The sequence below is a fragment of the Leptodactylus fuscus genome, chromosome 2 (genome assembly GCF_031893055.1).
Source record: "Leptodactylus fuscus isolate aLepFus1 chromosome 2, aLepFus1.hap2, whole genome shotgun sequence".
NCBI classification, from domain to species: domain Eukaryota; kingdom Metazoa; phylum Chordata; class Amphibia; order Anura; family Leptodactylidae; genus Leptodactylus; species Leptodactylus fuscus.
The window spans coordinates 154482429-154543376 of NC_134266.1; the positions used below are offsets into that span (position 1 = coordinate 154482429).

The 60948-nt window shown below is 41.1% G+C and overlaps 2 protein-coding genes, 1 long non-coding RNA gene and 2 other non-coding genes across 8 annotated transcripts in view; 4 read left to right on the top strand and 1 right to left on the bottom strand.

Moving 5' to 3' along the window:
• TAF1D (TATA-box binding protein associated factor, RNA polymerase I subunit D) overlaps positions 1 to 3610 on the bottom strand; it is a 13564-nt gene extending 9954 nt beyond the window's left edge. The window contains exons 1-2 of the mRNA XM_075264937.1: positions 3474 to 3610; positions 109 to 439 (exon numbers count right to left, since the gene is read on the bottom strand). Coding sequence (XP_075121038.1) covers positions 109 to 439; positions 3474 to 3505 — 363 coding nt within the window. The 5' untranslated portion in view covers positions 3506 to 3610. The remainder of the gene's footprint in view (positions 1 to 108; positions 440 to 3473) is intronic.
• A 2731-nt stretch (positions 3611 to 6341) lies between these two features.
• Positions 6342 to 30434, top strand: C2H11orf54 (chromosome 2 C11orf54 homolog). 3 transcript variants are annotated; one of them, XM_075264921.1, is made up of 10 exons: positions 6358 to 6411; positions 9027 to 9104; positions 13949 to 14053; positions 14585 to 14683; positions 19812 to 19885; positions 20258 to 20359; positions 21379 to 21555; positions 23546 to 23695; positions 26665 to 26781; positions 29721 to 30434. In XM_075264921.1, exons 3-10 carry the CDS (start codon positions 13996 to 13998, stop codon positions 29892 to 29894), a joined length of 951 nt encoding a protein of 316 aa, XP_075121022.1. In that variant the 5' UTR covers positions 6358 to 6411; positions 9027 to 9104; positions 13949 to 13995; the 3' UTR covers positions 29895 to 30434. The 3 variants fall into 3 exon arrangements, with proteins under 3 accessions (XP_075121023.1, XP_075121022.1, XP_075121021.1); XM_075264922.1 differs by lacking the exon at positions 9027 to 9104 and having other exon boundaries at positions 6342 to 6411; positions 13967 to 14053; XM_075264920.1 differs by lacking the exons at positions 6358 to 6411; positions 9027 to 9104 and adding an exon at positions 11746 to 11775.
• Positions 30435 to 37633: 7199 nt separating this feature from the next.
• Positions 37634 to 42045, top strand: LOC142195304 (uncharacterized). Of its 2 annotated transcripts, XR_012715080.1 has the most exons (6): positions 37634 to 37698; positions 38335 to 38364; positions 39054 to 39082; positions 40529 to 40588; positions 40829 to 40868; positions 41422 to 42045. It is a non-coding gene; the product is annotated as an uncharacterized LOC142195304 (long non-coding RNA). The 2 variants fall into 2 exon arrangements; XR_012715079.1 differs by lacking the exon at positions 41422 to 42045 and having other exon boundaries at positions 40829 to 41071.
• On the top strand, positions 40337 to 40461 carry LOC142196399 (small nucleolar RNA SNORA18). The gene has a single exon (XR_012715229.1). It is a non-coding gene; the product is annotated as a small nucleolar RNA SNORA18 (small nucleolar RNA).
• LOC142196390 (small nucleolar RNA SNORA8) lies at positions 40893 to 41030 on the top strand. Its single transcript, XR_012715221.1, has one exon. It is a non-coding gene; the product is annotated as a small nucleolar RNA SNORA8 (small nucleolar RNA).
• Positions 42046 to 60948: the final 18903 nt, after the last annotated feature.

Consider the following 60948-nt stretch of genomic DNA (forward strand, 5'->3'; position numbering starts at 1 on the left):
CTTCCCCTTAGTCGATTGTTGAGGGGGGGGTTAGAAAAGTAGCAATTAACTAAATTCTCGTTGAAATTTCCAGATAATTATTTGACTAAGATATGGTCAATGCTTTACCTCATATGTAAAATACCTCTTTAAGGGTAGATGCTTCAGTGATGTAACAGGAAACAGAATTCCTTTATGAAGTCGTCGTCGCTTCCTCTGTTGCAGAGGAATAGAATATAGTGGTTTAGTTTTACCAGCTCTCTTTGACTTCTTCTTTTGGTTCTCTATTAACCTTTTTTTTCTTCTTTCTTTTTTTTTCGCTTTCTCCCATTTTCTACGATAGGGATTTTTAAAATAATCTGAGATTTCTTTGTTCACATTTGGAAATTCTGACAGATCATCAGAAGACGAATTCAAAGAACTTTTTGGATTTGCTTTACTTGTTCGTGTTCTTCTAGCCCTGCGGGAAGAAATATTCTGGATTTTATCCTGGAAGAAACTATAGCAAGAAATATCTATATTTTTGACTGGGAGAATACATATGGACAACAAAAATTGGTTTAAAATGTGAGAGAAGATAAAATGATAAAACTATATACTTCTATCACTAGGTTCACACTAGCGCTGAGCTCTCCATCAACAGTCCATTGACCATAATGGAGTCCGTTGTTTGAAAACTGAAAGCGGTGCAGAGAAGAGTCCTCGGTGCAGGATATTTCCCTCTGCTGATAATCTGTGGTTTCTGCAATGGAGTTTCCAACAGAGACTCTGGCACAGATGTGAACCCAGCCTAAGAAGGTTATGAGCGTGGAAGAATGTGGTCTGGGTACGTGTATTTGGTTATTTATAGAACTCCCAAATATGTGAATAGAGAAAGCCGCACATGCGCAGACACCTTTTTTTCAGATCGGTTGTGAGATGGGAATGTTCTTGAGATGAGGTGTAGTGGGAACCACATATATATGACAAACAATGTTGAGATTCCATACAACTTTTAGATGGAAATAACCCTTTAGAACCCTTCACACAGCTGCACTCTCTTGGCCAAGCAAGTTCAGGGGAATCCACTGTCAAGAATTGGAGCACAGATAATGGACAAAAAGAGGAAAAAAATATACCGAGCAGCATTTAAATTCCTGTAAAGCAACAAAGTGGATTATATTTGGCACTACATAGAAAAAATGTTTTGTATTTTAAGTCCTTCAGGCCTTAGTATGAATTGCTTGGCACAGGGCAAAAGTGCTGGAACATTAGTCCATAAAATTTTTCTCGTGAAGTCTGGAAAATTTGCATAGACAAATTTTTTTGAAGAGCATCCAAAAGAAATCACACTATTTCCATTGATGATACAGTATGAAGTGTATGAAAAAGATAAAAAAAAGATAAAAATTTATATATATATATTCTCCATAGTGTTGTGCTAGCAACTACACTCACCGGCCACTTTATTAGGTACACCATGCTAGTAACGGGTTGGACCCCCTTTTGCCTTCAGAACTGCCTCAATTCTTCGTGGCATAGATTCAACAAGGTGCTGGAAGCATTCCTCAGAGATTTTGGTCCATATTGACATGATGGCATCACACAGTTGCCGCAGATTTGTCGGCTGCACATCCATGATGCGAATCTCCCGTTCCACCACATCCCAAAGATGCTCTATTGGATTGAGATCTGGTGACTGTGGAGGCCATTGGAGTAAAGTGAACTCATTGTCATGTTCAAGAAACCAGTCTGAGATGATTCCAGCTTTATGACATGGCGCATTATCCTGCTGAAAGTAGCCATCAGATGTTGGGTACATTGTGGTCATAAAGGGATGGACATGGTCAGCAACAATACTCAGGTAGGCTTTGGCGTTGCAACGATGCTCAATTGGTACCAAGGGGCCCAAAGAGTGTCAAGAAAATATTCCCCACACCATGACACCACCACCACCAGCCTGAACCGTTGATACAAGGCAAGATGGATCCATGCTTTCATGTTGTTGACGCCAAATTCTGACCCTACCATCCGAATGTCGCAGCAGAAATCGAGACTCATCAGACCAGGCAACGTTTTTCCAATCTTTAATTGTCCAATTTCGATGAGCTTGTGCAAATTGTAGCCTCAGTTTCCTGTTCTTAGCTGAAAGGAGTGGCACCCGGTGTGGTCTTCTACTGCTGTAGCCCATCTGCCTCAAAGTTCGACGTACTGTGCGTTCAGAGAAGCTCTTCTGACTACCTTGGTTGTAACGGGTGGCTATTTGAGTCATTGTTGCCTTTCTATCAGCTCGAACCAGTCTGGCCATTCTCCTCTGACCTCTGGCATCAACAACGCATTTCCGCCCACAGAACTGCCGCTCACTGGATGTTTTTTCTTTTTCGGACCATTCTCTGTAAACCCTAGAGATGGTTGTGCGTGAAAATCCCAGTAGATCAGCAGTTTCTGAAATACTCAGACCAGCCCTTCTGGCACCAACAACCATGCCACGTTCAAAGGCACTCAAATCACCTTTCTTCCCCATACTGATGCTCGGTTTGAACTGCAGGAGATTGTCTTGACCATGTCTACATGCCTAAATGCACTGAGTTGCCGCCATGTGATTGGCTGATTAGAAATTAAGTGTTAACGAGCAGTTGGACAGGTGTACCTAATAAAGTGGCCGGTGAGTGTATATCAGTGCAAAACTCCATAGGTTTTAGGACTAGTATTTTGGCATGCAGCATCTGCGTATGAAAATCTGAAAGTACTTGTTTCACTTGAACAAACCGTGAAAACCATACGGCATAACTGTGTAACTATAGCTTAGGGCTGGGCAATTATGACCTAAATTGGTCATTAATTACAATTAATGGCGATTATTTTTTAGGTCATGCCCGTTTTACAGTACAAGTTTGGCAAACCTTGCAAGATAATTTCGCCCAGCGGTTTCATTCGGACCAACAAATATGACTGAACTGATAATGCTCAGAGGTCAAAGACTCCTTACTGTCTTCGTGGCTTCTGACTGAAGTCAGAGACCAATGAAGCCTGTGATTAGTCCTCCATGGACACATGGGTAATGTAGCATTGTCTGACGTCACTCAGAAGCACCGAAGACAGAAGGGACTTGCGCCCGAGCCCAGAAGAGGTGAGAAAATGTGTTTTTTATGTTTGATAACCTCCACTGGGCCTCCAATCATTATACTGTGAGGCCTAAAGAGATCCCAGAGTATAAAAGCAGTTCCGAATCGACGTGTTTGGTAGTACAATGCAAATATTCTAATAACCAAATCAAAATAACTGACGTAAACAAAATCACGTTAGTTATCCTGGTTGATTTTTGGTTTTGGTTATTTTTTGATGAATCACCCAGCCATATCAAGGCTCATGCCATGTTTTACAACACAGCACACAATGAAAACATTAATTTTCTGGTGTCCTACTGTGACCGTAAAGAGTTGTATCAAGAGCATGTACTATTAGTAACACAACTATCCACCGAGAAAGATTGTAATGGAATGAGAAGGTCCTACCTGCACCTACGCCTGCTGAAGCCGGTATCCATTCTTTGTAGTGATTCACTGTCGAGCTGTGCACCAGTTTAAGCTGAGTTGTGGTCGGCTAACACTGAACGTCAGAACGATCCATTTGTAAGGCTACAGGAATGCGTTTTTTTATCCTGGACAAAATGGAAACATTTTATATATATTATATAGGAAGGACAAGTCCTGGGGGTTGCTTTCATCTCTACAGTATATAGTGCTGAAAATCAGTCCATGGTCATGTGACGGACACACAGGTGCACAGCTCGTTACCAGGCAGATGCTGATTACTTTGCTGTGACTATAACAAGCTGTGTGTCCATCACATGACCACGGACTGTACGTCACATGACCACGGACTGTACGTCACATGACCACGGACTGATTTTTATTCGCTGGGAGTAGCAGAATGAATGACAGCAAGCAGAGATCTAGAAAACCATACAATAAGTATATTGAAAAATGATATAACCTTTCACTGTACAAACAAAAATATTTCTATCCATTTCTACAGCTCAGTCTATCTACATTATTGACAAGTTCACTCTAAAACACGGACTGAATACTAATACCATACATGGACCATGCACAAGACTATGTTGACTATTCACACTACCGCTAGGTTCACACTAGTGCCCGGAGTCTGTTCTCAGCTTTCCGTCTTCTGCATGCAGAAGACGGAAAGCTGTCAGACCGGGTCCGGCCGTGTGCGCTGATGAGCGTTTTATGCTCTCCGCCGCAAAACCGTTTTTTTAAAACTGGACACAGAGTACTGCATGTCCGACTCTGTGTCCGATTTAAAAAAAAATAAAAAAAAAATAGTTTCGCGGCGGAGAGCATAAAACGCTTCAAATGAATGGGTATGAAAGAGTCCTGCAGGTTTCCGTGTCCTGCTCAGTTTTGTGCAGGAAACGGAAACCTGCAGAACGGAGACCGGGCGCAGATGTGAACAAGCCCTACTACTGTAGGGTATTATTAATCTAGCATGTCTCCATCTTAGCAAAAATGTATCCACGTTAATGTATCATATACTTAACAGTAGGATTTAATAGTAGGTATGTACGTACCTATCAATAATGCTGAGATAAAGCTCGGCCATTTATGATGTTTACAAAATGTATGTTACTTATGCTGGGTTCACACCAGCATTCGGCACTGCCGGCAGAAGACGGAAACCTGTGAAGCCGAGACTGGCCGTGAGCGCCGGTAAGCATTTTGAGCTCTCCGCAGCGAAACCGGTTTTTTAAACCGGACACAGAGTCCTGCATGCCTGACTCTGTATACGGTTAAAAAAAAAAAAGCTTTCACCGCGGAGAGCATAAAACGCTTACCAGTGCTCACTTTTCAAACCCATTCAAATGAATGGGTTTGAAAGATGCCGGCAGGTTTCCGTCTCATGCCCTGTTTTGTGCAGGAAACGGAAACCTGCAGAACGGAGTCCCGGGCGCAGATGTGAACGAGCCCTTATGGAGGTAGCTGTGTTTTGACAATTTATGGTGTTTACATAAATTAAGGTAAACGAACTTTGCTTCAGCATTATTGAGCGATGTGCACGTGCAGCATGTAAACATACTAAATGGCTGAACTTTTACTTCAGCATTATTGATAGGTGCCTACTGTTTATTAGAGATGAGCGAGTACTGTTCGGATCAGCTGATCCGAACAGCACGCTCCATAGAAATGAATGGATGCACCTGGTATTTCCGCTTTGACGGTGGCCGGCCGCTTAACCCCCCGCGTGCTGGCTACGTCCATTTATTTCTATGCGAGCGTGCTGTTCGGATCGGCTGATCCGAACAGTACTCGCTGATCTCTATATATATAAAACAATAATGGATGTTGGCAAGGTGGAGACATGCTAGAGTAACGTGGCTGCACTTTTGCCAAGGTGGATACATGCTAGAGTAATACCCTACTGTAGTCCCTGTTATAATATAGTCCAAGGGAACCCAATTGACCTCAGCAGACTACGTTGGGTCCATTGGGTTCTATTATGTAGTCTGTTTATTTTACAGGTTATTATAGAACACAGAGAACTTAGGCCCCATAGTGGCCCCTTGCACAGTGTTATATGCCCCCAAGTGGCCCCCTGAACACAGTATTATGCCCCATTGTGGACACCCATGAACATTTATTATACTCTGGGGTCTTTTCAAACCAATATTTTCTATGTGGCCATGCTTTCTCCATTAAGAAAATGGCTACTACACTGTTGAAAGCTTGGCTTGTAAATTCAGCTTTTACTCAGATGACCAAGTTCATTGGCCATGCGGAATACGTGATTCGTGAAAAATAGATCAAGTGCGATTTTTTCATAGATTGGATTATTGGGACCGGTTTCAGTGACCCAACTCACCCACTGAAGTGTATGGGGCTGTGAGCATGAATCCTGGGCTCATAGTAAGTTATGAGGCAGTGCCTGCCCTCCGCATCTACTGTCCTGACATTAGAAATCACTATGATATCAGCAGTGCCGAGTTAATGTACCTCAGCAGTGTGGAGACCTTCTAATAACATATAATAACTAACACGTGAATAGATCTTATATATCGCCTACACCGCAGAACATACACACCTCCTCCAGTACAGCTACTCTGTCTGCGGGACACATTAGTTGCCTGCACTAACATGGCTGCCACTTCCACATGTTTACACGTACTGATTTGCACTCTGAGCCTACCCGACGTTGTCTTCTGGTGTCAGCACAGGAGACATTTTCTCGTGGACACAGGCTGCTTCTCCTATATTGGAGGACTTCGGATCTATGGAGCATAGCACTTACCTTTACAAAGCTTCCTCCCGGTCATCTGTATCCTACTGCAAGAGCTGCGGCGCCTATCACGTGTGTGGGCGTGGCTTAGTGCGCGTCTCACTACCCTGGGGCTGAAGCAGGACCTTGTTACTGTAGATCAGTCACGTATATGCTGAAGTAGGTATCTGGGTCGCTATTACAATTTACGGTTTTTCATCGATTTTAGAGTGGTTTCACAAGTATGCTTTTTTTTTTACATTTTAGAAAGCCGCCATTGCAGTTTTTAATACATTTTTCAGTCAAAGTGAAGTATGAAGGAAGGACTTGTGCTACATCTGCGCATGTGCAATGGTTGAATGATGCCTCCGACAATTAATTTGTTTAAAGGGTTTTTCTGTGCAATTTTTTTTTTTAAATGTCTGTTAGTGCTATTAATGGGTTAATAAATGCACCCATATACCTTTAGCCGTGTTTTGGGTGATTTCTAGGCGTCTCTGGGAGCTGCTGGTATCTCCTGCATTTGTGAACATGTTTCAGCTTCCTGCTATGTAAGGGCTCGTTCACATGGGGCGAGGGGGCGGATTTTGACGCCGAATCCAGCTCAGAATCTGCCCCCTCACAATAGAGGTCTATGTAGACCGCTAGCTTCCTTTTTTTCGTGAGCGGTATATTCCCACTCATGGAAAAAAGAAGCGAGCTGCCCTTTCTTCAGGCGGATTCTGTGGCTGATTCAGCCCCGTGTGAACTAGCCCTCACTTCCCCACTATCCCCTCTCACCTTACTTCCCCCTTCTTCCTCACTCTCTCCTATTCTCTTTAGTTATCCCACCCTTTCCTACCTACTAAGCTCAACCCCCAACCCATATTATATACTTACCCTCCATGCTTCTTCCCTCAAGATGGCTCCTCTTCCTGTACTGAATCTCCATCAATGCTCTGTTCTCTGCAGCGATGATCCACCTCTACTGGACATGCCGGATGCGCGGTAGAAGTGAATTATAAGGGGGCGTTCACACTACCGTTGGTGTCCGTTATGAAGGTGTCCGTTTAAAAGAAAAAAAACGGACACCTATCATAACGGACATTAACGGACACTAACTGATGCTAACTGATGTTAATGTGTCCGTTTTTTTAACTGATCCATTTAATGGATCAGTTAAAAAAACGGACACATTAGTATCAGTTATCATCAGTTAGTGTCCGTTTTTTATACTGTCCGTTTTTTTCTACTTGCTGTTTATGCTTTCTGAGCATGTGCAGAAAATAAACGGACAGAAAATAACGGACTGTAACTGATGGCCATCAGTTACTGTCCGTTATATGTCCGTTGCCCATAGACCTCAATGTTAAATAAAAAACGGACACTTTCTGTCCGTTTTTTCAAACGGACAAAAAAATCCTGCATGTGTGATTTCTCTGTCCGCTTGAAAAAACGGACATGGTTGTTAACGGACCCTTAAGGACACAAACGGACACAAACTGACGACAGATGAAATCCCATTGAAATGAATGGAAATTATAACGGACACAGCTGGTGTCCGTTGCTAAAATCTTGAACGGACAGTAGTAATGGACACTGCAATCGGACACCAACGGTAGTGTGAACGCCCCCTTAGCAGCAGTGTGCCCACTGCTTGGAGAAGAGCGCGCACCCTGCCGAATCAGTAACGAAGGAGGAGCCATCTCGCAGGAAGAAGCGTAGAGGGTAAGTATAATGGGGTGGGGGATAGTAATGACAATTCATTTCCAGAAATGTGGAAACGGATAATCACCGGATAATCGGAAAATGTCCCTGGGGCGGTCACATGACTGCCCGAGGGATATGGGTAAATATACAGTTTTGATTAATTATGTTACTTAGAAAGTAGGAGGGTTTTAGATAACAGAGTAACCTATATATTACCACAGTAAAAGTACTGCGTAAACCCAGCCTATAAGTGAAAGACTGATTAAGTTCAGCTAGATGTGTTTGCTGAGTGTGCACTTCTGCTTGTAGGGAGGTGGCCCAGTTGTACCAGGTGTGGCTATAGTCACATCCAGTCTTTCAGCCACTGGTGCTTTCACTTCTCTGCATTTCTTCACTGGTCGTGCATTTGTTCTGTTAACACCGGCCTGTAATTAAAGAGGACCTTTCACCACTTTTGGGCACATGCAGTGTTATATACTGCCGGAAAGCTGACAGTGCACTGAATTCAGCGCACTGTCGGCTTTCCCGATCTGTGCCCGGTGTAAAGAGCTTACGGTGCCGGTACCGTAGTGCTCTATGGTCAGAAGGGCGTTTCTGACCATTAGCCAGAGACGTCCTTCTGCCTCGCGGCGCCTATCGCGCTGTGCTGTGGAGCCGGGAGGAACGCCCCCTCCCTCTGCTCACACAGCTCGTCCATAGACCAGCATTATCAGGAGCGGGAGGGGGGAGTTCCTCCCCGCTCCACAGCAGAGCGTGATAGGCGCCGCGAGGCAGAAGGACGTTCCTGGCTAATGGTCAGAAACGCCCTTCTGACCATAGAGCACTACAGTACCGGCACCGTAAGCTCTTTACACCGGGCACAGATCGGGAAAGCCGACAGTGCGCTGAATTCAGCGCACTGTCAGCTTTCCAGCAGTATATAACACTGCATGTGCCCAAAAGTGGTGAAAGGTCCTCTTTAACTATAGCTGAAATACATTGGGATTTCACTGTAGAGGAAGTAAAGCACCAGTGGCTGGAAGACTAGATGTGGTACATAGTGTGTCGCCACCCTTAGGCTGAGGCCCGACGTCGTGAAAACGCAGTTTGTTTGTTTTTTGTTGCAGATTTTGCTGTTGTCTTATGAGCCAAAGCCAAGAGTGGATAGATACAAAGTTGAAGCATAAGAACTTCCTATATCAGAGGTAGGCAACCTTTTTTGTTCAGCATGTTGATTTAAATGAAAAAATCAAAGATGATGTTGGATTGCCGAGCAATAATTGTTAGGCTGATGACCCCTATACTATAGTCACATACCATGAACCATAACACAGAGTGCTGCCACCAGATCCTTCAGGATACATGCGCTTACTGCTATTTCCTGGGACGCAGCTGTACTTTTCCATTAGAAGCAATGAAAGTACATGTGCAACCCCCAATTATTGGTAAATGTATGTGTCCAGGAGCACCATATGGCAGCATCCTTATGGTGGAAACACACTATGCATCTGGATGCAGATATATTGTTAGGCTACTGGAACTTTTACTTCAATGTAAAACTGTGTTTACATGGTGCATTTTGCAGAAAAAAAAATGCCTGTGCTTTTTTTCTGTGCAAAACACACCTTTATACAGAATAATGCCCCGTAGTGGACCCTGCACACGGTATCATGTCCGATAGCGGCCCCTGCACACGGTATTTTGTCCCGTAGTGGCCCCTGCATACTATATTATGTCCGATAGCAGCCCCTGCACGCAGTATTATGTCCCATAGCAGCCCCTGCACACATTATAATCTAGCTTTAATAAAATTCCAATTTGTGCCACTCACTAGCTGTTATTATATTGTGGGGTCTCTTCAGACCCCATAGTATAATAAGAGGAGGGCCAAAAGAGGTGATCAAACATAAAAAATAATGTTACTCACGTTCCCTGTGCTCCAGAACTGCTCTGTTCTCTTCAGTGTTTTGCCCGAAGTCAGCAACCACTGATTAGGTCTCAAGGATTACGTCGGTGTCATTCCCTGAGGCCCTATCAGCGGTGTTTTACATCAGACAGAAGTGCAGAAGAGAACGGAGCGGCTGTGGAGCATAGGGAGGTGAGTAACATTATTTTTTTTATGTTTGGTCACCTCCCTTGGGGGTCCACTTATTAAACTGTGAGGTCTGAAGAGACCCCACAGTATAATAATAGCAGTTTTGGCAAGGACTCTGGCTGCTGTGTCAGGAAAATAAGCATTGCGTGCCCCTCTTGGCATGCATGTCGGGGGTTGCCAACCCCTGTCCTATATCTTTCCTATTCCTTTTATAGCTGTTTTTAAGCTTTGGGTCAAAAAAAAAAAAAAGCAGTCAAAGTCTGCAACAAAAACCCTTAGGCTCTGTTCCCACGGAGTAACGCGCCGCTCATTTAGACATGTAAACACGTGTCAGAGCGAGGTGCTTCAAAACAGATCCCATTGATTTCAATGGGTGCCGGTTTACGCGCGCTACACATTGAAATCAATGGTAGGCTTTGTAACCCATTGATTTCAATGTGTAGCGCGCGTAGGCCAGCACCCATTGAAGTCAATGGGAATTGTTTTGAAGCACCTCGCTCTGACACGTGTTTACGTGTCTAAATGAGCGGTGCTTTACTCCGTGGGAACGGAGCCTTAGGCTAAAACCCCACGTTGTGAAAATGCAGCCTTTTTTTGTTGTAGTTTTTGCCGGGGTCTTTTGAGCCAAAGCCAGGAGTGGATTGACCAAAAGGTTGAAGTATAACAGCTTCCCATATAGTTCCTATTCCTTTTTGTAGCTGTTCTTGGCTTTGGCTCAAAAAAAAAGCAGTCAAAATCTATGGGGCACACAGTGGGGTTTATTTATCATCTGCCCCTTTTTTGGCCACATTTTTTGCTGGTGCGCCTTTTTTTAGACTAGTTTTACTGTGGTGCTTTTCTAATGCTGTCTGACTTAGTGGGCTCTTTTACACTGTCCTTGACTGGAATACATTTGGACTTTTTTTTAGGCTCTTTTTAAAAAAGGCTTATGCTCCACATAGCATGGAAAATGCTATGGAAAAAATGTGATGTTTCCATCATGGTCTTTTCTGCAGAATTTTCTCCTGCAGACTTTGTGTCTCTGTTATACCTATACAGAAGCATTTCTGCAGTTTTAATTGACATGCTGGGATTTAAAAAATTAAAAAAAAAATCATTTTTGAAATCATAGCATCTCTGCTGCAGATCCTTTTCTGCAGTGTGTGGATGGGATTAACCAGAATCCTATTCACTTTGTCGGTAATGTAAAACAGCGTTTTCACAAAAGGCCACAACCCTTTTTGTCTACAAAAACAGAATTGGCGAGGGCAGCATAACGTCTGGGGAAAAAAAAAAAAAAAAGGCGCAAATGCTTCATGAATGACGTGCAGGGCAGAAAAAGACCACAAAATAGCGCAATTTACGCCAAAATAGACACAAGTAGCTTAATAAATGTATCCCAGTGTTTTTGTTCCTAAAATGCATGTGTTTTTATATTTAAAAAAAAAAAAGTTTTTTTTGTGTAGATTGTGAGCCCCATATAGGGATCACAATGTAATTTTTTTTTCCTATCTGTGTCTCTTTGTAGAATGGGAGGAAATCCATACAAACTCCCTGCAGATGTTGTTCCTGGCAAGAATCGAACCCAGGACTCCAGCACTGCAAGGCTGCAGTACTAACCACTGGGCCACCGTGTTGCCCCTCAAAAAAATGTATTTTTAAAATACTGCAGGAGTTTTCAAAACCCTGTGTGGGTTTTTTGTATAAAACTGTATTCATTTTTGGGGAACAGTGCACCATGTGAATTCAGCCTTGCCATGCGGGTAGTGATGATATCCAGATGAGTGTAATTTGGGCATCCGGTACGATGTGTGGCACCATATTTACTGCATTTTTTATTCTTATTTTTTAAACTAAGTCATGTCCATGATCATTCAGTTTACTTGTTATCTTAGCGGTGGGAACGTTCGTAGAAATGATGCCACCAGTGATGGGTTAAACAACTTGTTTACTTGTATTATTTTCCAAAACCTTCAAAAGTCAAATATTAACAAAACTGCTTTTTGCAGGCAGATTAAGGGCTCGATCACACGTGGGGCGGGTCTTGACACCGAGAGAGACGCGGCGAGCCGCATCACTCTCGGGTCAAAACCTGCCTGCCACGACCATCGCGGTCGCGGCTTTTCCCTCCACAGCCGGCTCAAATGAATGACATCGGAGGGTGCTTCCGCTAGGCGGAAGCTGCGGCTCAGCGCGCCGCGGCTTCCGCCTGAAGAAAGGGCAGCTCGCTTCTTTTTTTCCGCTATCGGCTACTGCCGATAGCGTAAAAAAGAAAGCTAGTGGTCTCCATAAACCACCATTGAAAGGGGAGGATTATGACGTGGATTCCGCTGTCAAAATCCACCCCTTTAGCCCTGTGTGAACTAGCCCTAAAACAGCTTCAGGATTTAGGACGTTTTGGTTTTTTTTGTTTTAACTCCAGCACACTGTATGAACACAGAAAGTTATTGTAGCTTTAAAGAAACGTTACCGGTTTTTGATGCAATTTTTGTAAAAATTGCCTCAAAAAATGTAGCACTTTTTTCCACTTCCCATTTCAATTATTTTTCAAGGCAGCTAGGTCACGTCACTTCTTTTTTCTTTAGCAGAAAATTAGCTAGAAAGAAACGGTACAAACTCAAAATCTTCCTACAAAGAAACTCTGTGTGAACTCACGCTTGATGTCACATCCATGGCTGACGTGGCGTTAGGATATAATACCATTTACTTCAATACTAAAGTTAGAAATGAAGGAGTTATTCAGTTAAGAGCTGTGCCAGACTGGGGTGCCTAGGGCTAGCCAGTGAAATTCATTCTGGGGGGTCTTTTTTGCAGCTACATACAAATATTACCTGACATTTGTCGTGGTCCTGGGCTCCTGTCAGGAGTCTGCTTCCTGGCTGTTGTCTTGAACGTGGGTCCTCTTAATTCTGTGATCTAGGAATATGTAGTTAAACAGCAGCAGGAAACAGGATGCTGCAAGACAATTGGTGATGGGGGCCCTGCTGTGTGATTGGGAAGATGGGGCCCAGGGAGGAAGAATACTGGCTGGCCTGACTCAACACCTAGATATCATCTCAGCAGCCCAGTGTTTCTACAGTATATAAAAATAAACTAGGTAGACTCTAAAAAGGGAATCTACTACCTCTCCCAAACATATTCAGCCAATTCCACAGTACTACAAAACACATTATAGTGGTAAACCTCATACCTCCGTTACATTTTGTAGATTAAGAGAAAAACAACTTTGAAGTCTAATGTAAATGAGGCAGTTTGTGAATTGTTGGTGGGACTTCAGCTCCCTGGAGCACGCTTTTGCTGTTCAAGTTGAATGGGTGATATCATAGCAGTAGGTCTGAGTGGCAATAGCAGTGCTGCCAGGGCTGACAGAGGGGCACCGGGGCGGGAAGGGGCATGAGCGCAGGGGTCGAGGGTGGCTGCGGGGAGCCGGGAGCAGCCGTTAGGTAAAGAGCCCGCAGGGACAGGCGAGGAGCAAATGGGACAGGAACGCGCAGAAGTGGACGTGGCAGCACACGGCGGATCATAACCAACGACGAATGCCTAAATATCAGCGGCTCAGCGCCAACTCAAACCCGCAGACGAAGTTGCGGGCAGATGCTAGTGTGGGCATAAAATATGATTTAAAACAGTTAGGGTACTTTCACACTGAAGATTTTGGGTAGATTCCGTCCAGAATCTTACTCTCATTGTTTTCTATGGGAGGCAGGCTCTGATCTGGTAATGTTTGATTTGGATTATTTAGGAAAACACAGGTCCTTTAACCCTCCCTTCCCTTTCCACCAAACCACTTGACTGATAACCTTGGTCGCACATTAGATTTGTGGTGTGCATTGATCCATAAATTATGCTTGTTTTAAGTATTCTTGTATTTTATCCATTCCCATTTAGCCAGATAAAACCAAATTTCTGTGTGGTTTATTTTTTTAATCATTAATGACATTCTTTCACAGTTGTCTGAACTTTGATCTTTTCTAGAACCATCTTTTCTAAAAGACTTCAGTTTGCTGTACCAGTTTACGAAAATGGCAGATACTGAAAGCTGTCCTTTACATTTCCCTGCTCTAGGAGAAATTGCTAGTGGTGAGTTATTTACCTGTGTATGTGTAAATCTATCTATCTCTCTCTCTCTCTCTCTATATATATATATATATATATATATATATATATATTCTTGTTTGCTGCATGAGTATGTCTTATTACTTTATTCTGTTTTACTATACTTCAGAATCTACTGCATAAAGATGCCTACACGCTTTAGATATGTATCAGCCTTACCTGCCAGTTTAGTTAGGTGTGGCCACTGATGTAGTGCTCTATTTTTATTGCCTTATTCTGTGCCTTTTCTAACCCCCCCCCCCACACACACACACACACTTCATAGACTAATATGTAGAAAATAAGTCTGCCTGAAAAGTTGAGAAGAAAACATATTTTTTTTTATTTCTTTTAAGATATATTGCAAAGTGTCATATATTAACCTGTACTATTAATTTATAAAGCATTGTTTAGAACTGGAGGTATGTTTTAATCTCTTTTCTTTCCTTTTTGCATCTGTTGGCAAGGTGGAATTAGACATAAGTCATAATTATGCTTTTTTTTTTCTGGCGCTAGTTCTGGAAGGTGGGTTGAAAAATAATTATGCAGAAGTGGAAGTAAAAGTTGTGGATTGCCCTGATCTTACGCAGCATCCATTTGGGTTCCCAGTAAAAGGTAAAAGCTTGAATTCTTGTATGATAATTAAATTACCTTTGTTGAAAATGGCTTATTTCCAGTAATTTTACTAAAATGGCTGAATAAAACAATCCAAATAACCTTAAAAAAAAACCATGTTATTATATACAATAACACTCCATAGCCTTCTATTGTTTAGATTGGGATTAACTATCATATATCATCATAGACAACGGAGCCCCATTATACTCAAAGGGGGCCGTGTATAACCAATGTTTTAGTAGTTCACCTCTAGAGACAGTGCTAGTGTGAACCTAGCGTAAAAAAGGGTTTTCCTAAATAAATAGGCCTATACCTACACGCAGATATCGTCATAAAAGAACTGGGAAAAAAAATATACCGTATATACTCGAGTATAAGCCGAATTTTTCAAAACAGTTTTTGTGCTGAAAAAGCCCCCCTCGGCTTATACTCGAGTCAAGCCCAAAAAAAATTTTTTTTTTTTTTTTTTTTTTTTTGGGGAGTGGGGTCTATGACCAGCCGCAATAGCAATGTATAGACTCTCCCATAAAATAGTTAGGAAAAAAAAAAGCTTTAAAAAAAAATATAATAAAAAAATTAAAGTAAATAAAAGTTCTAAATCAATCTTTCCGTAGAATACATATAAAAGTAGAAAATGACTGTGAAGCACATACACATTAGGTATCCCTGTGTCCGAAAGTGCATGGTCTACTGAATATAGAGGATCTGCAGAGCTCCTGTTCCGTCGGGATGGGGTTAATAGGAGCACTGCAGATACCCTATATTCAGCCAGGCTGAATTCCAAGTGGGGGAAACTCAGTCCTCAAGCTCAGGGAAGGGGCAGACAGACAACCAAAACACCCCCTCCCCTTCCCCAGCAACTACTGCACCCAAAAACTCCGACCATTTTAATTTTGGAAATTTTCCAGTAGCTGCATTTCCCCCAGTTTTTTTGTGGTAAAATTAGGGGCCTCGGCTTATATTCAGGTCGGCTTACACTTGAGTATATACGGTACTTTTAAGCTGTTAATTTATTTTAAAAAAAAAAAATCAAAAGATAGTGTACTATTAAACTTTATATATTTCCTAAAATCAGACAACCTGAGGATTACAGGCGTGATAATGGACTCTTTAACAGCAATGTCCACCTTTATGTAACTTTGTGGTAAATACAAATTATTGATATTTTCTTATACTAAAAAAACAGCTAAAAAACTGCAGTAAAATAAGTGATAAAAACGTGTCAGGTTTTTTCCACAGCATTTCTCATTAAGTTTTGCTGCATTTCATTGAGTTGTTCTTCCCTATTAGACATATAGGGAAAAAAGGTTTGTATTTCTGCTGCTAAAATTAACATGCTGTGTTTTTTAAAAACATAGCTTTTCTGCATGCGTTTTTTTCCCTGCAATGTGTGATTCATTTTGCTGGTACTATATAATGCTGTAAATTTTGGTTTTCGCAAAGTTTGCTGCTTCAGTGGTTTTCAGGCTTTTAGGCAGATGTTTTTATAGTATATTGAAGTACAATTTTTAGCATTTAATATGTTTAAAATTTTATTGACAAATACATTAAGTTTACGCAAAGACTTAATTGTTATTGCAGCAGATGTCAGGAAGGGGCTACAGAGGTTTTTCCCATGAACATAACCATATTTAAGTTTATAGAAAATTGAATAAAAGTTAAATGCTTTTGCAAATATAAGTAATGAAAACATATTGTGTGTTTAAAATATTTTGTCAATTACTCTTAGTGGTGACAGTCTTTTGCCTTGATCGGTTGCCATTGTATACAGCCATGAACCCAGGAAACATCTACAGGCTGAGACTTATTTTCTTATTGTGGCTGGGTTATCTTCTCATACATGTAGTGTCCCTGTGTGATACACTGTCCACAATAATAAATTATTTTTTGACAAGTAACAAACCATAGAAAGTTGCTACATTCATGGTTGTATCCAGGGCCGCCGATAGGCCAGTACTACTGCTACTGGCGTCAGGGGCCCGGCCAAATTTAAAAATGGGGGGGGCCCGGGCCCCCTGGCGCCGGCAGCAGTCATTCTATGTCCGCTGTTTCAACTCAGATCTGCGTCCAGAGGACGCAGATCTGAGTTGCAGACATACGCGGCTGAAGCAAGGAGCTGACCTGTGTCAGCTCCTCTCTTCGCTGCTGCCGCCTCTCTCGCTGACACATATGCGGCTGAAGCGAGGAGCTGACACAGGTCAGCTCCTCGCTTCAGCCGCATATGTGTCAGCGAGACCGGCGGCAGCAGCGAAGAGAGGAGCTGACACAGGTCAGCTCCTCGCTTCAGCGCTGCCGCCGGCTACCCGGCAGTGTAGACGCTATGTGATGACGTCACATCGCGTCTACAACTGTGCGCCAGTAAGAGAGAGAGGCGCCGAGAGAGCAGCGGGGGAACGAAGGAGAAGGTAAGTCTAATGTGGAACATGAAACTGGGGGCAGATGAAGGAGAGGACGGCATGACACTGGGGGCAGAGATGGAGGGACATGAATCTGGGGGCAGAGATGGGGGGCATGAATCTCGGGGCAGAGATGGGGGGCATGAATCTGGGGTCAGAGCTGTGGAGACATGAATCTGGGGGCAGAGATGGGGGGCACATGAATCTGGAGGCAGAGATGTGGGGCATGAATCTGGGGGCAGAGCTGTGGGGACATGAATCTGGGGGCAGAGATGGGGGGGCATGAATCTGGGGGCAGAGATGGGGGGGGCATGAATCTGGGGGCAGAGATGGAGGGGACATGAATCTGGGGGCAGAGCTGTGGGGACATGAATCTGGGGGCAGAGATGGAGGGGACATGAATCTGGGGGCAGAGATGGAGGGGGGACATGAATCTGGGGGCAGAGTTGGGGGGACATGAATCGGGGCAGAGATGTGGAGACATGAATCTGGGGGCAGAGATGGAGGGGACATGAATCTTGGGGCAGAGATGAGGGGACATGAATCTGGGGGCAGAGATGGGGGGACATGAATCTGGGGGCAGAGATGGGGGACATGAATCTGGGGGCAGAGATGGGGGGCATGAATCTGGGGGCAGAGATGGGGGGCATGAATCTGGGGGCAGAGCTGTGGAGACATGAATCTGGGGGCAGAGATGGGGGGCACATGAATCTGGGGGCAGAGATGTGGGGACATGAATCTGGGGGCAGAGATGAGGGACATGAATCTGGGGGCAGAGCTGTGGAGACATGAATCTGGGGGCAGAGATGGAGGGGACATGAATCTGGGGGCAGAGATGGGGGGACATGAATCTGGGGGTAGAGATGGGGGGACATGAATCTGGGGGCAGAGATGGAGGGGACATGAATCTGGGGGCAGAGTTGGGGGGACATGAATCTGGGGGCAGAGATGGGGACATGAATCTGGGGGCAGAGATGGGGGACATGAATCTGGGGGCAGAGATGGGGGGACATGAATCTGGGGGCAGAGTTGGGGGGACATGAATCTGGGGGCAGAGTTGGGGGGACATGAATCTGAGGGCAGAGATGGAGGGACATGAATCTGAGGGCAGAGATGGAGGGACATGAATCTGGGGGCAGAGATGGAGGGGACATGAATCTGGGGGCAGAGATGGAGGGGGGACATGAATCTGGGGGCAGAGTTGGGGGGACATGAATCGGGGCAGAGATGTGGAGACATGAATCTGGGGGCAGAGATGGAGGGGACATGAATCTTGGGGCAGAGATGAGGGGACATGAATCTGGGGGCAGAGATGGAGGGGACATGAATCTGGGGGCAGAGATGGAGGGGACATGAATCTGGGGGCAGAGATGGAGGGGACATGAATCTGGGGGCAGAGATGTGGGGGACATGAATCTGGGGGCAGAGATGTGGGGACATGAATCTGGGGGCAGAGTTGGGGGGACATGAATCTGGGGGCAGAGATGGAGGGGACATGAATCTGGAGGCAGATGAAGGGTGTATATGAAGCTGGGGGAGAGACGGAGGGGGGACATATAGTTTACAGGTGACTGTAGGAGGATTATACAGTGTGCGGGCACATGAAAAATTAATGAGTTGTCGGAGTCAACATAACAGTGGGTGGGGCTAAATTTCCCGCGGCGCGCAAAGCGCGCCGCACATTTTGTCCCTCTTTTGGTTCTTCAAAAGTTGGGAGATATGGGTACTGGGGGCAGTGGAAAGATGTTAGAGGGTGGACGGGGGGGGGGGGGGGGATTGTTGGGACATCGGGTGTGCGGCACTGCGAAGAGGAAGCTGGGGCAATAATATATAATATATAAGTTTTTAGCTGGCGAACTACAAAGCACACAATAGCTCCAAAGCTATGTGTGCTTTGTATTAATAATGATGTAGGCTGCTATGCTACTAGCATAGCAGCCTGTTTGGGGGTGGGACTTTCACTTTAAAGGAGTGTTCACATTGCGTTTTTGGCCTCCCTTGCCGGGATACGTTGGTAACCAGTCACAATCAGCTCCCCACTTATCCCTGCACGGAGAACTGCAGGCCCCCCCTTTTTTTTAATGGCCAGTTCTTTGTGCAGGGATAAGTTGACAGCTGATTCTGACTGGTTACCAACGTATCCCGGCAAGGGAGGCCAAAAACGCAATGTGAATAAGCCCTGAGGATTTATTAGGAGGGCTCTTATAGATGGTGCTGGCTCTCTACACATAGTAGATGTTACCTGCAAATAGAATCTGATTAAGCCTTGTAATGCTGCTAAATAAAGGGAAATGTGATACAGAATTGGTATGTCGCAAAATAAGGTCGTTTTAAAATGGCGGGGGGGGGGGGGGGCAGACACTTAGGCTGTTTGGGGCCCCAAAATTCCTGATGGCGGCCCTGGTTGTATCCATTGGCAACTGTTCAAGACAAGAGACTGTCAACACCACTAAAATGATTACAGAAAACTCAGCAAAATTTTTAATTACTTATGTTTTTACAAATGTTTAATTTTTGATTGTCTACAAATTTAAATATGATTTATGGGAAAACAACTCTAACAGGTTCCATGTTCAGCTGGTCATACGCCTTTGAAGCTTACTGGCAAGTTGTGCCATGTAGAAAGTATACCTGCCTTCCTTTACACATGTTACACAAATGTTGTATTCAAGAGCGCTCCATGCACCTGTATTATGTACTTACCCCTGGATTGTTTGTAATATTTACAGGTCTGTGTGGGAAGCCAAGAATTGCAGATGTTGGAGGTGTTCCATATTTGGTGCCCACAGCACAACCTGATAAAGTATGTTGTAAATGTAGAGGTCTTTTATGTTTTAACACATACAAATTCTATAGATACATCAGTGAATTTTATGTATGTGCAGCTTGACTAAGAATCGTTACCTCTACCCAGAGGTGTCCTTACAATTTATCCTCATATTAGTAATACAGTAGTAGTAACCACCACCATGCCCCATAATGTTGCCTTTGTAATTGTGTCCCAAGGAAATTGCTAAATTGTGCCAGTATTGTGTCTACTTAAAGTCCCATTGTAGTCTACCTAGGCATTCTCCACCCTAAATATTCTCTTCTGTATTGACAGAATCTGTTTTTATTGTGTATTTAAATAATCTTTATTTTTGCTATCGTTCTAATTTCTGTGCTTATTTTTAAGATTTATAACCTCAACACTGTAGCAAAGAAGATTGAGTTACCTGGAGCCTACATACTAGGTGCTGGAGCGAGTTCACATAAAAGTGTGGGGATGAATGCTGAGGTTGGTGAATCTTGAATTTGTGTTATGCTCTGCAGCACCTCCCTTTAGGATTGTCCCTGACAACACCATTGTTCTCTGGGCTGCACTGGGACAATTCTCTTTTTAAGAATTTCCTAAACCGAATGGCACCATTACAATCTGCAGTCCACAAGTCCATTGCATACAGTGCAGTTTATTCCTTTTGGACTGCAGTTCTAGCTTAATAATTAATGGGTTCATATCACTTTTGGGAAAATAATAGCAAATGTTATAAAAATAATTAAAAAAAAGCCAACTAGCTCTTCTGTCTCCTGCTGATCCATTTCAGATACCCCCACTGGTCATTGTTTAACGGCGAACTCTCATAGGATATTTAGTCATTGAAATCACTGCTCATGGTATGTTGAGAAGTCAAGGAGGTGCTCCTATCAGTATGGATCACATCCTCTCTATGTCTGTACACACTGGGATAGCTGTCAATTACGGATAGAGCCTCCTCTTTCACCTCTCGGATAGAAAGAGTACAAATTTAATGAATAAATGACAAGTTATGCTTAACTTTTCCCTCAAATTTATATATTAACCTGCTAATCTCCTTCAGCTCTAAAACCTAGTACCTGCATATTAAATAGAATTTTCCATGGGATAGGCTCCCTTTGTTACCACTTTGTTTACAGGGGTTTTCCCACAAACATAAGTAATTTCTCATAAACCCAACCAAACTATAGACAATAAAAAGTTAAAAATCTCTAATCATCTTAATGGTGACAGTCTCTTTTGTCTTGCTCGTTTGCTAGTGGATACGACCATGAATACAGGAAATTTTTATTGTTTGGTACTTGTTAGAAACCCAGACATGATTTCCTTATAGTGGACAGGTTATCAGGCAAGGACACTACATATACATGATCATGTATTTATACGTGCAAAAATGTTTAACTTTTAATTGTTCACCAATTTAAATAAATTTCTGTTTTTGGGGAAAATCCCTTTTAAGGTTCTCTAATGATATGAATTATGATCTGTTGTTTACTTTGCAGATGATATTTTCTATAAAATCTGAAAGCACAACTTCCCCTGCTGTAAATGGTAATTACATGGCCAGCATTAACCCTGCAGATGACAGCTGTCTTTTGGAGAAATACAGGGAAAGATTCAGTGACCATGATTTTGGGCTTCTGTCAAACCTATATGCTAGTGAGGGGAACCCAGGAAAGGTAACTATTAACATATAAACGTGTCAGTTGAATTATTATTATTATTTTTTATTTGGTAGGAAACATACCAGTACAAACAACAAGAATACATTCCAATTGTGTTTCACAATAACCAAATTGGAAGCAATCCCAGTTGAAGAACATAGGCAGTCACAATATGAACTAGAAATTAGATTAGAGATGGACATATTCCAAAGTATTAGCACTTATGTGATGAGGTGTTCATATTAGCACATATCATCCTCCATCACATATAACAGGTAAAAGTAAGGTACATATTCATGGAAACATAATGATAATGTGTGACTAAAGAATTCTTATCTATTTATTCACTTATTTGTTATTTAAAGTGCTTTAACCATCAGGGCTATGCCATCACTAATAGACAATATTAAACTCCCCAGAACGCTAGCCTATAACACTTGAATGGGGCTCTTCTGGCATTCCTTGCACAACAGGTAGCTGTTAATCTTATGATTGGGATGGCTGAGGTGCAATTTCCTTTCTGCACATTTTGGGATGGATCACAAGGCCCTTGGAACAAGATCCGGAGACAGCGATCCTTTCTCTATGCAAAATGCCAATACATTTATAAAAAGTATACAATCTGATTTTCTGGATTTTATTTTTGATATTTTCTCTCTCGCTGTTAAAATTAACCTACCCTTAAAATATAGACTGTTCATGCCTTTGTTAGTGGGAAAACTTATAAAATCAGAAAGGGATGAAATAATGATTTCTTTCACTGCGTATCGTACTGACATTTGGTACTTAATACCATTTGCTGTCATTTATGTGGCACAGGTCACTTCCACTTTGAATCTCTGTTACAATGTATGATATTGAGATCACTGTGATCCCCACTGTTTAACTACCTAGGCTACATGCACATGTTGAGGATTACACCTAGATGTTGTGTACATTGTTTTTATTTGAAAAATCCACAGTGCAATACAGTAGCATTTAGTTAGTTGAAGCTTCTGAAATCTTGTATACACAATACGGTTTTTTTCCATACTGAATTTGTCATATGATATTGATTTACAAGTTCTTTGTACAGTTTTCAGCATGAATTTCAACAATTCCAATGACCGTTATGAAATTAGCAACAAAATGTGCAACAAACCTGCAGCAAACACTTTTGCATGTGCGTGTAGCCTTATATGACACTACTGATAGTGATTACAGCATATAGGCAGTTAGACAGAGGGAGGAACTTCATCTATATCCTCATTGGTATCCCTGCAAACTAATTGGAAGTTGCTGTTGAATTTTCTGTGAAAGAGAGAGATTCACAAGTACAAACTGCTTGAATAGGCTGGAAACGGACTGATCGGTGCAAGTGAAAAATGCTACTAATATGGCCATAGCATAATGTATGGACATAACCATCTGTTTCATGATTTATGTTATATGTTTTACATGTAAAATTAAAGATTTTCAGTTTTTCCTCATACGGTTTTATTTGCACCCCGAGCGTACCCTTAAAGAAGACCTTTCATCAACTCCACCAATTTTAGTTCTTAGCGTCTGCTAATAGACATTGCTCCACTGATTCCAGCGCAGTTGGAATTTTGTCTCTAGCCCCAACTGCGGGGGATAGAGAGAAGCGCAGCTAGTCACAAGCACAGTTAATTTTGATGTCTGCTATTTAAGCTCTATGATGCCAAAAGTGCAGTGTCACTTAGGTGGTGTGATTGAGAGCTCCATTCAGAGGCAGCCAGTGTCAGAGCTCAGAAAAACAACCTTGTCTGCTCCTGCCTGACACCGCTGAACGTACAGGGCCTAAATAGCATATCAGGCACCAAAACTAACAGCACTGATTACTCAAAAACGGAAGAGGCTAAAGAAAAAATTCAACTATGCCAGAATCGGTGGAGCAGCAGCTACTAAATGATATAAAGATCTGAACTTGTTGCAGGTGATGAAAAGTCCTCTTTAAAGATGACATCTGTAGTGAAACAACACTTTTAATACTTGTATTTTACAGGTCATTGAAGTGAAGGTAAAGAGACGGACTGGTAAAGATAACTTTGTGAGCTGTATGAGAAAATCTTTAAAGGATCATTATAAAGATAAATCTGTTGGAATAGGAGGTTCATTTATTATACAAGAGGGGAAAGCAAAACTCCATATAATGGTGAGACATACATTTTTTGCAACGTTTTTATTTATTAATATTATCAGTAGAACTAAAAGGGGTTGTAAAGGATAACTTTCCTTATACACACACACCAACACCCCCTGCTGTGAAATAAATTAATACGCTTGTTTTACCTATAACCGTCTCCAGGTTCCGGCAGTGTGACCTTCTCTAATGTGATTTTGGGGTCTCTGCTGACATTCCATTTTCCTACACAGGCCTGCTATTCTGGATTTGAGCTTAAAGAGATTCTGTCATTAGAATCCCTTTTTCTACAAAGACCACGTTGGAATAGCCACATTGGCAGAGCCAATAGCGCATGTCCCTTTGGCCTTTTCCCTGTGGCCTCTTACACGAGCATCCGTTCAGCCACAGGAAAATGGCCAAACTGAGATGCGAAGTTGGCTCTTCCGTCTGATGAAGAGGCGGCTAGGAGAAGAAAACAGAGGCATCGCCGGAGAGTCTTCGAATAGCACAGGGGGCGCCCCCTGTGCCTTTTGAGTAAAGGGCTGACGTCACATATGGAGAAAGTAGCTGGAGCCAATGGAAGTATTCTCTTTTCTGTGGCCCTCCCTCCCCCTTGGTTCAATGTCACTGTGAAGTAACATGATGGCAGTGAAGTAACAAGATGGTAGGCACATCATCAGTGAAGTGTTCTTTATATGAGTTGGCCGAAGAAGGGTAGAGTTGGGCATTCTTACAGGCCAGAGTGGGGAAACACTAGCTATTGGAGTCAGGCAGGATCTGTATAGACCCCAAAGTATAATTAGTGGAGGCCCAGTTAAGTGATCAAACGTAAAAAAACAAACAATGTTACTCACGTTTCCTGGGCTCCAGCGACTCCCTAGTCTTCAGGCCTTCTGCCTGATGCCACACAGTCAAAGGTGGTCAGTGGTCACATGGTTCAAGAATCATTGTGATCCTTTTATTCGAGTTTCATGACACCTGTGATTGGGCCTCAGCGGTCCGTAACATAAGTCAGAAGGCACATAGAGAACAGGGAGTAACACTAGAGCCCAGAAGAGGTAAGTAATGCTATTTATGTTTGGTCACTTCCAGTGGGCCTCAACATATTAAACTCTACGGAGGAAAGAGACCCCAGAGTATAATAGCAGTTTTAGTTTGAATGAAAACACCAGGTGAATCTCACAAGGTTTGCCCAGCACATGCTGTTGCTTGAAAATGAGCATGGTTTTAAAAGGGGCATCATCTAAATAATCGCCATTAATTGTAATCAAGGGAAAATGCCTGATTGTGATATTGATTTAGGTCGTAATTTTCCAGCCCTAACGAGAAGTGTTGGGACTGGGCCAGTGAGGAGTTGGTATTTCTGCATTTGGTTTTTTTAAAGGGGCTCAATCAGCAAAATCATGCTGATAGAGCCCCACATATGCGAGAATAGCCTTTAAAAAGGCTATTCAGGCACCATAAAAGTTATATTAAACTACCCCCCAGTTTTAAAATAATACCCTAAAAAAGAATGTGATCTACTTACCGAATGTGCACGCTGGGCGGGCATTCAGGATGCGCCATCTTCTTCATCCACGCCTCTTTTTCCTCGATGTCCTCCGGTCCCGTCTCCCTCCGGCGCTCGCGAACGGACTTTGATAAAAAAAAAAAAAAAATGACCTGGGCACAGTAGCTGTAGTAGAAGCCGCGTGCTACTGCGCATGTGCCCAGGTCATTTTTTTTTTTTATCAAAGTCCGTTCGTGAGCGCCGGAGGAGGACGGGACCGGAGGACATCGGAGGAAGAAGAGGCGTGGCTGAAGATGAAGACACACCCTGAATGCCCGCCCAGTGTGCACGTTTGGTAAGTAGAGCACATTCTTTTTTAGGTTATTATTTTTAAAACGGGGGGGGGGTAGTTTAATATAACTTTTACGGTGCCTGAATAGCCTTTTTAAAGGCTATTCACGCATATGTGGGGCTCGATCAGCATGATTTTGCTGATAGAGCCCCTTTAATCTGTTCTCAGCATTTTGTAAAATCCCTTAGGGACTTCTTTTAGGAACTGGCAGAACTTTATTGAACCGTGGCTGTTTTTAAGCATAAAATGGGCCAGTTTTTGGTGCATGGCTGTTTCGCGACTAAAGTTATTTTCTGACTGCCATGCCACTTTTGAGTGGGGTGAGGATCAAGATGAATGACTCAGGCCAACAGATTTACTCTAACTTGAGTGAAAATAATGGTGTAAGATATGCCTGAAATTTAAACCAATTCCTTGGTGGTCTGATTTTCAGTTCTTGTGCATGGGACCTCTCAAGATGCATCAGAATTATTAAGAGGCTGGAGCCTTTTAATCAATTTTTTTTTTTTTAAAGGGGACATTTCACCACCTCCACCAATTTCAGTTCTTAGCATCTGTTAATAACTACCACTTCACAGTTTCTGGTTCAGTTGGATTTTTTCTCTAGCTCTCCCTTTTCTCTAGCCATCAATATAGTTACTTAGACTTTGTCCTGTCAGATGGGCAGTCTCAGGCAGAAGCAAGAAAGGGGGTGTTTTTCAGAGCTCCAATCAGAGGCAATCTCAGACCTTAGAATCACATCCCTTGCCTGCCCCTGCCTGACACTGCCCACCTGACAGTATAGAGACTAATAGAATATGAGAATATGGGATCGTTGTGGGCTAGAGAGAGAGGTCTAGTAATGGAGAACCAAAGAAGGCTACCAATAAGGATCAATACAACGCTATTTTTAAATATTGGTATCACACAATCACAAAAGGTAATGAAAGAACTGTAAAGCCACCATAGTGTCTGTAAATAGTTCTGTGTTGTTTTATCTCTGCTGCCCCTAAAATGTGCTTTTGTTCCTAAAAAGCCTTTGTTTGAAACCAGCCTAAGCACCATTGTAATTTGTGATTCATCTTTATGTTGTCTTTTCAGCAATTTATGAATGCTATTGTTAAAAACTGTATACACTGATACTAGTGACATTCTCAAAATCTATAAAACTTTCCACAGCCTCGTGAATATTCTGCCTGTCCCTTAAACACAGATGAAGATGTAGATCACTGGTTACATTTTTTTGAAATGAAGGCTCCTCTCATTTGTCAGTCAGTGTTTGTTTCTCATGACCCTGTAAGTATTTCTGTTTTTAAGTGTACCTTAACATGTTTTTACACTGGGTGGTACCTGCTGTACAATGTCTTATACACTGTTCCTATTTTAATGAGTAGGAACTTTATACAAGTTTTTAGGTTATGCATGGTCAATTTGGCAACTGTACTCTTCTAGCTTGCACTAGTGTCGTTACATGCCCACCATAAAGCCAGGCAAGATCAAAATTTTTTCAAGTTAAATATAATGTAAGGGAAAAGTGAAGTCTTCCTCTCCTGTCTGTAGCTGTAATTTTCCAGTCTGTAGGATAACTGAAAATGCCCCAAAATCTCATCAGTTCCTCCAAAAATAAAATGCAGAAATGAGCATTTGTCCCTTCCTCCCATTTGAAAACAACATACTTGGGGGGGGGGGGTTCACATAAGAGTTTAATGTTGAATTTCTGCTTTAGAAATTTGAGTTTTTCCAGCAGTTTTTTTCTTGCTTGACAAAAACCGACGCTGATTTGAAGCAGAATTTGGAGAAAAGTGCCATTGTATCTTGCCTTTAGTGGAAATAACAAGCAGGACGCTTATTTTTTCTGTTAGCTGAAAAAATGACCTAGCAGAAAAAAATCAGCTACTGCATTTCAATTAATGGGAGGCAGATTTCAGGCGGATTTTTAGGTGGACTCCACCTCAAATTTAGCATCAAATTCCTATGGTTTGAACACACTCTCAGGGTGCTGAGCATAACATGAGGAAGATCTGGGCCAATGAACAGGGAGATACAATTATTCCTAATCTTTCTCTATTTGTATACACAATTTTGGTTTCACAGTTTGCAGACTTATAAAAATAAGGCTGATATATTATAAAAATAAGTCCAATTGTATAAAAAGACATCATAAACCTTCCTTTGCACGACTTTCAAAAATGCATATTTTGCAGTTTTGCTACTTTACTTTGTTACATTTTTGTTTTAAAAGTATATAATGTCTAAACAATTGGAAAATATTCGTATAGTGAATACGGATGTAAAATAACACCTTCACAAATCAATAATTGATATTACATCGGCAATTAACATACCGTATTTTACGGACTATAAGGCGCACTGGACTATAAGCCGCATTGCCCATGAGCGCCTTATAGTCCGTCTCGGTTCATATATAAGGCGCATCGGACTATAAGCCGCAGTCCGGTGCGCATTATATCTTATTGAAAGCGGCGGCAGGCAGACTTTGCCAGTGGCCGCTTAACCCCCCGCGTGCCAGCCGCTTCTATTGGAAGCGCTCGGCAGGCGAGGAGGGGCTCTATCAACAAAATCATGCTGATAGAGCCCAACCGTAAACGTTAGATTAAACTACCCCCCCCCCTCCCCCCGTTTTAAAATAAAAGCCTGAAACAGAATGTGAAACTTACCGAGCGGTGCAGGGTGGGCGGGCATTCAGGCCTCCTCTTCCTCCGATGTTCCGTCCTCCTCCGGCGCTTGCAAGCTGATAATGGCCAGGGCACATGCGCAGTAGAAGCATTATGATATTGCGCATGCGCCCCGGCCATTATCAGCGAGCGCCGGAGGAGAAGGACGCAACATCGGAGGCAGAGGAGGCCTGAATGCCCGCCCTGCACCGCTGGGTAAGTTTCACGTTCTGTTTCAGGCCGGCGTGACAGCAGGGCTGCCGGACACTTCCTATTCATTTCTATGGGAGCAGACATGCGAGCGCTCCCCATAGAAATGAATGGACTGCTTTTTTCCATTCATTTCTATAGGGAGCGCTCGCATGCCGGCTCCCATAGAAATGAATGGGAAGTGTCTGTCCATTCATTTCTATGGGGAGCGCTCGCATGCCTGCTCCCATAGAAATGAATAGGAAGTGTCCGGCAGCCCTGCTGTAACGCCGGCGTGTACGGCTGTGATACACGCCGGCGTTCGGTAGTGTGAATGCACCCTTACGGTGCCTTTTATGTATGTATGGAAGCGGCACGCAGTCTTTGCCGCCGCTTCCATCCATATATAAGCCGCACCGGACTATAAGCCGCACTTACGATTTCTGAGGAAATCGTAGGTTTTTATGTGCGCCTTATAGTCCGGAAAATACGGTAATAGATTTTGTAAGCAGATCCCATCAATTTACATTTTTTGTCTGAGGATAACCCCACTGTCTTCAGCCGCATCCCGTTGATTGGAAAGGAAATTTTCTAGGTTGCATTTAAATTTATTTAGTTCCAATGTTTTCATATTAAATAAACAGAACCAAATATTTATTGCACCAATTACCCCCCACATCTAAATAGAACATTGCTTCCTCGACTGATGAATCTGAATCTAACCTATCTTAATAGATGGGTAAAGGAAGCGGGCTTGCTCACATCTGCGCCCGGGCCTCCGTTATGCAGGTTTCAGTTTCCTGCATGAAACAGGGCAGACGGAAACCTGCAGGCATCATTCAAACCCATTCATTTGAATGGGTTTGAAAAGTATCCGGCTGTGAGCACCAGTGAGCGTTTTATGCTCTCCGCGGCGAAACCGTTTTTTTTAACCGGACACAGAGTTGGACATGCAGGACTCTGTGTCCGGTTTAAAAAAACGAGATTCGCCGCGAAGAACATAAAACGCTCACTGGCGCTCACGGCCGGACTCTGCTTGACAGGTTTCCGTCTTCTGCATGCAGAAAACGGAAACTGAAAGCGGAGACCCGAATGCAGGTGTGAACCCAGCGTATGTGTTATGTCTGTGGACATGTTTAGGCCAGGGCTACACTGCAACATTTTGAGTTGAAATATTCATTGGCAGCTGTAGCAAACAGGATTACATATAAATTAGTGGATTACTTCTGTAGCTCAATAGTTAAAATCAAAAAGTTGCCATGTTGCCCAAGCTCATGAATGGTCTCCAACTTTGTATTAATGATGCATAGCTATTAAAAAAACGACCTAAAGATGGATACACCAATAATTCAAATGTATATTTTATAATAGGGTTTTGACCTTCGTGTTGAACATACTCATTGCTTCAGTCACCACGGTGAAGGAGGACACTACCATAATGACACAACACCAGACTCTGTGCAATACCTTGGATATTTCCATCCTGCAGAGTATCTCTACCGCATAGACAGACCATCTGCTACACACATGATTGGACGGGATTAGGTTGATGTCAAGTCATTAAGCAACAATCACAGATCAAGAAATTCTCTAGCCATGTTTAAAGTATAAAGCCTGCAAACTGTCTCTTTATTAGCTCTACTAGCATTTTCAAAGCTATTTGAATAACAGAAATATATTTTTATGAATTTTGAAAGTGATTGTTTTCTATAGGCTAAATGATTACTAATGGCAGTGTAATGTACTACTAACTTTAGTCATAGAAATCGGTATAAAACCTATAAAAGCCAAGGGGCACTACTCTAGAAACTCATAGACCCCTTTCAAAAACATTTACTGACTTATCTCAATGAGGAAGATGTTTAACCTCTTAATAGACAATCGGCAGTATTCACGATTAAAATTTAAAAAAAAAAAAGCACTTTGTTTCGTATTATGGCACTAAGTAATGATATAAAATCTCTTACAGTGTATTCCTTTGTGCTGTGGTTGTAATAAGTGAATGCAATATTCAGTGTTTGGACCCCACAAAGAAGCAACTTTTGTATTCAGATGAATTAAAATAAAACAGTAAATCTTTAATAATTTCCAAAACCTTTTTTTCACAATAAATTTTATTAATCTTACATGTAGAAAGAGAAACGTGGGAAGAGAACATCAACAAAAAAAAAAAAACAAACAACATCAATGTAACACACTGTAGTCAAAATAACATTGTGGAGCATCTTGATATAGCACAGTATATAGATCAAGAAAATATAGAAGACTAGACTAGACTAGACGACTGAATCAGGACCCCTTCTTAAAAAGGCTCAGGGACATAGGTGGCTACAAAGGGGTGAGTCCTGGGAAGTCAGGAAAATATCAACTTGCTAAGGATCACAGCACTGTGAGCATTTGCTGCCTATAGGAGGAAAGGAATTTTCAGAAGGATGGTGGAGGAAAGGGAAGAAGGTTGGGATAGGATTTAGGGATCCTGTGGGGTCATTTCCTATGGGTCATTGAGTAGAATGTAGCAATCAATTTTTATATGGAGAGTAAGATTCTTTGAGGTGGAGACAGGGTAGAATAGTCAACCTATGGACCCCAGATCCTCAAAAGATTTGTCCTGTCTAATAGCCATACACAACAAACTAATTGATTTGTATGTGATTTGTATGTGAATGTTGATAATACCACTGATGTGATCTATTGGTACTTAGAGTCAAACAAACTTGGATTAGAATGAAAGTTGCAAATGCAGAGATCAGATAAGAATCTACATAAATTCAGTAACAAAAGATAAAGTCTAACTGTAACCTTAGATTCACATGACCAAGTTTAACTCTTGAAATTTGGTCTGTGTGTTTGTCAGATTTCTTAGCCTGAACAATATACTATGGGAGGAACTCCTAGCATTATTGTTATCTATGCTGTTAGGAGTCCCTGCCTCTTAACAATATACTGTTCTGTAGTGATTTTACAGGTGAAATTCTATTGTGTGAATGTAGCCTAAGTCCTCATTTAGATGGCTGTAATGCATCTGTATTATGGCCACAAATCTTGTCCCAACTTTAGGTCTATAACGACCTGAAGTAAAAGCATCATAGGGATTTATGCTGCTGTAAGTTCAGGTCAATAGACTAACAGAATGGCTAGGTTTTGCAGACCCTAATATAATGTCTGCATTAAAATCAATTAATGTAAATGTTCATTTTCACTGATCTTTCAATAGACTCAAACGAGTGCCCCACAGTGAAAACCGATGTAACTTTTTCACAGCCATTTTGCAACGGATTCATATGAATAGGAGTTTACACTGGACTGCATTCTTTGCAACAAAAAACATGGCTCACTTGTGTTTTCTTTGTTTTTAGTGTGAAGGTAGTCTGCCCTGGATTACTTGATATGTCTGCGAATTCATAAAAAAGAGAATGATATAGGAATTGTGGTCTTTTCTTTTACTTTTTTTTTTTTTTTCTTTTACTGCATTGGTTGGTCTACACTTACAGTTCCGATCGTACTGTGGTGTTTAAATGTTCAATGCTAAAACAACTTGCAGCAGCTTAAAGTGGAAGTAGTAAGAAGGTGCCACTTCCTAAAAAGGTGCTGCTACAGAACTTGTTAGGCCTTACATATTAACTTGCAATAAACTGCTCATTGGGGAAAATTTATGTATGATAAGCCACACCTTTAAACACTACTACACTGTATAATGTTCCCCTTGTGGCCCCAAATTGTAAATGGGGAAAAAAACAATCTCCTTTCCCCCTTCCCCCAAAGTCCTCTCTTTGTAGGTTGATGCATCAGGAGTGATATAGTGATGGGGTGAGTGGTAGATGCAGGGCACATTTATTAAACTATTTTTTTTTTTTGTAAATTGTGGCTTTTTATGTTTTTTTTTTCTCTGCCCTACGCTTCATTTATGAAGCATTTGTGCCTTTTAAAAAAAAAAAAAGTTATGCTGCCCTCACCACTTTTGCAATGCCAGAATTGATTTTTTTTTTTTTAATCCGCCCAGAAAGAGTTAATAAAATTTTGTTAAGTTATAGACTCCTCAAAATGGTGCCATTACAAAATGCATAACATCCCGCCAAAAAAGCAAGCCCTCATTTGGCTACATCACAAGAAAAAAAAACAAAAAACTAACTTGTACAATAGGACAACAACAAAAAAAAGCCACACAAATCGCCAAATCTTTAGGAGATTCACAACTGAAAACTAATGCTCACTATGGCTTAATTCTTTTAGGGGTGCAGTTTTCAAAATGGAGTCACTCCCTAGGAGATTCCACTTAATTGGCACCTCAGGGAGTCTGCAAACATGACATGTCGTCCAAACCCCAAACATCTAAATGTGCTCTCCAAAAGCCACATAGCGCACCTCCACATCTGTGCCCTGTTGTGTACCCAAACAGCATTTTCTGCCCACATATGACATTGTTGAATCCAGCCTAATGTACTTGATGTAAGATTTGGATATAAACTGCGGTTGGACACAGCTGGGCACAGAAGGGAAGAAACTCTATTTGGTCTTTGGAGCACAGATTTCGACAATTTGCTTTTTGGATGCCATGTCACTTTTGCAAAGTCCCTGAAATGCTAGTAAAGTGAATCCTCTGACATTTGTAAACTACAGCCCAGAAAGAATTTATCCATGGATACAGTGAACATTTTTAACCTCCAACTGCTGCATTAATTTATTTTCCACAAATGAATGCACATCTGATGGTGAACATAGAAGATTTTCCAGAAATACATACAAATACACTTTCATTGCCAAATATGTTGTGCCTAGCTTATGTCAGAGAAGAGCACCCTTACAGCTGTTGTGCCAAAGATAACCACAACAGTTTTTGGAGTGTGTGTCTGCTGACACACTGACTTCCACTTAACATTTTGGCACTGAAATAGTGTATCTCTGGAAAAAAAAAATTGTGAATTATTTGAGGGGTGCAGTTGTGAAAATTGGGTGATTTATGGGATGTTTCTAACATCAGTTTTTTAAAATCCCCTTAAGAACAGAAGTGGTCCCTAACAAATGGATTTGGGAAATTTTCTTGAAAGTTTGAAAAATCGCTGTAAGATTTGTAAGCCTTCTAACACCTACAGTAAATTGAAGGAGGATTAAAAGATGATGCCAGTATAAAGAGATATGGTAGATACAGTCCTATGAAAAAGTTTGGGCACCCCTATTAATCTTAATCATTTTTTGTTCTAAATATTTTGGTGTTTGCAACAGCCATTTCAGTTTGATATATCTAATAACTGATGGACACAGTAATATTTCAGGATTGAAATGAGGTTTATTGTACTAACAGAAAATGTGCAATATGCATTAAACCAAAATTTGACCGATGCAAAAGTATGGGCACCCTTATCATTTTATTGATTTGAATTCACCTAACTACTTTTTACTGACTTACTGAAGCACAAAATTGGTTTTGTAACCTCAGTGAGCTTTGAACTTCATAGCCAGATGTATCCAATCATAAGAAAAGGTATTTAAGGTGGCCAATTGCAAGTTGATCTCCTATTTGAATCTCCTCTGAAGAGTGGCATCATGGGCTACTCAAAACAACTCTCAAATGATCTGAAAACAAAGATTGTTCAACATAGTTGTTCAGGGGAAGGATACAAAAAGTTGTCTCAGAGATTTAACCTGTCAGTTTCCACTGTGAGGAACATAGTAAGGAAATGGAAGACCACAGGGACAGTTCTTGTTAAGCCCAGAAGTGGCAGGCCAAGAAAAATATCAGAAAGGCAGAGAAGAAGAATGGTGAGAACAGTCAAGGACAATCCACAGACCACCTCCAAAGAGCTGCAGCATCATCTTGCTGCAGATGGTGTCACTGTGCATCAGTCAACTATACAGCGCACTTTGCACAAATAGAAGCTGTATGGGAGAGTGATGAGAAAGAAGCCGTTTCTGCACGTACGCCACAAATAGAGTTGCCTGAGGTATGAAAAAGCACATTTGGACAAGGCAGCTTCATTTTGGAAACAAAAATTGAGTTGTTTGGTTATAAAAAAAGGCGTTATGCATGGCGTCCAAAAAGAAACAGCATTCCAAGAAAAACACTTGCTACCCACTGTAAAATTTGGTGGAGGTTCCATCATGCTTTGGGGCTGTGTGGCCAATGCCGGCATCGGGAATCTTGTTAAAGTTGAGGGTCGCATGGATTCCACTCAGTATCAGCAGATTCTTGAGAATAATGTTCAAGAATCAGTGACGAAGTTGAAGTTACGCCGGGGATGGATATTTCAGCAAGACAATGATCCAAAACACCGCTCCAAATCCTCAGGCATTCATGCAGAGGAACAATTACAATGTTCTGGAATGGCCATCCCAGTCCCCAGACCTGAATATCATTGAACATCTGTGGGATGATTTGAAGCGGGCTGTCCATGCTCGGCGACCATCTAACTTAACTGAACTTGAATTGTTTGTCCAAAATACCTTTATCCAGGATCCAGGAACTGATTAAAAGCTACAGGAAGCGACTAAAGGCTGTTATCTTTGCAAAAGGAGGATGTACTAAATATTAATGTCACTTTTCTGTTGAGGTGCCCATACTTTTGCACCGGTCAAATTTTGGTTTAATGCATATTGCGCATTTTCTGTTAGTACAATAAACCTCATTTCAATCCTGAAATATTACTGTGTCCATCAGTTATTAGATATATCAAACTGAAATGGCTGTTGCAAATACCAAAATATTTAGAACTAAAAATGATTAAGATTAATAGGGGTGCCCAAACTTTTTCATAGGACTGTAATATTTCTTAACATATTTGGGCGGCATGACTAACTGTCTGAGAAGCAGTGCATTTCACATTTTTACACTTTGCCACTGAATTTCTTACTTTTCATAGGTAAATTGTCTACTAACATGAAGTACAATGTTTCAAGAAAAAAAATCGCAAAATCACGTGGGTAAGTTATAGCATCTCAAAGTTATTTTCACATAAAATGTGACATGACCGTTTTCAAAAATGAGGCCGTGCTCTGTAAGGCATTTTTTAGCTGTGTCCTATATTAGGACGTTTGTCTGAAAGCTTTTGTTACGTTATTAAATCTGGTAATCTTATTACTATCCATTGTTCTATTTACAAGTTTATTCATTTTAAGGGATTTTCTGGGATCATAAATGTGAATGCAGACAGCAGGGGAGGGTTAGAAAATAAAAAGAAAGGAATTGATACTTATCTGTACCAGCCCCCTCCCCTTCTGATCCTGTGCTGGGCCAGATGTTACCTCCAGTGCTCTATAAGTATACAGAGCGGCTACAGTATACAGCTGAGAGTGATGACTGATTGTAGCGGTCCTATCAGCTTGACGTCACCACTGCAACCGATCTGCTGGTAATGGCTGGCCCAGTCCAAGAATGAAGGTCAGGGCGCATCAGAGCATTTTCTTTTTCTAACCCTCCTCGGTTGCTTGCCTTCAAATTTGTGAACTTTGACAACCCCTTTAAATTTGGTAGAAACTGGACTCATGTCTGGTGGCTCTGGGCTCGTGTACATTTTTCTGATAAAGCCAGGTGTACTGTCCTCAGTTTTATCACACATGTAATAAAGCAGTTTTATTTGCACAATATAAATGTGCTTAGAGCCATCAGAGATGAATCCCGTTAATAGAGCGGAGGATGAGAACAAGATTACCAGATTCAGGGCCCTGAACACCGACTATAATGACATGCTGCTAGTTTAAGGATCCTAAGCTCGGTAATTTACACATTCATTAGTTCTACACATCTACAGCCATTGTAGCCATGGTTGTGTGACCAAACATCACTGTGCTACCTGTGACTCTTGACTGTCGCTCTGGTGCTACTGCAGCCCATTTCGTCGAGGAATGTTCCTGGGTCCCCGGAAGCTCTGATCCCTATGTGACCTGTGAGCACAATAAATGACCTCAATGGTAGCTGGAGAGGGACTGGTGACATATGCAAGTGACATCACCAGTCCCTCTCCAATAACCACTGATTGGCCTCAGCGGTCACATAGGTCAGAGGGCTTTGGGGGGGGGGGGGGCTAAAGCGCAGCGTGCAACCAATCAAGCTTCTGTGGTGGATACCGGAGCATAGGGGACAGATGAGTATACTTATTTTTATGCTACACCTGCACAATTCCTGAATGACCACTTATATAATAAAACATTTAGCGTCTGTTCATTAATATGCATTTGTACCATGACCCACAAAGCATACTTGTTCTCTGTCCTCTCCTGTTGTCAGCTAATCCAGGACCATACAACATTGTCAAATATACAGAATCGGAAGAGTTTTAATTCCATCATTTTGTTACACCCTTATGGGCCTATTTGGGGAGAAGGAAATCACAATGGCAGATGTGCTATCACATAAAACCAGCATACAAATATCTCCATTCTTTAATAGTTTTTACTGCGACTTCTTTAACAGAACTGCTTTGTTCTGTTTGACCTGTTTCAAGGTACTGACTTGAAAGAAGTGCTAAGAATAAAACTTTCTTTTGCAACCCACAGCTACTGTACTTGACTTGTAGTAGTTGTGTTACTGATAGGAAGGGACACTAAACATCCCTCCGCTGCAATCATGGCTGGAAAATGGAAAGCGTAGATAAACTTTTGGACAATGTTTGATTTCTGGCAGTATTTGTTTCATAAGCAAATTTATTTTTTTTTAGACGTTCTGAACAAATTTTGGATAATTTCTGTGAAATTCATCATTTTTTCACCATTTTCCTTGCTTCTATATTGAGAGCTGTTTCTGCCTCTCAATACAGTGTTACTGTGTATGGGAGTAGGGGGACTGTGTAGCATGTAGAGAAAATGAGGATACAGGAGGGTCATTTCAAACCGGACATTATAAGATGAACAAACTTGCTTTTGGTGTCATATGAAAGAGCAGATTCACTGGTTGGAAACACAGTTAGGATTAGGATATTTATATGCAGCTGTATAATGTAAAAATCCCAATCCCGACTGTGTTTTTAGCCAGTGATATCTCTGGAAATAATTTAGATAGCTCTGCAACCTTAGTGTCATATAAAAGAAGAGAATCTCCTCTTAGATGTGACCCCAAAGCAAGTTTGTACTTTATAATGTTCAAGATATAACAGTTTGAAGTGAACTTCCCCTACTCTAATTTTCTACATGTTGCAGAACCCTGTACTCCATACACATTAAATGATGGTTCTACGAGGACCCCTGTCAATGTAAAATTGATGGCCTATCCTAAGGATAAGCCATCAGTTTATAAAAGAAGATAACCCCTTTTAAGGATTAACTTATTTACATCTTTTCACAATTTCCTTCCAATAGTTTTTTTATCCCTAAATCATGTGCTGGCAGTGGCAGTCTGTGGTGGATCGTGCCCCTTCATCTGGTAAGCTGGTACTTCACTTGTTCCAAACAATAAAACAAAATGGCATCTACCCCAAGTACATTACAATGATAAACACCATACCTTTTATGATGTACATCATGTCTGAAGATTTGCATAGACCCCATAGGACTTTTCTCTTCAACGATCTTAAGCGGAATCTGCTGCAAAATCTCCTATAGAGACTCCAATGCACGTGTGAGCCTAACCTTATACATAAGCATATACTGCGCCTGGTCGGCGCAGTACATGAAAAACAGTTGAAGAACTTATAAAAGGGGTTATCTAGTCTCCGCAAATATTTGTCTGTAATAAAGCTATACAATTTAGCAACATACTCTCAGTTCCTCAGTTTTCTAGATTCCTTGTTTACTTCCAGTGGATAAAACTCAGTCCATGGTCATGTGATGGACACACAGGTGCACTGCTCGTTACAGTAACAGGTTAGTAATTAGCCACTAGTCTTTTAACAAGGTCGTGCGCCTGTATCCATCACATGACATTGGACTGCCCCATCCCCCAAAAGTGAACAGTGAATCACAAGAAGCAGATATATAGAAAACCAAGGAATTCATAAGTTACGTATATTGCAAAAGTTTTTTTCACTATAGCTCTCATGCTATTTCTTTTCTTCTGCAGGCGATGGTATACCACACAGAATGGCATGATGTAAGGTGCTTTGTATCTCTAGTTGTTAGATGAGGGCTGGGTGTGTCTGAAGATAGAGCTCATCTTTGGCCTTGGTTACACAGACATTTTGTATAACTACTGAACTGAGTTTACCAATCCACTACAGCTGTAGTACAAAGCAATAAATTGAGCTGTAAATCAGTATTTATCATTGTAATTACCATTGGTAACAATACATGATCCAGAACAGGATACCAGCCCAGCATCAGTTGCATCCTTTAGTTGGTTTTTATCCAAAAGAGTAAAGAGAAAAACTGAGATCCTTTCCATCCCCAACACATTTCAGGGCACTTGCCTCATAACATTAGCAGAAGTAACTCATGATACATACTCCAGCTACGTTCTGGAGTGTATTCTAGTTTCTGATGCATAGACTTCCTGAGATGTACTTTAGTATGCCACTTCTTACTCCAGCGGGCCACAGATTAATGCTTGCATATAAAACCAATGTTTATGAATGTGCCCCTATGTTTCATTGTCGCTGAGGCCTAATGCAGAGTTTTGTTCTAGTGAAAGCCCTTTCTGACTGTTCTGATGAATAGCAATGTTTAAATGCGCTGACTTGGGATGATTGACATCAATTTTCTGAACAGTTTGTTGACCATAAATAAAAACTTAGATTTGATAAGGGGATAAAAGTAAACGTGCATTTCTTTTCCTTTGGTTAGGTTCTAAATACAATGGGATGGACTTGGAGGTAAGATGCTATAGCTATATTTGGATGGCTTAATAAGACTCCACACACCTAAATGGTGGTTTTCTCCCTATGGAGTGATGATATCCCCTCAACCCTGTCTAAGCCTCTCACCTCTGCCAGATCAGTCCTCTCTGCGCCAAGCTGATGAGATGCAAATACATCGAAACAGCTGTCCTTGGCTGAGAGACTGTACTTGGTAAAATCCCAACATCATTGCAAACAAAGGCCTCTGAGAAGGTCAGCATGATGTTAAAGGGAGCGCCCTCTATTGGTTTGCTTGACTGAGACTCTGTCTTCCTAATTACATCATGGAAGATAGACTTGCACATTCTCAGTGAGCGCCCTCTATTGGTGTGCATACTTGAGGCACTGGCATCCTAATTACATCATGGAAGTCAGATTTGCATATTCTTACCATATTTGGATTTAGTCTGTTTTGCTATTCATAAAGATATCTTGTCTAATCTAGTGTAAATGCTGCGGTGGAATCGCCATTGCATTAACTGAGAAGTGCATAGGATTCTAGCTGCGATTTCAAAAATGATTCTGATTTTGCTAATCGCAGCAATTCAGTTATACCTATGAGAATACCAGTATAATGGGTATAATGAAAGCAGAAAGTCTGCAGAGGAAAACTGGACTTTCTGTGAAAAGCACTGTGGGAAAAACCTTGATGTGTTTCAGCCACGGTTTACCCTGCAGCACTTTTTGACTGCTACTTGCAACATGAGGCCTTAGCATTAAACTGATAAACTCTACAGAAACATTTTTTTTTTTTTTTTTTTTTTTTGAGCCAAAGCCAAGATTGGCTACAATAGGAATGGGATATATGTTGGAAGTATTTATATGTATATCCTTTTTCTCAATCCACTCCTGGCTTTGGCTCATAAAACTGCAACAAACAAAGCTGTCATTTTGCACCATGGGGCCTCGGCCTTACATTGGACTAGAAGTGCAACTTTTCTCTCAAATGGCACCACTTATCCATGTCTTAGTAGTGCCATGCCTTAATCATTTGGTACTCAGTTGGCAACAAAATCTTTTAGTCACTTCTGGAATGCCCTGGCCATTTTGGGATTAGGTGCCAAAAGTTTCTGGAGATGGGTCTGATAAAACACAAAGGTGCAAAATTAATCGCAACATGATATTGATGTGGTGCTGGAATTTTGTATCCTGACCAAAGAAGACTTGTAAGATTACCTCTAGGTCAGCCTAAATAAAGGTTGTTGTATAAGGTACCCAAAGTGATTATGGATTGAGGTCTATCCCGATGGAGTTTTGCTGTATACTCATGTCGTTGGAAACGCCTCAGAGATTAAACTTGCAGTTCGCTTTACCTTCTAATGTTTTATTAGTAGGTTATTAACTGCATTACACACTGGTTTTGTCTTATACACTTGTGTACACCTTTCTGGCTAGATGCTTATATATCTTCTACCTTTTTAGGTGACCCTTCATTGGTTTTGTGTAGCTGTGCATTGGATGGAGTTATAACAGAAAGCTGTAGTAAGTTTTAAGTAAGGCACTGGATACAAATCTATAACTGTGTACAAGGGGAGTAACTTTTTTTCAGTTCATTTGATATTACTGTTCAACTGTTGTGTGACCAATATATGAATGAAACATATAAATCTGACTAGAACTGACCTGTGCTACTAGTTCTCTTTGTATATAGAATTTTGTAGCTCATTTATTGATCATGTGGCTCTGTGGATTGCTTGCTGACATGTATTTTATGCTTTACAGGAACACTTGCACAAAGGACTGGAGTACTTGCATTTGCCAGGTGAGTGGATGGTCAGTTCTTCCATGCACTGTATGGTATCTGCACTCAATGGTTTTTCCTGTTGCGGTGTTCATCAAATAGTGCAACAATAAATCAGCAAGTGGCATTGTTGGTTTCCAGGCTTTTTGTGTTTGTGAACCTGGTTTTAATGCTGAGACAATGTTTTCAATGTACAATTCTGGTTTTCAGAACTAACTTGTTGCTTCTCTTGAAGGTTTCTCCATCGTATCGGGTAAATGTTAGTTGTGCAGGTTATAAATTACTGGTACATATTGCAATGTCATTGGTACTAGAACACCTAGTATATTATAAAGAAAAAGACCCTGCTTGTGCTAATACTGCAAGATTCATACAAAGCAACTGTGGTCATTACCAAAGCAGCTATGACTGTTGATTTGTAGTCTGCTGTGGACATGACCATAAAGAAAAACTTCAGAAGGCTTAAAATGAATGCTGTAGTTACAGCGCAATGTCTTCTGAAGGTTAGAAATGCTACAACCGAAGTTCTTCTTCACCATAATGGACTAATCTTAATGCTTCTCTTCCCTTCCAGGCTTAATGATCATTAATTGAATGTAGGAACACAAGATGGATTCCACAGTCTAGAGGTCACTTCAGAGAGGGTTATTCTGGCAGTATACCATCTGCTCTTACACTGTGACCGATATAATTCTCTACAGCTGTATTTCTCAACCTTTTCAACCTAGTAAGAAAACTGTGTACCCCCCATATTAGTGATCAATTATAAATGTTAATAAAATAAGACTGGAGTATCTGTCAACAGTAATGCAATGGACCCCATGTGTAGTATAATAGTCTCATCAATGCCCACACACTCAGTAGAGTGTCCTCATCAGTCCTCATTGTCTGCTCCTGCCTAACACTACCCACTTGACAGTGCCCAAATTGCGTAAATCGGACAAAAATGAACTACACTGATTGTATAGGCACGGTGGGGGCTAGAGAAATGAAATTTCAAAGGCACCATTCTACTATATATTAAATGATGGCGAGAGCTCAAGGTGGTGGAAGGTCTCTTTAAGTCTGGGGCCCCATGGGCCGGAAACGTCGTGGGAAAAATCACGGTGTTTTACAGTACTTGCAAAGTGGATGGGATTCATGCGAATCCCATGCCTACTTTGCGGAAAACATTGCAGTGCGGACACGCTGCAATTTCCAAAACCGTTGTGGTTTTGAAAATTGCAGCGTGTCAATTATATCTACGGAAATGCTGTAGGCATAATTGTAACAGAAAGTCCACGGAGGAAAACTCTGTGAACTTTCTGTTCAAAGCGCTACAGGAAGAACCACAATGCTTTTACACCATGGTTGTTCCCGCAGCGCTTTAGCACTGCATTTCTGGCCCGTGGGGACTTAGGCTAAGGTCCCAGGTTGCGGAAACACAGCTTTTTTTTTTGTTGCAGATTTTGCTGTGATTTTTTTTTTTTTTTTTTAGTGAAAGACAAGAATGGCTACAAAAGGAATGGGAAATATATAGGAAGCTCTAATACCTTTTGCTCAATCCACTCCTTGCTTTGACTCAAAAAAAAAAAAACTGCCGCAAAATCTGTAACAAAAAAAAGTTGTGTTTCCGCAACTGTGTATTAAGTACCACTGTCCTCTATTATAGCTATATGGCAGTATAATTTATGGACACTTGATCAGCTCCACAGCTATCTAACACCTGACAGCATTCTTTGGAATGGGAAAGATGGCTCATTTCTGTTTTGTTTTTAGTGTAAAGGTTACCTGTGAATTCATAATAAAGAGAATGATGTTGGAAGTGTGGTCTTCACTACTTTTTGTACATGTATTGCATTGGTTGGTCTACATTTACAGTCCAGTACTGTGATGTTTAAATGTCCAATGCTAAAACAACTTGCAGCAGCTAAAGCGGAAGTAGTAAGTTGGTGCCACTTCCCCAAAAGCTGCTGCTACAGAACTTATGAGGAGTTACATGGTACCTTGCCTCTAGTAATATAGTGTTCCAGAAAAGCAGCCATGTGTACAATGCTGGTGCTGTAGTAATACGGTTATGTAGACATTCTCTACCCAACTTCATTTATGAAGATTTATTATGCCTTGTTTGCCAGGGCATGTGTAATATAATCATGGCACAGTGCTCGTCAGGGCATTGTTATACGATTAAACATTTTGCCACTGCTTTCGGATATGTTTTTCATTTCAGGTTTACTTCAAACTAACAACAAATCCTTTTCAAAAGTAGCTTCTATGGAAACTCACCTACACTCTCAGCTTACTAGTCTGCTTTCCCAACCTCAACAATTGTTTTCCTTGCCATGCATGTGTTTTCACTTTATAGCATTAGATGCTGCTCTTCCACCACTTTCCAGGGCGCTGTCTTCTGCAGTGTTGCATTATCCAGGATTGTGGTTCATTAAATGGTAACATTATCAAATGGCTAACCCCTATTAATGACATGTGAATGTACCTAATTTATAAAAGTGATGGCTTTTAAAAGCCATGAAGCTATCTGAATCCAGGTGTATTTCTAAGTCAATGTAAAGAAAATAGTTCTGTTTGGATTATGCTGTAATAGCCACAAAGCTGCAGGGTGATTACACTGTAGGCAAGGTACTCCATGACAGCTACTGCAAATTCAAGAAATGTCCAGACTGAATATCCCATGGAGTCAGTCATTAAAGTGTAATCCCTATTTTATTTATTCCCTGTTGTGTCTGGGGGGATATTCTACATATCAAAGTTCCTTTTAATAGAAAACAGGCTGTATAGTTCATATTAGCAATGTTCTAACTCAGGGCTCGTTCACATCTGCGCTCCGTTCTGCAGGTTTCTGTTTCCTGCCCGAAACTGGGAAGGAGACTGAAACCTGCAGTCATTTGAATGGGTTTTATAAAGTGTCTGGCCGTGTGCGGCAGTGAGCGTTTTATGCTCTCCGCGGCAAAACCGTTTTTTTTTTTAAACGGACACAGAGTCGGACATGCAGGACTTTGTGTCCGGTTAAAAAAAACGGTTTCACCGCGGAGAGCATAAAACGCTTACTGGCGCTCACAGCCGGACCCAGTCTGACAGGTTTCCGTCTTCTGCATGCAGAAGACAGAAACCTCAGAACAGAGATCAAACGCTGGTGTGAACCCAGCGTAAGCAATGCTACAGAGACTCAATCCGCAAAAAGTACTGCAGGAAAAAAAAAACGCTGTGGAAATGCGTTGTGGTTTTTCCTCCAGCGCTTATCACAGACGGTCCGAAGAGTTTTCGTCTGTGAACTCTCTGCTTCAATTATACCCAGTGTTTCCATAGGTATAATTGACATCCTGCGATTTACAAAAACCCAACGGTTTTTGAGATCACAGAATGTCCACTGTGGATATTTTTTTTGCAATGTGTGGATGGGATTAGCCAGAATCTAAACAGGGCTGCATCTACAAAAAAATACTTGTGATGACTCACCAAGAGACCATTGACAACAGTGAGGACATTTTTGTGGCTAAGATATGATATCTATTACACAAGCAAAATTGAAAAATACCCTAATACAGTTTTGTAAATGAGTTGCATGAAATTTTAGCAATTATGCAGAATACCCAGCTGTCAAATGTTTATCCTTTGGATCCACTGTTAACATTTTATCAGTAGGGGTATTACACTTTAAATACCAGCAGACGTGTGCCCACAATTGTTTATCCTACCACAGTGCTAAACATATGGTTGTTGATTTGTCTGGTAATGCAGCTCCAGTCCTGACTGATTTGCAATTCCATATCCATAGTCTCTGCTTTCATACATTGCCAAGACTGAAGTACTAGCTATAACAGAACCTCAGATATCCCTAGTTAAAAACACAGGTGGGAATTTGAACGAATGTTCGTTCTGCATATAAAATCACATCCCTGACTGTGTCTTTAACTAGTGATATCTCAAATTCTTTTATAACTGGAATCTCAGCTTTCTTATGAAACTAGAACCATTTTTCTAGGTGGTGTACGGAGTACAAGTGTACAGACTGAGTCTCTCTGGCAGTGCTTAGGCTGGATTTACACCAGCACCTGCTGTCTGTTTCCGTTCCCCTTTCAGCTTGAAAAATGTGAAGAAACCCAGTCCATTATAGTCTATAGGGTCCTCAGGTAAACACTTTTTAAAGCAAAATGAAAATACTTCTCACAGCCCTTGACTATCCAAAAACATCAGAAAAAAAACATCTCCCAGTGCACAGGAAAAAATGCCTCTCGGCTCAAGGCAGTAGCAATAGTAAATTTTCAACAAAAAAACAAGACAAAATCCAGCACTGTGAAGACTTAAAATAAATAAATAAATAAATAGAACTTTTAATTGATCATAGTTGAAACGACATCAACAGCAACATCAAAAAAATTCCAATGTAAACTGGGTTTAAACATTTCGAGGCATACGCCTCTTATTCATAGCACTAGTGTTAGGACCCTGATGCAAAAAATAACTCCGTAAGTTCTGGGTAACTAGAATCCCAAGCGCTGAGGCAAAAAACCAGTCCTGAGTGTGCCTCGCTCTCCCAACCAGAGTGGAACCAGGCCCCAGAGTTCTTTACCAGAGTTCCTGATGGTGGAGTTGGACTTTGGTAAAAGTCCGAGGCCCAGCCCTGCAACTGCACAGAGAGCAACGCACACCCAGCGAACCCCAAGAAGGAGGACCCAGAAGGACCCAGACAATAACCTTAGAGTGAAATCCAAGAGAGCGGGAAGGAATGGAGTCGCAGATGAGTATAAGGGTAATCTAGTGAATACACGCAGATATAGCCAAGGAACAATTCTGTGGTCAAGCAAGCCAGGTTGATAACTGGAGGTCATGAGGTAGCAGAAGGCAGAAGCGAACTCGGGAAAGCCGGGTCATACACAGGAGGTCAGTGGAGCAGGATCCAAAAGGGAGGTTAGGTGGAAGTCAAGGGTCATACGCCGGAGGTCAGGAAGGTACCAAATCAGGATCATGGAGGAGAGGTCTGTAAGGAAAGCCAGGTCAAACATTCCAGGGAATCCAAGAGCAGGGACAGGATGCAGGTAGCAGGAGAGGCGACGCTAGGGAGCTGATACCATGGAGTAACGATTAACCAGCAGCGGGCCAGGACCAGAATAAGGCCTAAATAGCCTCAGGCCCCCTGGTGATCCCCCTGACCCAAAAGTGCTGGCTCCGGTGCCAGTGGAAAACCGAAACTTCCGCAAACTCCAAAAAGAAAATTCTGCTGCACACTCTAATTTAGCAGTGAAACGCAAAGTCTTTTATTGTAGCTATAACAAAAATTGATGTGCCATGGACATAAAGGCATATATGTGCAAAGTAGAAAGATAGATCAATTGGTAATGGGATGTTTTGGTCATCCAACCTTCATCATGCCTGATCTATGTAAGAAATGCAAAGTGCTACCTGTATAGACCATATGTATAGGCTGACAGACCTGTATAATCGATCCTGCAAATAAGGATCAATTGCTAGGGTATTCCGGTACCTAAGTAAGTAACAGCTGACACCCACAGCTGAAGCTGAGCTCTGATCGCTGGTGTTAACCCCTTAGCAGTCACAATCAATCATAACCTTGGCATCTATAGGGTTAACACCAGCAATCAGAGCTCAGCTGCATGTGTCGGCTGTCGCTTACAGCTGACACCAGCTCTCAATGTCACTCACTTATCTCCTGAGTGGGTGACATTGCCATGATGTATAATACGTCATGATGTGGGAAGTTAGCCCTATCTATGACGTACTATTACGTCATAGTGTGGGAAGGGGTCAAATAAATGTAAATTTACCAATAATAACTGAAGAGAAATTCACTGTACTTCAGTAAAGATTCTAGTTGTAGAGAAGAAGTTGGTACATGCCCTTTTATTTCATTCATTACTGGTTAAAAAAAAAAACAGTTAATCAGCAATGAAGTATCAATGGTAATTAGTCATTTGGAAGTAGATGAATGAAAATGAAGCATCTTTACACTGTGATGAGACAGTTTTGAAGTTGTGTACAACAGTGCTGGAATTCTGACAAGTAACTGCTCAGTCAGTGCAGTATCAGTACATGCTTAGACAGCTGCAAGCCAACAGTGCAACCACGGAGGTATTTCTGGGATGAAGGCCAGTGTTATTTATCAACAATTTCATTCATAAATCAGATTTATAAAATTCCTTTGGTTATTCTTACCACCATGTGGCTTTTCTTATGTTCCTGCTTTCCAGTGGATGTACAAAAGAGATTATGAACAAGACTATTTAATCTGCTTTTGTCATATCTCTTTTATTGAAAAAGTGCAGCTTTATAGAGTAGCTCTTTAGTAGCTCAATGACATTCATCATCTAATAGGGGCTGTCACACAGCATTTTGGTGTTTTGTTTATACAAATCCATTCATTTGTGTTAATGTTTATGTAAATTGGGGTATATTAGCCAAGTGGGTGGTAGTACTGGGGTTTATCTTGGGGCACGGTCTCTGATCAAAGCTGACTGAGGCACCATTTTCCAGACAGAACGTGGGCGCCTTCATTTTGGGGAGGATTGCTGGTCCCCATGAGCCTACTGACTGCCATGACATGCCAGGCTTGTCTGGCATTACCTTCTAGAGGCATAAAGCAGCCTGTATATACACTACAGTATAAAAAAATAAATAAATGAGTAAATAAGGAATTAAAAATTCAAATCTCCCTGCTCTTCATTAAAGGATTCTACCACTAAATACAGTCCTATGAAAAAGTTTGGGCACCCCTATTAATCTTAATCATTTTTAGTTCTAAATATTTTGGTGTTTGCAACAGCCATTTCAGTTTGATATATCTAATAACTGATGGACACAGTAACATTTCAGGATTGAAATGAGGTTTATTGTACTAACAGAAAATGCGCAATATGCATTAAACCAAAATTTGACCGGTGCAAAAGTATGGGCACCTCAACAGAAAAGTGACATTAATATTTAGTAGATCCTCCTTTTGCAAAGATAACAGCCTCTAGTCGCTTCCTGTAGCTTTTAATCAGTTCCTGGATCCTGGATGAAGGTATTTTGGACCATTCCTCTTTACAAAACAATTCAAGTTCAGTTAAGTTTGATGGTCGCCGAACATGGACAGCCCGCTCTCAAATGATCTGAAAACAAAGATTGTTCAACATAGTTGTTCAGGGGAAGGATACAAAACGTTGTCTCAGAGATTTAACCTGTCAGTTTCCACTGTAAGGAACATAGTAAGGAAATGGAAGACCACAGGGACAGTTCTTGTTAAGCCCAGAAGTGGCAAGCCAAGAAAAATATCAGAAAGGCAGAGAAGAAGAATGGTGAGAACAGTCAAGGACAATCCACAGACCACCTCCAAAGAGCTGCAGCATCATCTTGCTGCAGATGGTGTCACTGTGCATCAGTCAGCAATACAGCGCACTTTGCACAAGGAGAAGCTGTATGGGAGAGTGATGAGAAAGAAGCCGTTTCTGCACGTACACCACAAATAGAGTTGCCTGAGGTATGCAAAAGCACATTTGGACAAGCCAACTTCATTTTGGAAACAAAGATTGAGTTGTTTGGTTATAAAAAAAAGGCGTTATGCATGGCGTCCAAAAAGAAACAGCATTCCAAGAAAAACACTTGCTACCCACTGTACAATTTGATGGAGGTTCCATCATGCTTTGGGGCTGTGTGGCCAATGCCGGCACCGGGAATCTTGTTAAAGTTGAGGGTCGCATGGATTCCACTCAGTATCAGCTGATTCTTCAGAATAATGTTCAAGAATCAGTGACGAAGTTGAAGTTACGCCGGGGATGGATATATCAGTAAGACAATTATTCAAAACACCACTCCAAATCGACTCAGGCATTCATGCAGAGGAACAATTACAATGTTCTGGAATGGCCATCCCAGTCCCCAGACCTGAATATCATTGAACATCTGTGGGATGATTTGAAGCGGGCTGTCCATGCTCGGCGACCATCTGACTTAACTGAACTTGAATTGTTTGTCCAAAATACCTTTATCCAGGATCCAGGAACTGATTAAAAGCTACAGGAAGCGACTAGAGGCTGTTATCTTTGCAAAAGGAGGATCTACTAAATATTAATGTCACTTTTCTGTTGAGGTGCCCATACTTTTGCACCGGTCAAATTTTGGTTTAATGCATATTACACATTTTCTGTTAGTACAATAAACCTCATTTCAATCCTGAAATATTACTGTGTCCATCAGTTATTAGATATATCAAACTGAAATGGCTGTTGCAAATACCAAAATATTTAGAACTAAAAATGATTAAGATTAATAGGGGTGCCCAAACTTTTTCATAGGACTGTAGCTATTTTTTCTGCTTTAGACATCGGAATAGCCTTTAGAAAGGCTATTCATCTCTTACCTTTAGATATGGTCTCCACGGCGCCGTTCCTTATAAATCCCAGTTTTTATGGTATGCTAATGAGTTCTCTCAAGCAATGGGGGCGGGCCCCAGTGCTCAAACGGCGATAGGGGCGTCCCGCACTGCTGCCCGAGAACGCTTTCTCCAGTGATGCCTCCTTCTTCAGCTGCATCCTCCCCTTCTCTGCGTCAGCTCCAACGCCTGCGCAGTTGGCTCTGCCAGCGAGACACTAGTAGAGCCGACTGCACATGCCGGCCAGCGGCCATATTTTGGAGTCTGCAACTGCGCGCACGCGCAGTACGCTCCTCGAAGACTTCACCGAACAGAGCATACTGCACATGCTCAGTAAGGTCTGTACAGACCCTCCGAAGCCTGGATGACTTTATTCCGACGTCTAAAGCAGAAAAAATAGCTATTTAGTGGTAGAATCCCTTTAAAACACATATAAAAGTAAAAAAATAAATTAAAACACATACACATTATGTATCCCTGTGTCAATGCAAAATATAGATCAATCTCCTAACAATAGAAATGATGAAATGCAGATTTATTTTTTTGCTAAACATTCACTCGCTGAAGCACAACTTCATTATCGAAGAAAGGCCTTACATTTACCCCAACACCAGATTTTGATACTTATACTTAGATTAAAGATCTAAATCTTGCTCTCCATAAATGCCATATATCCAAAGATACAAATAGAACACATTATAGTAGGGAGGAAGAGGCTATAGAGGTCTTAGAAGATTTATTAGAAGAAATAGCACAAAATAAATCACTGTACCTTTCAGTACTTTAAAGCCAAAATCTAAAACTACATGCATTTTCTCAGTTCCATAATATTAAAACCTTTCAAAAAAATGGTATCTATACACATTCAGAAGATAAAACCAAATAAAATGATTTTTTCGAAGTTATCAGAGCATGAGGTGCTGGCCATTGAGAAATTATGTCACAATGAGGATATCGTGATAAAGACCTCAAATAAGGCCCGAAATTGGGTCGTTGTGGACAAATAAGAATATGTTGAAATTTGTAAACGGCTTTTGGATGATAGGCAAACCTATGCTGTCCTGTGAACAGAATTGAACGAGCCTTTATCTGTATGAGATCTTGTCTGACGCCAAAGCACAAACGTTCACTATGAAGGATGAATTTAAATTTATGTTGAACTTAAATCCTACTTTAGATACTCTTTATTCTTTGTCTAAATTGCATAAAAAATTGAGTCCAATTCTGGAAAGATGAATTGTTTCAGGCAATAATAATATTACCCAAAATTTGCAGTTTCTATATGGATCAGATTTTAGCACCTTTTGTTATGACATTGCCTTCGTTTTGAAGGATACAAAGGACATGGTCACCAGAATCCATGTTAGGCTGCATTCACACGGAGTAAACGCTGGCGTTTTTTGTGTGTTTTTTGCACATAGCGCCGCGTTTACGCCGTGTAGCGTCGCGTTAACGCCGCGTATACGCCGCGTTAACGCCGGGCAACGCCACCGCTAAATAGCGCGGCGTTAACGCGGCGTATACGCGGCGTTAACGCGACGCTACGCGGTGTAAACGCGGCGCTATGTGCAAAAAACACACAAAAAACGCCAGCGTTTACTCCGTGTGAATGCAGCCTTATTGTGTTATCCGACAGCATGCTATTAGCCAGTTTGGATATTGAGGCATTATATAGTAGTATAAAACATGAGGATGGCCTTTGGCAGTTAAACAGTAATAAATTTGTTTTGATCCTGTTGGAATACATACCCACACACAGTTGTTTTGTTTTTGACAGCATTCTTTATCATCAGATCGGGGGGACTGTCATGGGCACATTGTGTGCACCAAATTTATATGTAAGATGTAGCAATTTTATGTATTTTCAGACTGTATGGATTCATACAATGAATCTATATTTTATTCTGTGGAAGGCACATCAGTAATGTCTTAATTTTTTGGGATCGTAGCAAACAACTTTTTAAAACTTTCACATAGACAATGAATCAAAACCCCAGAGGGTTTATGTGTAACTTATGAAATTCCAACACATTCTATTAATTTTTTAGATCTTGCTATACTTCTTGATTTTGGTGGCCATGTTCACACTGATATTTACAGGAAATCAACGGCCATCAATAATTTCATTCATTGAGACCTCTGTCTGCAATTTCTAAAACAAGGGATCCCTATCAAACAGTATCTTAGGGCAAAAAGAAATTGTTCTACTGAACATGCTTTCAAAAATTTAGGGATGAAAAAAATCCTGGGAAGGGCATATAACAAAGCTTATAATAGAGAATTGGAGAATCTTCTAATAAATCATCCATCAAAAAATCTAACTGAAAAGATTATCTGATGTATAGGAATGTATGATGGCTATACCAAGTAAAATAGAATATTTAGAGAAAACATTACCCAATATTGAAAGCAGATAGTGACTTGACAAACTAACTCTGCATCCAAGTATCACATATCAGTGTTGAACAAACCCAAGAGATTATTTGCTCCATAGTTTTCTAGACGTGACTGGAAGGCCTCCTGGGATTGGCTAACTAACCAACACAAAGGTTCTTTCCTGTTTAGTAACTGCATATTCTGCAAATAGCTTCCATCCACAAAAACACTTTAAAATCTTATAAATGGATAGAAATATGGGATATGACAGTATCTTAAGTACAGGTGTTACTTATACGATTCAGAGTACTTGCCCTAAAATGTATGTAGGGAAAACCATTCAGGAGTTCAGACGGTGTATTTCTGGATACTTGTGTTGCATTTATAATAAAGAGGATGTTCCACTGTCACGACATAATAGAAATTTCCACCATAGAAGTTTAGATGGCCTTAAATTTTGTGCTATATGCCAAGTTAATTAATGCAGGAGAAAGCAAGATGGATTTATTTCCTTAATAAAATAAATCCTGCTGGAATACATTAAGCATGTACTTTCTCCAAATTCCTGTTTAAGTATCACCATTGTTTACCAATAGTGTGTAATACAAGACAAAATTTATATTAAAGGGGTATTCCCATATACATAATTATTTTTTAATTTGTAGATGATTAAAAGTTAAACATTTTTGCAAATGTAAGTAATTAAAAATTCTGCAGAGTTTTAAAGCTTTTCTCTAACTTTCTTAGCGGTGAGAGTCTGTTAGCTTGATTGGTTGCCATGGATACGACCACCAATGCAGAAACTTTCTAAGGTCAGAAAATCAGCCATGATTTCCTTATTGTGGCCGGGATATCTTCTCATACATGTAGTGTCCCTGCCTGATAACCCGGCTACAATAAGAAATCATAGCTGGGCTCCTGACAAGTCCCAGACAATAGAAAGTTTTTGCATTGGTGGTCGTATCCATGGCAACCGATCAAGATAAAAGGCTGTCACCACTAAGAAAGTTAGAGAAAATCTTTAAAACTCTGCAGAATTTTTAATTACTTCTATTTGCAAAAATGTTTAACTTTTAATTATCTACAAATATAGATATGATTATGTACATGGGAATACCCCTTTAACAGCCATATCTAAGTAGTCTGGTTGAGTTATATTGGTGTTATCCATATAGAGTGGTAAAAAGTTTGTAAATACTTTGATACATCTCCTCCTATTGATATAAATGAGTGATAGACACACGTCATGGTCTGTCTTACTCTTGCCGTTATGCTCACAAAATGTTTCAGTTGAGACATGTCATGTGAAGAGGCACAGATCACCACCACACAGATGAATATTCAAAGACTGAACGAAGCACCAGTCCGATAAACTCCGTAGTACAATGAAGGTGGTTTAGTGGTTAGCTGGAGTCCTGGGTTCAAATCCTGCCAAGGACAAAATCTGCAAGGAGTTATGTTCTCCCCATGTTTGTTGGATTTCCTCTTACAATTCAAAGACATACTGATACGGAACATAGATTGTGAGCCCTATATGGGACTATATATACTATGTATTTCAGGACATTGCACAGGGGATCTGAAATCCCAGCTTCAAGTTAAAAAAAAAATATATAATCCTACTAATATTATAAATGTGAAAGTTTGTGTTTGTTTGTGAGTTCGGATGTTTGTTCCTCAATCACGCTAAAATGCCTGGACGAATTTGCGTGCAATTTTCCACAAACATAGTTTTCCCTTAGGATTGAGTCATAGGCTACTTTTGGTGCCACTAAACAACATGGCTTCCTAGCAGGAGACTCACAAAAGCAGGACTCCTAGCCCCAGCTATAGACTCACACACACTGCCTGCCATTTCCTGCCTCAACCTGCCTGCACACTGCTTACTGTCACCTCACAGTCACAGACTCACATTTACATATAGCTTTCCACTATATAACAGATCACATTGTCTGTATCACTACATACACAATATAACACATCACATTGTCTGTATTACTACATACACAATATAACACATCACATTGTCTGTATTACTACATACACAATATAACATCACATTGTCTGTATCACTACATACACAATATAACACATCACATTGTCTGTATCACTACATACACAATATAACACATCACATTGTCTGTATTAATACATACACAATATAACACATCACATTGTCTGTATCACTACATACACAATATAACACATCACATTGTCTGTATTACTACATACACAATATAACACATCACATTGTCTGTATTACTACATACACAATATAACACATCACATTGTCTGTATTACTACATACACAATATAACACATCACATTGTCTGTATTACTACATACACAATATAACACATCACATTGTCTGTATCACTACATACACAATATAACACATCACATTGTCTGTATCACTACATACACAATATAGCACATCACATTGTCTGTATCACTACATACACAATATAACACATCACATTGTCTGTATTAATACATACACAATATAACACATCACATTGTCTGTATCACTACATACACAATATAACACATCACATTGTCTGTATCACTACATACACAATATAACACATCACATTGTCTGTATCACTACATACACAATATAACACATCACATTGTCTGTATCACTACATACACAATATAACACATCACATTGTCTGTATTACTACATACACAATATAACACATCACATTGTCTGTATCACTACATACACAATATAACACATCACATTGTCTGTATCACTACATACACAATATAACACATCACATTGTCTGTATTAATACATACACAGTATAACACATCACATTGTCTGTATCACTACATACACAATATAACACATCACATTGTCTGTATCACTACATACACAATATAACACATCACATTGTCTGTCCGCCCAATTCTCAAATTACCGCAGATGAAGTCGCGGGTAAAAGCTAGTACAAAAATATTTATAGTTTAAATTTCCCCCTTTCCCTAGATCAGATGCAAAAATAAATACAAGTAAATACACAGACATTAAAGGGACTCTATTACTGGGAAAAGTCATTTTTAACTAATCACATCCTTGCATAGGCTTTAGAAAGTCTATTCCACACTTACCTTTAGTATGTAGATTGCCTCAGTCGTTCCTGAATAAGTCCGTTTTTATTCACATGTAATGAGCTTCCAGCCAGCACAGGAAGTTCCCAGCAGCACTCGTCTCTCCTATTATCTCCTATGTGTGTGTGCAAACAGGAAGCTGAGTCAACAGCAGCCTGTGCTGTGCTTACAGGAAACAATAGGAGAGGAGTGCACAATGTATCGTGCAACAGTCTAATTAGCATATGAATAAAAACTGACTTATTCAGAAACCACTGAGGCAATTTACATACAAAAGGTAGGTGTGGAATAGACTTTCTAAAGGCTATGCAAAGATGTGATTAGTTAAAAATGATTTTTCCCAGTGATAGAGGCCCTTTGTGTCCCTGTGTCCGAAAATGCCTGAACTACAAACTTCTAAAAATATTTAACCCAAATGGTAAATGGGGGAAAAAAATCAAAAGAGCTAAACTGCTGTTTTTTTTTGGATTCTTCTTAAAATATTAGAAAAAAAAGTACATATGGTTCTGCAAAAAAAGACTTTATGTTGTCCTGTATATGGAAATATAAAAAAGGTCCGAATATCAAAATATAGCAACTCGTAGAATTTTTTATTTTCAAAGTTTTAATTTTTTTTCAATGTGTTAAAACATCACAAAAACTATGTAATTTTTAAAACTTGCTGAACACAGCTCACATGTCATTTTGGCTTCAAAGCGAAGCCCATAGGAAAGTTGCACTAATTCCACTCCATTCTGATTTTTTTTTTTTTTCCAGCTACCCAGTACATCGTGTGGAATATTAAAGGGTACCATTATGAAGTAAAATTTGTCCTGAAAAAAATTAAACCCTCATATGACTCTTTGAATGGAAAACTAAAAAAGTTATGGCTTTTGAAAGGTAGGGAGAAAAAATTAAAACGACTTTGGCAGGAGGGGACTAACAGGTAAATGTAGGTTATTTCTTTAATCTATACAGCTTCCACCTGTTAGAAAATCCCAGATAACCCTTTAAAGGGATCCTGTCACTCAGACACATTTTTTTCTAGGTACCACGTTGGAATAGCCTTTAGGAAAGGCTATTCTTCTCCTAGCTTTCGCTGTCTTCTCCATTCCGCCGTTTGTCTACAATCCAGGTTTTTGTCGGTATGTAAATTAGCTCTCGCAGCACTGGAGGTGGGCCCCAGCGCTCAGACAGCACTGGGGGTGTCCCCAATGCTGCGAGAGAACTCTCTCCAGCTCCACCTCCATCTTCTTCAGCAGCGTCATCTTCAGCCTCTTCTTCCGGCGGTGGTTTGTAACTTCTAGGCCTCGGGCCTTGGGCAGAGCAAACTGCACGTCCACAGGCCACGAGAAAATGGCCACTTAGAATACTGTGGAAACGGCCATTTTTTTGTGGCCTGTGGGCTTGCACAGTCTGCTCAGTCTGAGGCCTAGAAGTTACAAGCCACCGCCGGAAGAAGAGGCTGAAGATGACGCTGCTGAAAAAGATGGAGGCGGCGCTGGAGAGAGTTCTCTCGCAACATTGGAGACGCCCCCAGTGCCACGAGAGAGCTATTTTGCATACTGACAAGAACCAGGATTGTAGGTGAACGGCGGTGTGGAGAAGACAACGAAAGGTAGGAAAGAATAGCCTTTCTTAAGGCTATTATGACGTGGTACCTAGAAAAAATAGTGTGCGAATGATAGGATCCCTTTAAATAGTTCTGTGTTTATGATTGTGGATTCATTTATATGGTTATATCTGGTATCTGCTCCACATGGATTCTGACTATGTGGTCTATAGAACTCTATGGAGGCTGCACCCCCAAAGGACAATGATTTTGTTTGGAGGCACACACAGGTTTTTGTAAGGAAAACAAAATGTGGCGTGCATCAATATTATAAATACAATATTCTTCACTAGGAATATTGATCTGTAGGATAATATAGTTTAGGGAATTTACTATAGTGACTGGGCCTGAATTCTATCCTAAAATAGGCACATATAATTTTAGAACATTTTGGTGTGTGGCTTAGTATGCGCCCCATTTGTGCCCCATATAGCTGTTAAATTTCACAATAGGAAACCAATAAGAGCTCTGGAAAAAAGTTTCATGTATCTAAGGAGTCAAAAAAATGTATATTCATGCTGCCTTTCTAAGCATCAAACAAGCTCAAGTCATTTACCATGAGTTGCTGCTGCCTATAGCCATGACTATGCTGAATTCTCTACAATACAAATTTATTGTTAAATAATCCCAGCAGTGGCCCTGCACAGTTTAAAGGGGTATTCCCACATCGCATACTCACCAGTTTTCACAGCTGTAAAATCTTCTTTCTTCCTGGTTTCTTGCGTCATTTGGTGGGCGGGGTTTCATATGCAACCTACTGTTTAGCTCCGCCCCCAAATTGGTGTGTAGCTCCACCCACCGCATAGAGTGATCCTATGGGGTGGCTGAAAGGCCTGTGATGTCATCAAAGGTCCTCAAACAACACTATATGCACAATATTGGACTATGAAGTACAGACAGGAGCAACTCCATTCTGTGTTACATACAGAGACTGACTGTTTCTGCCATAATGAACACAATTGAATTAGCTAGCCTGATAACTGGGAGAACAGAAGACGAGTTCAGAAATGAAAGCAGCTCCTCTCCCCTATCTGATAGCAGGAAGCTAGGTTACGTGGTGTAGACACAGGAATAGCTAGAAACACAGGCTGGCTCCCATGCACTTAGCCCATCCTCCCTCCCCCCTGAGAGCAGAAGATACATCATTTGACTTTTGAGCAGATAAGTCAAGGGCTGTGTCAACAATGAATTGAATAAAGTAAGATAGTGGACAAACAAAGCAGTTTTGCTGAAGCAATGTATTTAGGAAAAGTCTTACATCCACATTAACAAGCAGTATAGATAGGATCCTTGTGATGGGACAACCCCTTTAACATCCCCCAGCAGTGGCCCTATACAGTTTCATGTCCTTCCAGCAGTGGCCTCATATAGTTTAAAGTCCCCTGAGGGGCTCCCGCGTTTTAATGATTAAAGTTTAATCATTAAACTTTATATTACCGTAATGCCCCCCCCCCCACACACACACACCTGTTATGTACTGATGTGACGTATATGCATAGTGTGTGCCCAGAGCTAAAAGGAGCAGAGTAGTGGAGGTAAGTGTGTGCTAACCAAAAGTTCCAGTCATCTTAGATGTAGTCAAGCTAACCGATACTTATCAATCTGAAAATTCCGGTACTTGTTATCTGAAAATTCATGGGGTTCTTCACTAAAGTGAACCTTAAAAATAGGTTTGTGAATGTTCTTGTAAATTTGTAAAATTTCTGTTAGATTTGTAAGCCTTCTAATGTCCAAAAGAAATTGAAGGATAATTAAAAAATTATTCAAACATTAAACAGAGATATGGTAGATAATATTTAATTCAATCTAAAAATAACTTGAGTAAGTTAAAGCCTCCCAATGTTATAACTGCAAAAAGTGACATGTTTTCTTGTGAAAAATTAGGTTATGTCCTTTAGGCTGAGGCCCACATTGCAGAAGTGCAGCTTTTTTGTTGCATATTTTGTTGCGTTTTTTGTACAGTATATTGTCAATAATAAATACAATTTCAGAACTTTGTGAAGATAGAATAAGCAATAAAAAGGGTAGTATGAGGAGCAGTATGGGGGTGTCAGAAATGAAAGGGGTTATGCTGGGTTTCAGTACCATTGGTGGTTGTTCCAGGACATTCATTAATCTAGCATGCCACCAGAATATCATAGAAATGACTGAATAGATATCAATCCCCTTAACACAAAAGAACAGCTCAGGGACATACACTGTATATTCATGGGTGATTCTTCTTATGTTGCATGTAAAAATATTTCAGCAACCATTGTGAAGTTTCTGTGGATGATGAGGGCAGTAAAAACCAGCAAAAGCCCAGCTTTATGGAAATCTATAACAAAGAAGCATGAATCACATTTTTTCCATAAGATACAGAATAAATTCAATGATAAATTTCCAGTCTAAAAATAAGTATTAAAAATGTTTTAGCTCAGTATCTTTCCTACAGCTGTGTGACTTAACATCACTTGCAGAGTCTTTATAAAGCTATGTGAGTCACTAAGAAGACCCTGAGGCAAACTGTTTCCAAGCTGGATGCCAATATATCATCAGCAATGCTTTGCAGAGTAGAGTTGCAAGTACAAGCTTCACAAGTTGGAAAGATTATCATTCACTATTGTTATTAACCAATGCACTTCAGTCTAAACAAAAGGGCACATATAGAAGTGACCAGATATACTGGAATCCTAAATATAGCAAAAGCTATATAAAATATATGTGCGGTAAAAGACTCTAAAGATAGATAACAGGCATTTACTGTATATCGGAGGGTTTATGTTAAAAAAAAGAATTTATTATTCTTAGGCAAATGTATTTTTTAAATTGTTTTTATGATATCTCAAAATAATCAGATCACAGCACAGCCTTAAAGGGTACGTCCAGTTATAAACAGCTATTCACAAATGAATAGTGCAGGTTAATATGAGAAACTTTATTACATCTTATTAAGGAGATCTGTTTCCTTCACCGCTTATTAAACTGTTTCCCTGCTCCTTATCTTCAATGTCATTGCTTGTTTACATTATATCCAGCCTCACACATACAACTCTAAGGCAGAATTCGCACTACTGTTGAATTCGTTATGAAGGTGTCCATCAAAAAAAAAATGGACACCTTTCATAACAGATATTGACATCCTGGATGTTGCCCGACGTTGCTGACACTGCCTCTTCCACTGTTTACACCAGCCTGGGCACCTACACATCTGTCTCTCACACAATGGGGAGTTCACCCTCATCCGCCCTTTTGGCCTGCACCATCATGCGCCTCTTCCCAGCCACTCCCCATCTCCCAGGCGTTTCATTGCAGGCAGAAGTAAAGCGCAAGCCACCCACATGTTCAAGCCTTTAACGGCCTCATCTAAAAACTGCTGGCCCTGGAGATGTTGGTGTTTATGCTTCTGGATACCCAGGCCTTCCGTCACCAGATGGCAGCTGGGGCACCTCCCTATGCTGGGCCTAGCCGTTACTACTTCTCTTGCTGTGCTGTCCCCGCCTTGCACCTGCACATGTCCCATAACATCAGCCGGAACCAGAGTTCCGCGCTTTGCTGCAAGGTCCACTTGACCACCAACGCATCAACAAGCGCCTGCGGTCAGGGATGCTGCTTATCTTTAATGACAGGCTGGGTGAATGTAGTGGAGTCTGGGCCCGGGGTGCAAACTGGGGTGGCCTATCTCCTCTCCCAGCCCAAAATTCATGGCAGGGTTTCTCTGAAAGCCTACTCCTGCGCTGCAACCTCAACTATGAGCTGGAAACGCTCTACCACTGGTGTGGGGAGATGTCAGCAGCCTGTGCTGAAGCTCATCAGCTTGGGGGACAGACAGCACACTGCCTCTGAGGTGCAGGATGCCATCCAGGATGATATGGCAATATGGTTTTCCCCGCTGCACCTGGGCCCAGGCATGTTTGCGTATGTGATAATGGCCGGGACCTGGTAGCAGATCTGGAGCTTGCCAGACTCAAACACAGCCCACACATGGCCCACGTTTTCAACTTGTTGGTGCAAAGATTCTTTGAAAGTGCGTCCATTTTCGTAAGTGAGAAGTAGACTCTGCTAGGCTGAAAACATTCAGGGCACACTCCTCTCATCTTTGCACTGTTGTCTGGCGGAGGAAGATGAGGGGGATGAAATGGCATTTCATGTCACTGTCCCACATGAGGCTTGAGGGTGAAGTTCAGTGCATTCCATTGCTTCAGCACAGATGGTGTGAAGGGCAGTGGAAAATGGAGGAAATGGAGAGTGACCCTTACAGTTGGGGGCAGCAAAGTCATGCCAAGTAACACACTGGCACACATGGCTGACTTCATGTTGGGTTGCTTTTCAAGAGACAAAGGCATAGTTCACATCATGGAGAGCAAACAATACTGGATTGAACAAAAAATTGGTTTGAGCTGATATAGCGTGACTGAATTGCTGTGTCTCCCACTCAGCTTCGGGGGGGGGGGTACAGCATTAAAAACAGGTTTGACCATACATGGCCTGACTGAATGAATGGCTGTGTCTCCCACTTAGCTTTGGGGGGTAGACCCTTAAAAATTGGATTGAGCTGATATAGCCTGATTGAATTTCTGTCTCCCACTTAGCTTTGGGGGTAGACCCTTAAAAATTGGATATAGCATACATAGCCTGACTGAATTTCTGTGTCTCCCAGGTAGGTTTTGGGGGTACAC

Coding starts and splice junctions, on each gene's coding strand:
- C2H11orf54 (XM_075264920.1), top strand. CDS start 11,754: ATGAGTGTAATTTGGGCATCCG. Junction 14,684..19,811: donor ATTTGGGTTCCCAGTAAAAG/GTAAAAGCTTGA, acceptor TAATATTTACAG/GTCTGTGTGGGAAGCCAAGA. Junction 23,696..26,664: donor AAGCAAAACTCCATATAATG/GTGAGACATACA, acceptor AACTTTCCACAG/CCTCGTGAATATTCTGCCTG.